This window comes from Aegilops tauschii, chromosome 3, assembly GCF_002575655.3.
Source record: "Aegilops tauschii subsp. strangulata cultivar AL8/78 chromosome 3, Aet v6.0, whole genome shotgun sequence".
In the NCBI taxonomy this organism is placed as follows: Eukaryota; Viridiplantae; Streptophyta; class Magnoliopsida; order Poales; family Poaceae; genus Aegilops; species Aegilops tauschii.
The window spans coordinates 586387943-586460031 of record NC_053037.3 but is presented as its reverse complement, the minus strand read 5'-3'; the positions used below and the strand labels follow the sequence as shown (position 1 = coordinate 586460031).

The 72089-nt window shown below is 44.0% G+C and overlaps 2 protein-coding genes and 1 long non-coding RNA gene across 3 annotated transcripts in view; 1 reads left to right on the top strand and 2 right to left on the bottom strand.

Annotated features, from left to right (window-relative positions):
• Positions 1 to 21198: 21198 nt before the first annotated feature.
• Positions 21199 to 23360, bottom strand: LOC109762477 (uncharacterized). Its single transcript, XR_002232745.4, has 4 exons — positions 22462 to 23360; positions 21860 to 21914; positions 21458 to 21517; positions 21199 to 21380 (listed from the first exon to the last, which is right to left on the bottom strand). It is a non-coding gene; the product is annotated as an uncharacterized lncRNA (long non-coding RNA).
• Positions 23361 to 27564: 4204 nt separating this feature from the next.
• On the bottom strand, positions 27565 to 53398 carry LOC109762464 (uncharacterized). Its single transcript, XM_073495684.1, has 3 exons — positions 53294 to 53398; positions 30198 to 30300; positions 27565 to 30116 (listed from the first exon to the last, which is right to left on the bottom strand). The coding sequence occupies exons 1-3, from the start codon at positions 53396 to 53398 to the stop codon at positions 27565 to 27567; spliced, it is 2760 nt and encodes a 919-aa protein (XP_073351785.1).
• A 17408-nt stretch (positions 53399 to 70806) lies between these two features.
• LOC109762465 (uncharacterized) overlaps positions 70807 to 72089 on the top strand; it is a 1616-nt gene continuing 333 nt past the window's right edge. Inside the window, exons 1-4 of the mRNA XM_020321325.1 lie at positions 70807 to 70961; positions 71408 to 71466; positions 71584 to 71762; positions 71865 to 72089. The exon at positions 71865 to 72089 is cut by the window's right edge and continues 333 nt beyond it. Coding sequence (XP_020176914.1) covers positions 70807 to 70961; positions 71408 to 71466; positions 71584 to 71762; positions 71865 to 72089 — 618 coding nt within the window. The remainder of the gene's footprint in view (positions 70962 to 71407; positions 71467 to 71583; positions 71763 to 71864) is intronic.

Below are 72089 nucleotides of genomic sequence, written 5' to 3'. Positions count from 1 at the left end.
GAATTAGTCATATAAGCTCATGGAATAAAATGGGTTTCATTTGATGATGCCGAAAAAAGCGTGCTCTCAAACCCGGACACCCTATGTTGAACATGGTCTATTTTTGGACATAAATGAAATGACCTCATTTTCCCAAATGTGGGCATGCCCATGGTATGCATCCCTGCCAGGTTTGAAGGATTTCTGACACCGTATGCAAGATGCGTTTCCTCTAGCCATTTAACGGGCATTTTTCACAGAGAAAACACTAGAAAATGCAAAATTTGTCGAAAACCAAAACAACTTTCAGTGGTGCCTCAAATTGGTCATACATGCACATGAAAAAAATGGATCCATTTCAAGGATGTCAAGAAATAACGTGCACTCAGACAGAGCAGTCTGGCTTCGCGCAGACCCTCGCTGAACATGTTCTAGTTTTGGACATTCTTAAAATGATCCCAAGTTTTGCCAGTAGGTGGGCTTGCCTATGATAGATATTCATGCCAGATTTGAACGATTTTCAACACCGTATGTAAGTTGTGTCATGTTCGGTCATTTATCTCCAATTTTCACCGTGAAAACCTCAAAAAATGCACGAATCATCGAAAACTCAAACAAGTTGGCATGGTACCTTGAATTGGTCATATAAGCTCATGGAAAAATCGGGATCATTTTGATGGATGCCAAAAAACCCCGCTCTCAGACGGACTCTTCTAGCCTACCCGACAACCCTCCGTTGAACATGGTCTATTTTGGTACATGCACGAAATGACCTCAACTTTTGTGAGCAGGCGGGCAAGCCCATGATAGGCATTCACGCCAGGTTTGCACGATTTCTGACAAAATATGCAAGTTGCGTCATGTCCAGTCATTTATAGGTCATTTTTCACCGAGAAAATCAAAAAATGTAGAACTCAAGCAACTTGGCATGTCGCCTTGAATTGGTCATATAAGCTCATGGAAAAAAAATTTATGAAAATGAATTTAAAATATTTTCTTAAAACTGCTATTTTGGTATTTCAAACAATATTTCAATTTTTAGACTAGGTTTCAAAAAGAATAATAAAGTTCAAAAAGGGAGACACATGAATTAACGGAAAAAAGAGAAGAATAACAAAAATATAGAAGAAAAACACTCTTAGGCCTCGGGCCAACTAGGCGATGGTATCTCTCCCGTCAGGCCCCAGTTGGAAATTTCTAAATCTGTTTGCAATTTTAAAAAATTGTTTGAAATTTTAAAAATGTACATACTATTAATCTTTCATTCAAATTCAATTTTTTATTGTACTTTCATATTTTATTCGTTTCAAAAAATGTTCGGGAATTTAAAAATGGTCGTGCTTTTAAAAATGTTCGGCACTCTTCAAAGCAAAGTGTCCATACAATTAACACATGCACGAGGGACTAAGGAAGCATGTATAATCGTATTGAGAAGATCCTAAAAATAAGAAGCAACCACACCTCATACGAGACCTTGATAGAATTAGCAGCAGTGTGGGGTGAAGGGTAACACCTCGTTCAGGGCATCACCTCTTTTCATATGGCCGCCTGCAATGCGAGCATCACACACAAGCTATCAGACGTGACCACACAAGGATGCACTATATGCTGCTTCTTGGTGGAGCATGAAGTCGCCCCTAGGAAGCAGGCACCACGCAAGTGTAACGACCGCTTGGCCACCTGATGACGGGAGGGTGCACCGGTGTGGTGCGTCTCACGAGTACAGAGGCTAGGGCAGGTTCATGGCGGAGAGGTGAGGGCCCTGAGGGGATTGGCAAGGTCGGCAGCACGGGAGCACACTGATACGTCTCCGTTGTATATATTTTTCCTAACGCTTTTCCTCTTGTTTTGGACTCTAATTTGCATGATTTGAATGGAACTAACCCGTACTGACGCTATTTTCAGCAGAACTACCTTGGTGTTGTTTTTTGTACAGAAATAAAAGTTCTCGAAATGTACCGAAATTTTGCGAGGATTTTTTATATAATAAAAAAGAATTTATGGAGCCAAGAACCACCGGAGGTGGGCACAACCCACCAGGGCGCCCCCCCCCCTCCAGGCGCACCCAGGTGGGTTGTCCCCACCTAGTGTCCCCGCAGACCCTAAAACCGACGCTATAAAATCCTATTTTTCCAGAAAAAGTCGGGGAGAAAGAATTATCGGGTTCCAGAGCCGCCGCCGTCTCCTGTTCTTCATCGGGAGGCCAGATCTGGAGTCCGTTTTGGACTCCGGAGAGGGGGGTCATCGATCTTTTTCTTCACCAACCCTTCTCCATCGCCAAATCCATGATGCTCCTCACCGGAAGTGAGTAATTCTTTCTAGGCTTGCTGGTCGTTGAGGAGTTGGATGAGATTCATCATGTAATCTAGTTAGTTTTGTTAGGGCTTGATCCCTAGTATCCACTATGTTCTGAGATTGATGTTGTTATGACTTTGCCATGCTTAATGCTTGTCACTTTGGGACCGGGTGCCATGATTTCAGATCTGAACCGTTTATGTTATCACCATTATATCTATGTTCTAGATCCGATCTTGCAAGTTATAGTCACCTACTACATGTTATGATCCGGCAACCCCGGAGAGACAATAGACGGGACACTTCCCGGTGATGACCGTAGTTTGAGGAGTTCATGTATTCACCTGTGTTAATGCTTTGTTCAGGTTCTCTATTAAAAGGCCTTAATATCCCTTAGTTTCCAATAGGACCCCGCTGCCATGGGAGCGTAGGACAAAAGATTTCATGCAAGTTCTTTCCATAAGCACGTATGACTATTTATGGAATACATGCCTACATTATGTTTATGAACTGGAGCTAGTGCCGTATCGCCCTAGGTTATGACTTTCACATGATGAATATCATCTAACAAATCATCGTTCCAATGCCTACGATTTTCCTACATATTGATCTTGCTAAGTTACTACTGTTATCATTATTGTTGCACTTGCTATAAAACTATTGCTATCACTGTTACCGTTACTGTTGCTGCTGCCACTACTATCAAAACTATCATACTACTTTGCTACTGATCACTTTGCTGCAGATAATTAATCTCCAGGTGTGGTTGAATTGACAACTCAGCTGCTAATACTTGTAAATATTCTTTGGCTCCCCTTGTGTCGAATCTATAAATTTGGGTTGAATACTCAACCCTCGAAAACTGTTGTGATCCCCTATACTTGTGGGTTATCACACACCATGCAGACAAGGAGAAGAGATGGGTGGGTTTGTGGTAGGTGAGATTAATGCGAGAGGTATTATGGGAGCGGAAGGGAGAGAAAATAGGGAAGGATTGTTTTGGAAATGCTTTAAGGTGGGAAGCAGTCTCAACCAAGGGATTTAAATCAAATCGAGGCATATGAATGGTCTGGCGAATGGCTTTTGCTAGACGTATGCTAAGAAGCGTTTCCCCAAAATAAATTCGGCTACTTATCCAGCTAGGAGTACGAAACAAATCATCACACCAATGAGGAGACTGAAAGATCGTCGATATCGCCTAGAGGGGGGGTGAATAGGCGCTTTAAAATAATTACGGTTGATGCTAGAACAAATGCGGAATAAACCTAGCGGTTAATTTGTCAAGCACAAAACCTACAACAACTAGGCTCACCTATGTGCACCAACAACTTATGCTAAGCAAGAAAGCCTACTTAGGTGATAGCAAGATATATGACAAGAAACAATATGGCTATCACAAAATAAAGTGCATAAGTAAAGGGCTCGGGTAAGAGATAACCGAGGCACGCGGAGACGACGATGTATCCCGAAGTTCACACCCTTGCGGATGCTAATCTCCGTTCGGAGCGGTGTGGAGGCACAATGCTCCCCAAGAAGCCACTAGGGCCACCGTAATCTCCTCACGCCCTCGCACAATGCAAGATGCCATGATTCCACTAAGGGACCCTTGAGGGCGGTCACCGAACCCGTAACAAATGGCAACCCTTGGGGGCGGTCACCGAACCCGTACACTTTGGCAACCCTTGGGGGCGGTCACCAGTACCCGTCAAATTGCTCGGGGCGATCTCCACAACCTAATTGGAGACCCCGACGCTTGCCTGGAGCTTTACACCACAATGATTAAGCTCCGAACACCACCAACCGTCTAGGGCACCCAAGCACCCAAGAGGAACAAGCTCAAGGGTACCAAGCACCCAAGAGTAATAAGCTTCTCAACTTGTAACTACCACGTACCACCGTGGAGAACTCAAACCGATGCACCAAATGCAATGGCAAGGGCACACGGAGTGCCCAAGTCCTTCTCTCTCAAATCCCACCGAAGCAACTAATGCTAGGGAGGAAAATGTGAGGAAGAACAAGAAGGAGAACACCAAGAACTCCAAGATCTAGATCCAAGGGGTTCCCCTCACATAGAGGAGAAAGTGATTGGTGGAAATGTGGATCTAGATCTCCTCTCTCTTTTCCCTCAAAAACTAGCAAGAATCCATGGACGGATTGAGAGTTAGCAAGCTCGAAGAAGGTCAACAATGGGGAAAGAACACGAGCTCAAAAGATAAGGTTCATTGGGGAAGAAGACCCCCTTTTATAGGAGGGGGAAAATCCAACCGTTATCCACCAACTCAGCCTGCGCAGCGCGGTACTACCGCACCTGAGGCGCGGTACTACCGCAGGGGCACGCAGTACTACCGTACCTGAGGCGCGGTACTACCGCAGGGGCACGCGGTACTACCGCAGGGGCACACGGTACTACCGCCCACGCAGCAGAGACCAGAATAGCCACACATGCACTAAGGCAGAGGGCGGTAGTACTGCTGGCGCGGTACTACCGCTCCCCCTTGCGGTACTACCGCAAGGCAGGGGCTGTCCAGGGAGGGGAAGGCACGATATAAAAAATTACATCTGTGGCTACTTCCGCAGAGTTGGAGTCGATGCAAAACCCGACGCGGTAGTACCGTAAGCCAGCCGCGGTACTACCGCGCTAGGCGCGGATGTAAAAAATTACATCCGCCCCTTACTGCCGCGTACCTGCGGAACTAAGCATGGACCACGGTACTACCGCTTACTAGAAGCGGTACTACCGCACCAGTGGGCGGTACTACCGCAAGGGCCTGCGGTACTACCGCTCTAACGAGCACTACTACCGCACCCCCCTAGTTCGGCAAACAAGAGCAATACTTGCATAGACAAGGAAAACATAGGATGCTATCAAAACGCAGCTAAAGACAACAGATGGATCCAATAAAACCAGAACTGCCATAACTTCTGCGAATGAGCTCCGAATTGAGAAAACTCAAGCTTGTTGGATACAAGACAACGAGTGGTTATAGTAAGAAGAGGCAGGGGAGGTATGCCTAACAAATAGAGGAGTGAAACCTTCAACAGAGAAGAAACGACATAACCTCCAACATCGAAAACATCATAGAAGATGCAAGTGAACTCCGTTTTCGATGAACTCGAGCTTGTCAACAAGATGACCAAAAGCGCCAAAACTCACAAAGAGAAGCAAACAAGAACCAAGAAAGATGATGCAAGGATGCAATGGTTTGAGCTCTCTACGAATGATGTGATCAAGCTAATCATCGAGAGCCCCCCTTGATAGTACGGCAATCGATCCTATAACCCGGTCTCCCAACTACCATCATGAGATCGGTAAAATAGAAAACCTATCAAGGGCAAACCTTTGCCTTGCACATGGTCCACTTGAGCTAGATGAAGACGATCTTGACTCCCTCAAGTTCGACCACCTTTCTTGAATGCGTTGGCTCGATGAAGACTAGTTGATTGCTCCCCCATACTCCACTATGGGTGAGCCACTCTTCCGCACATCTTCACAAGTCCATTGTCACCACAATGGACGACAAGCTTCAAGCATTTGATCTCTTCGTGATGCTTCCTTGAACTTGCACACCGCAACCTAACCCCACAAAGAACTCTCACGAAGATCATGGGTTAGTACACAAAGCGTAATTGACAATGCTTACCATACCATGGGATCGCTTGATCCCTCTCGGTACATCTTCTACGCTTTGTGTGTTGATCAACTTGATTCACTCTTTTACTTAGTCTTGATCAACCTCTTACAAGACCAATCTTTAGGTAATTCCTTGAATAGCACCTTGGTCATCACATAAACTCCTTGAAACCAATACATGAACTTCAAGAAATGCCTATGGACAAATCCTTCACATATAACTCAAGGCAACCATTAGTCCATAGAGATTGTCATCAATTACCAAAACCAAACATGGGGGCGCCGCATGTTCTTTCAGAGACTGCATATAAAAGCTTCTTAAAGTTTTATATCTTGGATCACATCCTATTGTTTTGGGTGTGCATAACATTATTTTGTATTCACTGCCCATCCATCTTGACTTGCTCCTCACTGATACATCTCCAACGTATCTATAATTTATGAAGTATTCATGCCATGCTTACAACAATTTTATATGGTTTTGGTATGATTTTATTAGAACTAACCCAGACTAACGTTGTTTTAAGCAGAATTACCGTGGTGTCATTTTTTTGTGCAGAAATAAATGTTCTCGGAATGGGCTGAAATTTACGGTGATCACTTATGGACCAGAAGAGACCCACGGAGCACCGGAGCTATGCCAGGGGGTGACCAAGGAGGCCACAAGCCAGGGGGCGCGCCCCCCCCCCCCCAAGGCGCGCTCCTAGGGCTTGTGGGCCCCTGGGGTGTCCCCCTGACTTGTTTCCAACGCCAAATACTCTTATATATACGGAAATCCCTGAAAAGAACCCTAGACCGGACGTTCCGTCGTCGCAAGCCTCTGTAGCAACGAAAAACCAATCGGGAGCCCGTTCCGGCACCCTGCCGGAGGGGGAAACCATCACCGGAGGCCATCTTCGTCAGCCCGGTGGTCTCCATGATGAGGAGGGAGTAGTTCACCCTCGGGGCTGAGGGTATGTACCAGTAGCTATGTGTTTGATCTCTCTCTCTCTCTCTCTCTCTCTCTCTCTCTCTCGTGTTCTTGATTTGGCACGATCTTGATGTACCCCGAGCTTTGTTACTATAGTTGAATCATATGGTGTTTCTCCCCCTCTACCTTCTTGTGATGAATTGAGTCTTGCTCTTTGAGGCTTCGTTATGTTGGATTGAGTATTGGATTTGAGAACACTTGATGTATGTCTTACGGTGGGATACCTGTGGTGACAATGGGATGTTCTATTGATTCACTTGATGTATGTTTTGGCACTCAACTCGCGGATTCCTGAGGTGACATTGAGATAATCTATGCATAGGGGTTGATGCACGTTTTCGTCCTACGTTCTCCGATAGAAACTTTGGAGTGATTCTTTGTCGCACGTTGAGGGATTGCCATATGATTTAATTATGTTATCATTGTTCAGAAACTTTGCACTAGTGAAAGTATGAACCCTAGGCCTTGTTTTAAAGCATTGCAATACCGTTTTGCTCACTTTTGTTACAAGTTACCTTGCTGTTTTTATATTTTCAGATTACAAAAACCTATATCTACCATCCATATTACACTTGTATCGCCATCTCTTCGCCGAACTAGTGCACCTATATAATTTACCATTGCAATGGGTGTGCTGGGGACACAAGAGACTCTTTGTTATTTGGTTGCAGCGTTGTTTGAGAGAGGTCATCTTCATCCTACGCCTCCCACGGATTGATAAACCTTAGGTCATCCATTTGAGGGAAAATTGCTGCTGCCCTACAAAACTCTACGGTTGGAGGCCCAACACGAGTCTAAAAGAGGAAGGTTGCGTAGTAGACATCACTCACCCATTTTCACTTGCTTCTTGTGTGGGTCTGTCAAAGCATTATCCAATAGGACTCTAAGTGGTCGAGTGTGATACTCGACCAAATGGATTTTTAGTTAATTTACTAATAATATGAAAAGATAAACAAACAAGAATGCCTATAAAAAGCAATCAATAAAGCATGAAAAATAAATAGCAAAATTGTTCTGTCACAAAATTGTGATTTATAATAATCCCGGAAACAAGTAGAAACTTCAAATATGAAAGAACGAATTATTTGGACTTCAGTATTTTTTTCCTTTTTCTAGATTGTTATTTAAATAAAAATTTGTTTTTTAGGTATTTGTAAAATAGTACATTATGGAAATTTTATTGTAAAGTAATCATGATGTTTAATCACCTGTCCCTATTTTGTAGATAAACATTTGAACGTTCCTACAAAAAGATGGTAGATATAAGGTGGTAATATGGCGAATATTGCCTTTAGAGGCCGAGCTCCACGGAGCTCTGTTTTAAAAAATTCAAAATCCTCAAATTTCATATTTTCTACGTTTGAAAAAATTCTGAAAAAAATACAAATATACATGGGGGCATAACACACATGTGTGTAAATTTTCAGGGCAAAATACGTTGAAGTGAGGGCTGTTCAAAAAAGATATATTTTGGGATTTTTAACACATGATACATTTCATCCTCTCAGGCCATGAATTTGTGTTTTTTGTACATGTCGCATTTCAACATATTTCATCCTAAAATTTTACACAGATACACATAACATCTTTAGTTACTTGCACAATTTCTTTTTCAGATTTCTTTGAAACCAAAAGGTTTGAATTTTGAATTTGTCAAAAAAAAGGGCCTCCGTGGAGGCCGAGAGGCAAACGCCCGTTCTATGGCCTCTTACAAGTAGTAGTCTGGCAGGTCAACCTGCTTTGGGATCTCCAAACATACTTTCAAGAATCAAAGTATATATGCAGTATTAAAAGTTAAAGATCCAGAATATTTGATTTTACACCCGAGAGACGTACTCTATGCTTGGAGAATAGATTTTTCTCTAGGTTATATCTTTCCTTTCTCTTCATATTACATTCAGAAATTGAGTGAGCGACTTCGTGGCCTTTTGACTATCTTATTTTCATCTTCATTTTTCTATGGCATATATACCTATCTAATACTTTCTATTCATGGCACCATCTTTTCTTATTAACAATCTTTTTTGGTGATTAAGTAATATTGCCATTTCTGGAAGAAAAAGCAATTTGTGTCTTTCTTGATCACACAAAATTGTATCGTTTAGCAATGTATGGAAATAGTAGGACACAATAAACAAAACTAATATTAAGTTTTATTATGCACAGGTGAATTCATTGTGTAGGTGGCCCAAGCATAGGTAGTACATCATAGGCATCACAATAAGACTAACTAACTATGATACATTTGCACTCACAACTCTGTTTTAGTTTTGGGATTCCCTGTCCTTATTTTTGTCTACAACAACGTTGAAATTGACCTTCGTTGATAATGCTAAAATCTTCAATTTAGCCATCTGGCATTGTTCATTCTTGTCAAGTTAGTCCTAAACATAACTTTAATTTATAATTTCGGTCATATCATATTTATAAAGCCTGACAAATATTACTTATTGTGAAAAAACTGCCCATATGATTTTTAAGTATGTTATCAAATGTTTTCATTTCCATAGTCAATATTTCGATGTATATCTGTACTTTTATCAAAATGACAACTTTTTGGAAAGAGAAATGAGATTGCTTACATTAATTAAGTATGTATTTCTGGTCAATCATTTTGCTCATTCTACTCTCTCAATGTCTTCCATATCCAGATCATTTTGTATTGCATACTTTATAGTGAATTTCCCTTTACGATCTGAGCTCATCAGCTATCCAGAATGTACGCTCCACCTAGAGGTGCTACCTCACTTGCTTTAGTGCTCGAGCCAATTGCAAAAGGGTTATACTATGCTGATAAGTGGGCCAAGGCTGCAGGGTGCTCCTCGGCTTGGGGATATGGGGCCATGAACTTCTGTCATGCAGAGTGGTCCAATTGGGCCTCCTCTTTGCTTTGTCATCATCCATATATGCTCGGGCGGAAAATGTTGCGCGATGCCACAGTTGCTTGGCAGGGATATCGATCTTACATGGTTTTCTGCTAGTAAGCAGCTGACCTTGGTCACCGTGTGCCACATATCCATATTGTTTCTACATCGAGGTAAAGAATGGCGGATGAGGTGTTTCCATATGTCTCCCATTCATAATGAATTGTCCCATTCCAACCTACCTCTCTTTCTAGTTTGTGTGCTAGTACAAGAAGAATACAGGTAGCGCACCCTTTTATAAGGCGGGTCAGACTTACACAATGGAAGGTTGGTGAATACGTTAGCCGTCCATCCAGTAGCTCCAAATTACGATCAACATCTATCATCTTGTACCTTAGACAGTGGAAGGTTGGTGAATTCGTTAGTTGTCCATCTACTATCTGCAAATTTAAACCAACGTCTATCATCTAGTACAAGAGAAATCTCAACATTATAAGGTGCTTTAGTTCATGGTATTTGTATATTTACTAAAAACTGAGAAGAGTCATTTAAAAACGATATAGTGATGCTAGACAGTGGGTTCATGATTGCTAATGGATCGCGGCAGCAGCATGCATGACAACATTATGGTGGGTCTGGTAGTTCTTCCATGTAAAGCAAGCTGTGTCGGTGCAGCCACTGGTTGTTAGTGCTTTTTAAAGTTGGTTCGTCCATTTATTTTGTTTCATGGACTACATTGACTTAGTGAAATCAGGCTGTGTAACTGAGTGTTGTACCATGTCTCTTTTTTGTTCAGCATATTGCATCTCAATTTTATATAGACAATAGATCTTTGAGTCATGTTATGTGAGATACCTGAAATTTGTATTGTAATGATTAAAACGACCTCCCATGAACTTTAGATGTGGCAGTTCTCTCCTTTTTTTCAGTGCCTTTGAAGGATCCAAGGTTCAGTCTCTATCAAAGAATATTGTCCTGTGCACCACACGTCGAAGAGATGGAACATTTCCCTAAAGAAGATCAACTAATGGGGTCAGCATTTGTTGCATTTTAGGTCCTATTATTTGTGGGCTTCTTCTACAACGCAACTGTGTACACTATATAAGAACTACCTTCTTTCTACCATCAAGATGAATAGCCCATACATAGCTAGCTTAGTGTTAGAATTAGTGCTGGTAATATTCGGTATTCTAAATTCATAAAGCAAGAACAAAAGATGTAATATATTTTTCGTAAGTTGAAGAGTCACATCACTAATGGTCCGGCCCAGTTTGATGATCGCTCTTTGTAGGGCAGCGACTATGTCTTGGGTCTAGCGGGAAGGGCTGTCTGCTTCCCTGAAGGAACGTGGTAATGATCCGGCCCAATAGTGATGTTCGTTCAATTCGTTTTTCGTTCGTTCACTCGATTTTTCCCGATTTTTATATTTAAAAAAATCCAAAATACATATATATTTGTTTTGAAATATTGGCGCAACATTAGAAAAATGTTCATAGCATTTGAAAATGTTTCAACACATGTTTGAAAAAAATATTAACACTTATTAACAAATGTTGAAAATATGTGTTTTGAAAAATATGGATCATGCATTTGAGAAGTGTTAAACATATATTAAATAAATATTGAGATGTATGTGAAAAAAAGTACAATGTGTATGGCACAAAGTAGAAATCAAAATATGTATTTAAATAAAATAAAATTAACCATTAAGTTTAAAAATGTTAATCATGTAGTTAAAAATGGTTAAACATGTATGAAAGTATTGATGATGTTTAAAAAAAGGTATAAATGAATGATATACATTTAAAAATTAACTATTATTTTAAAAATGTTGAACAGGTATAAAAATAATTTTAAATATGTATAAACAATTTTAGAAGGTGAATGATAAAATTAATCATCAGAACATATATTATACAAAATTTAATTAACGTATTCCGAAATGCTAAGGATGCATGTATATAAAAATGTACATTGTATGTGAAAAAAATTAGATATGTACTGAAAGAATGGAAAAAGGCAAAAAAAACCGAAATAAACCATTGAACACAATGGAAACCAAAGAAAATTGGTAAATAAACAAATAAAACCAAAGAAAAAAATAAAAAATCAAAATAGAAACCTATAAAATCGATGAAAGCCAAGAATGAAACAAAGGAAATTGAAGAAAGAATGAAGAAAGAAAGAAAAACAAAAAAAATGAAAATCCAAAGAAAACAGAAAAATAAAAGAAAAAAAACGAACATAATTAATGACAGTGTGGGAGCCAACAAATGTGCGAAAATAGCCTGTCCCAGCCCATCATTACGCACGGAAAAGCTTCACACGAGGGCAGCATTCATCTCGCTATAAGCCAGATATAGCTCCGGTCTCTGTGTAGAAGTCGGGGCGAGGTTGTCAGCCATTTCTCTGATTTTTCTAGCCCAGTGTTTTGGGCTTCCAACTTCCCTGCCTTTTTATGAGGCCGTCTACTAGGAGGGTGCCATTTTGGAAGTTTCCAAGTATACAATGGCCGGGCCATGAACAAATGTCGCGGCCGCGGCAGCCGCCGTTAGCTAGCTGGCTGTGACAGAGTAAACGATTTGATGGATTCATGGACGGTTAATTCGTATGCGTGTAATGTAATGTTCCGTCATGTTTCTATCATTTCTGTAAATTATCTATGCCCCTCTGACAATGGAAAATTTGTACATCTGTTGTTGCTATTGGGGACATTAAGGTTTTTTTTAAGTGAATTTTTAAAGTTCGCATACCCTAATTTAAAATCCGGGGTACGCCGTTGGTCGCTTGCCATGTTGGACGGAGGCGTGCACATGCGGCAAAGGTTGCGGGTTGGAGATGTGCGACCGTCTCCTTCATTGCATTCAATACATCGTGTTCGCTGCTGTCCTCTCCAGCTAGTGTTGCAAATTGGAACTCATGACGGAAGCCTGTTGACGATGAGGTCCCTCAAACACACCACATATCTCGTGTCTAGCTTGAAGAAGGTTATGTTCACTGCACAAACATGATTACAAGAAGTAGTGAGATTGCAAGTACTGCGGATGGGACGGGCCATACTAACTTAGATTCTGAGACAAGAAGAAGACAGGACATGTACCTGAAAAGCCCTAGAACATCTCAATTCCCAGCTGATTCCCAAGGAAACAAGATGAAGATAGCGCAACTTATCAACCATAACATCCGATCTGATCAAAGGATAGATAGTTTGTTACTACAGGGAGCAAACAGTTAGAATGACTAGTCGTCAACCCGTGCATTTGCATGGGCTAGTTAATTGATGTTGTTTATTTCTTGTTTTATCAAACACAATTTTCCTACTCAAAGGGACAATGTTGTAGTCATTGTAATGTGTTATATATATTGACTTACTTTGAGTTGTGGAAATCGTAGTTTAGAAAACTTGATGACATATATATTTAACCTGGCGTTCAGAGGACCATCCGGACAGTACGTAATCTCGCATTCCGGCTTCTACGAGCCTGCTCGACACTTCAAGTTCCATCGGGCGATGACGCAACGATGTGGCCGGCTACATTCCAACGTCCAACGTGCAGCAAACCTTGATCTGCTGACTTCGGTTGAAGCGTTTTCTAGCCGAGGAGAGAACTTAAAAGAGAAAACACAGAGGAGTGTCAGAGCATAATCACTATCATCATAATCTAGAACAGGGACGTCACGTGAATAGCGGCCACGACCAGCAGTACCTCAGATTGCGGGGGCGTGGTCTCCTACCAGGCGCTCCAGCCAAAACACAGAGCAGCATCTAGGGTTCGTTTCTATTCCGCTGAGAAAATCTGAAGCCTTCTGTACATATCTCTCCTATCCCTAATTCACTATGCCTACTTTGCTAATTAATTGATTATCTAAGCAATTAAGGATGAAAACAAACAAACATACCACATATTAGCTCAGCAATGCCGGATGCTTGGGCACGTCTTCCTGCCTATCCATGCCATGCATGGACGTCTCAGACCAGCTTGCTACAGGGAGACAGCACGGGTGAGGTTCTGCATGGTGGCGATGTAAGCTTGACCTCGAACTCAGCTACTGTCTCCTTCAGCCGCAAACTCAATTCCCGCATCGTCAAATGTCCGCATGGCCTTCCCGATCTGCCGTGAGAGGTCAGCCGCGGCCTAGCACTGGTGCTCGCTGTTGTTGGGGCACTGGAACGGTTGCCTCCCGCTACACCACGTCCTTCAAGTGCTCGTGTCCTCCTCGGCAACAAAGGCGATTGCTGGGGTGATGTTTTTGCCGGCGCCGCCGGGGAGCCTATATCTTGCGAGTCAGGCGTGAAAGTAGAAGAGATTAGGTTAGGGATAAAGGAGGGACGTCTTTTTGATGGCATACGTGGGTAACTTACTGAAAAGATCTATTGGTTATAATTTTTTTTTTTGACAAAAAGAGGGTCAGCCAAATTAATAATATGATGGAGCTGGGGAGATACGTGAGAGATTAGGGAAGTCGGGCCTTTTCTTTCTAGAGAGACGTGAGAGTTCGAGAGCGATACATCAAGATAGTATTTATTTTAGAGATACTCCTACGTGGGAGAGGGACACGTGAGAGTTTTTTTCACAGAAATACATGAGAGATTGGAAGAAAGATACGTGAAGTTTTTCGAGTCAAAAGAAAGAGGGTTGACTCATGGGGGAGAGACACGTGAGACCTTTTTTTTACAGATACATGAGAGATGGAAAATTACATGGGTTAATCTACACTGTAATAATTTTGGTCCCACCCAAGATTAACGGCTCTAATTTTTTAATTGACGTGGGATTTTTTAAAGAGTCTGTAATTAGTATAGGTATAGATAGATAGATATGCATGGCCCGATAGCGCCTCTATATCATTACAGGGAGCAAACAGTTACTAGAGGAAGTTTTGTATCTCACTCGGTATCCATCAGAATTTGATCGAGCTTTTCGTAGGTTGACATCTTAGCCTCATAAATTTAAACCAACTATGATTGCATTTAATAAAATAGTCAGCCCCATTGAGTATTGGGTGCAGTCGATTGACGAGTTTAGTAAGTATTAGCACCATCATGAGGCAGCATGTCCCGCTCAGTTGCACCGTGTTGTTGAATGTTCCAAGCAGCTCCAGGATGATCACCTCCGGCGCAGCTATGCCTATGTTGTTGCCAGGTCTAGCTATGTCGTTGAAGACATCCATCTTCATTGTTTCCCGATTATTCACCAGACTGAAAAGTATCCGAACGAAATTAAGACTACATACACTTAACCATTTCTGCCCCCTTCAAATTATTTGCGAACTACACCCAAGTGTGATCTGAGTCTATATATTTGTCCCGGTGGTCTGGTTGCAGATATGTGATCTTTTATGGTTCTATTTTTTGAGAGTCATACAAATCAATTGATTTTCTTCTGTATTTAAGATTTAAATGGTTGCATAATTGATTATGGGGGCACATTTTGGTTTGTAGAAAAGAAACGATGGTACATTGTGCTAACATAGAATAATTAGTAAGGTGACCAATTTTTCTGTATTCTGGGTTACATTAGATAGCACTGAACTATGAATGCTCAAAATTCGAAATTTAGAGGACGACGTTCTCTCTAGGCTTGGCCAAAAACCAACGGTGATATGAGAGCTACCTCTCGAGGCACCATTTAGAGCACCCCTTTTCTGTTTGTATCTTTTTTTTTTCTCATTGTGTCTAACCATGCGTCCACATCAGACGACTATAACGTAGACCATAGTGTAGAACCACCATCCTTATCTTCCTGGAATCTCCGAAGTAATTTACACATCTTGACACCTGTCTTACTTTATCATTTTTGAAGTGACTCTCCTATTTGATTTTCTTTTGGATGCTGAGTCCAACATATTGAAGCATTCTGGACTGATATTTTCCTTTGTACTACTAGACAGTAACTATATCTACTTCATTTGGAGCTAAGGGCATCTCTAAAGCTAGCCCACAAATGGACACGACAAATGTCCACGGATATGACGCGGGAGAGAGGCATCCAACGTTTTTCACAAATTAATTCTTATTTGTCCGGTTGGGAGGAGAGAGAGGAGAAGGGACCATGCATGCGCGGAGAGAGAAAAGAGAGGAGGACCACGTGGTGGCTTTTTGTTGGTCTACTGGATGTCCAGACACCGATATAGCTCCCACATGTTTGTCTCGGATTTGCCGGAAAACGGATATCCAGACCACTACGCGGACTGATGGGGGTCCTCATTGGACGACAAAAGTTGAAACAAACAGTACAGACACTATATTTTGGACATATATGAGAGCTTTGAGGGTCTCTTTGGAGGTGCTCTACCCTAATGCACCAACCAACCTTTACTTGTGCAAGGACACCCCCGGCCTTTAAAATGAGAAACAACCTCTGTCTCTATGTCGCTCCTTTGTTACCTATTGTTAGATGCTGAGAGTTCTTTGTTACTGTTATTGTCGTCTGGACTACGTAGGGGTTCTCTCCTTATTTCTGTCTCTAAATTTCACATGCAGTTCTCCTGTGTGGTTAAAAAAAAGGACAGCGCCTCTGTAGTCTTTCCCCTCTCATGGCGATCTTATCTGGGTAGGAACACCCAAACAAGCACAAAGGGAGTGTAAGACTTGGAGAAATTAGGATGGCTTGGACCGGTAAGGCTTTGTTCTGTTGAGGTAGACTTGGAGGGGATTGGCAGGGATTGAGGGGGATTAAATCCCCTACAAGCCAAAATCCTTCCAATCGTCTCCAATCCCCTTCAGAGGAGGATTTACCAAACAAGGCGTAAAGATGTTGGGGGCGGGAGGTATCTGGAAACACATCCCTTTCATTAGCCGACATCTTTGTTGCTTCCACCGCTGCAATCGTCGTGATGGAGTTCAAGTTTGCGAGGTTGGTCCTGTGTCAAGCCCGAGGATGGTTAGATGATTTGGAGCTGAGGCTGCACGAAATTCAGGATACAATTGTTTGACGGCATAGCAAACGCAGCTGCGCGCTAGGAGGGATGGTAGGCGATGGATTATCTGTGTAACTATCTCCGTCGGCATGCCACCTCATGATCCTTCCTGATAATCTTGTACCAAATGCCCCGCTAGCCGCTACCACTGCTTGGAGATCAGGCGGAGGCCAGTTCTCCATGGACGCTTTAGGTCAGGCCTGTTCATGAGGCATGAAAGGGGCAGCTTGTGTACACACGACAATTAAGCCGCGAGATTGCCTTTAATAAAATGAGATTAGTATGCCCAACTCCTAAGCTGCTGTTGCTGAAACAACAGGATAATCCAGGTGCTACAGTGCTAGTATGTTTCAGGCAGATCTCTGGGAGACTCCCGGCCAGCTAGGCAGAGAGTTACTACGACTCGAGACAAACAAGAGGCTTTAGTCATGTACTGGCGAACCAGGTGGTCGCGCAGTCTCGTGTGTGTTAGAGTAAAACGAGATTGAAAGCGAAAGGACAATCAGTCCAGGTGTTGTCTGTGCCTGAGGACGCGCCGTCGGGAGTCGCAGCGGGTCTCACCGGCCGTCTCTCGCTGGTGTGGCGTCTGAGGGTGCCACTGTGATTTACCGTACATACCAGAGTACCATTGTGGACGAACGGTGTCGTGTGTCGTCGAGGAAGAACTACGTCGTGGCTGTTGATGCGTGCTCAACGAGGTCACCGCCGGGTTAATGTTGCCGAGCGCCGGAGCGACGTAGTGGCCGTAGTTGTTGCCTTCGGTCCGTGGGTTGGTCTTGTTCCCAATGGATGCATGCGGAAAACATCACTTAGAATTGATTAGCATATTTGTTTAATCAAAAGGAGAGCAAACGAACGAGACATGCATTGATCGATCGAGGATGGTCACTCGTTGCTTCCTCACAGAACGAATAAAACTACCGCAATTAGTAATCCCTGGTTGCATGCATGCCCGACGTTCTGTCGCAGCCAGCCTTGCAGCCGTCCGCAGCCTGCCGTCGCGCCGTGCACTACGCCCAGTCGTCTCGGCCGCCAGCACGCGGAAAGGCCGGCCGGGGTGCCGCTGTGGTGGCCGCTGCATCGCCTCTTGCGGAAGTTCCCGTCGTTGCATGTGCCTTCGATTTTGCAACGCATCCAGCGGCGCCACCGTACAAAGCCTCCGCCACGAGCGCTAGATGGAACCGCCGCATCCAGTGGCGCCACCAACGCATCCGTGGAGGCCCCTGTCTTTCCTTCCCTTGATGCGAATTGCTCTCACGGTAGAGTCTAAGTGCTGATAACGTGTTAGAGACTTTTAGAGTAAAACGAGATTGAAAGCGAAAGGACAATCAGTCCTGGTTTTTATTGATTCTCAAGTATATATACATCTGGAAGAGGTGGGAAGAAGAGGTATCTGTTCGGAGGCATCCCTCCAGAACAGGTGCCTATTGGCAATAGGAAAAGAAAAGGGACATGACTGTTCGGGGTTGGACACACCTCTTTGCTAATGACTATTCACTAATTAGCATGTGCTCATTAATCTACTAATTAATTCCTAACAGTGTGGTCTGGCTTCGTAGCGAATCCGCGGAGCCTCATTCCAGGTGCGGGGGGCTGGACATGGCGGTAGCTCCGGCCAGTGGACGTGACGACCGGCGGGGGCTTTGCCCAGATATGGTGTTTCTGTAGGCGGCACCAGGGCATGGAGGTGATACCCGTTCTCGTGGTGACGAGCAGGCAACACGTGGGATGGGCCTGGTGTCGGACGCTACAATGATTGTTTGTGTTGTGATATCGTAGCTTTGAGTCCGGGCTTGTGCTCAGGTGGACTGGATTTGGGCCCGGGGCAGATCGGCGCTCTCACTCTAGGCAAGTGGGATTAGGCTTTGTCTGAGTGCTACTAGTGGGTGATGAGGTCCCTGTCCTTGCGGGTACAGTGCGTCCTGACACTGGTTCACGGTCGGCTAGATCGGCGTCGGCGGCCATGTGCACTACATCATGTGAACTCGGTCAGCGACAACGATCCATATTCACAGGGTCGTGCCTCTCCCTACCCGACCATCAGGACTGGATGGGGACGCATACTTGAAAACCTCCTACAGTGGAGGTGTGTGACCTAGGCTAGGAGTTAAATGAGGTATCTTTTACTGTTTCTACCGTGAATGGGACAATTGGTGTTCTGTCGGACATGGGTTCCGGGGCAGCCGCTCCGCATGGTGGTCCACATGGTTGCCTCTCCAGCGAACACCATGGCATGGTAGTGGTAGCTTCCCCCCTTCGTCGTGTGGGTAGCGAGAGGTGTTGCGGTGCTTGGATCGGGCGTTCTTTCTATCATTGGCAGTGACATTGCGCTGATCCAAGTCTAGGGATCTGAACTCGACCACGAGCATAGGACTGCGCGTGGCAGTGTGGATTCATGCTTCTAATGGGCGGCGGGGAGTGGCGGTGGCTGGATCTGATGGGTGGGGAGTTGGTGCCAGAGTGGATGGGGTTGGAGGTGGGGCGTGTTGGGGCTTGTGCGGCAGTGGAATGGAAAAGGTGGAGCGGTGGAGAGTGGAGGATTTCTACTCTAGCGATGCGTGGTGGAGTATATTTAAGGATCGCGACGGTCACGAAGCAAAACTTATGCTCCTCAATAGTTATAAGGGTTCGGTTAGGTGCACATTATACAAGAAAACATGAATTTAGCCTCCTCTAACCAATTATAAGGAATCGGTTAGAGATGCCCTTAGTCAGCTGATTTGTGTGTCCAGCAGGGCCGGGCCCACAGTTATGCTAAATGTGCGGCCTGCACAGGGCCCATAATTTTGGGGGGCCCCAAATTTTTATTTAGGCCTAGTATTTCTCAAAAAGAAAAATCCAAATCGAGGATGTACTGGGCCGCTGGGCACTGGAGAGCTGGGCCTGAGTCGATCGTAACTACTCAGGGCCTAGGCCATCGAGCGCTGGTGCCTGGTGCTCGATCGATCGTAAGATGGACAGTGGAAACGGGATCGTCCATAAAAAAAAAAACGAGATCGCTACGCTACAGCCTACACTAAAAAAAAAAAACCTACAGCAGTCGATCAGGAATAGGGATCGTCTCGATGGCAAAACCGTAACTGCAGTCTGCAGTCGCGTCGGGGGCCGGGCGGCGACGCTACTGGAAACGGAACCGGGGATCGTTTAGTTGCTTCGCGTCATCGAATCGATCGGATTCAGCCCACTGCCGTTTGTTGCCCTCCTGTTTCTGGCTTCCTCTCTCAAATTTTAGACTCGTCGCCTCGTCGGATCGATCCGTGACCGACTCTAGTCTACAGGTGTTTAGCGAGTCCTTTTCGATTAACTTCGGCTCCTACTTCTAATTTCGAATTTCCTAATTAGCTTTTGGAAGGTATTGTTACTTTTGGCAGGCTGTTTTTATGAAGGATAAACAATCTGATATTGATGCTTGTTTGTTGAGTTGAAGTTTCTTCAAAATTTCATGCCAAAAGAAAATATCAGACCTGTTGAAATTCTGAATTTTTTAAAGCGGCATGATTGTTTTCCCAATGCAAGTATTGCATATAAAGTTCCGTTGACCATTCCCGTGCCAGTTGCATCGGCAGAAAGAATTTTTTCTAAAACGAAGCTATTGAAGTCCTATATGCGGATACTATGACACAACAAAGACTCAACGATTTGGCCACAATAGCACTTGAGAATGAAGTGTTGAAGAAGATTGATTACAGGGATATCATTGAAGATTTCATTTCAAAGAATACTAAAAGAATGATGTTCAAATAAATAGCAACCGGGAGTTAAATAGGTATGGTTTTTTATATGTTCCAATTATTATGCAAGACATTATATTATATGCATTATAAATTATTCTGCCAGATATATATGCATTATAATTGCTCGTTAGATCATTTTCTTTAGTGAGATAGGGCCCCATTTTTTAGTTTCGTACAGGGCTCTGGATTTTGCCCGCCCGGCCCTGGTGTCCAACCACGTGATACAAAATCTCTACTCCTAATGAAGCAGTTGATAGTCTCCGCCGGTCAATTTTCGTCCCACCAGAGACGGTTAATTTTCGTCCTCGATCCCACCTCCCGCAACCCAGCGATTCCCCCCTTCCACCCTCGAGACCGACAAAAAAAAACGGTATGCTACCACGAGGCCCGCTGTGAAACACTACGGTTCATCAACAGAAAATCGTCCTAAAAAATCTACGATGGTTAACCTACGAAAATTAGCCAAGCGCTCGCACCCTCGTTCCCTCGATGCAATTGCCCGCACGAGTCATCGCAGTCATTCGTTCCTACGTCGCTCAATCCCTTCGCCGCCGCTCAAACCCTTCGCCGCCGCCCAATCGCTTCGCTGCTCAACCCCTTCGCCGCCGCCCAATCCCTCTGCCGCCGCTCCTCCACCCATCTGCACCTAAACCCGTAGGATCCGCCGCGGATCATCGGATCTGCGGCCGACCCCGTTGAGGGCCCCAGATCCGGCGGCGACCGCTTGGGCCGCGACGGAGACCGATTCCAGGGCCCGGCGCCGACGTTCCAGGCCCCGAAGACGATCAAGGTATCCAACTCATACATCCAACGCATGCTCATACATGCAATAAAAATTTACATCCAATGCATGCTCAGCTCACCGCTATACTTTTAAGCAGTTCAAAGCTTGTGTCAACAGCCCTATAAACTTTAGGATGTCATTTTCCTTCAGAGCAATCAACACGTGTCACTGACCAATTCGTGACTCCGGTTGGATCAACCATCTGCAGGCACGACAGCAGTATATATTAGTGGTGGCTAAAGTGAAAAAGAACACGGTTAGGAGCTTCTGAGTGCTTACATTAAATAAGGTTGGCAGATAGTGCTCATCAGAATAGAAGTTATGAGATTCATTCCCAGGCTGCAAAGTGGCCGACACACAAATCAGGAAGAACAACAAACTAATTTCCAACAAAATACAGAAAAAGAAATCAAACAATCTTGTAGGTCATGGCAAACATAAAACAGCTATATAGGATCGGAGGGAATAATAACGTAAAACAGCTATATAGTATTGACTCGCCCCCTCTGTGTTTTCCACTTTATATGAACAGCTAGGTCATGGCAAACATCCAACGCATGCTCAAGGTAATGCGCAGTATCAGCGCTAACGATGAAGGTAATGCCTGTTAATTGTTTCTGTGTAAAAATTTTGTTTCAGCTGCCTCTTGAACAATAATATAGGCAAACAGGGTGTACTTACTTAATCTGATGTAGCAGCTTCTAGAAAGATGCAGCTTCTGTGGGAAACAGAACAACTGCAAGAAGAATAAAAAATTCATGCAAGATGCAATTAACAGTAGAAAAGCATCTACAAAGTTACATCTAGGTAGTAGCGTGCTGCTAATTAACTAATAGGTAGTATAGTGGTTCCCAAAAATGTGGACCGAGATCACAATAGTTTAGTATGATAAGTAAATTATTTTGTCTATTATGACTCGCTAAATCGACCTATAACTTCAAATGTGACCTTGTGGTTTTAGTCTTTCTTTAAGCAACTACCAACTCTCTATCTGTAACCAACAATAATGCTGAGAGTAACAAAATTGTCATTCTTTTGAGGCAAAATTAAGAATGTCTTGCAAATTAACAGCAAAAGTAAGTGTTCTTTTGAGGCCTACTGTACATAATTTAGCTGTTTTGCACACATATATGTAGAAGTAAGTGTTCAAATCAGATGTCTATTTTATTTCTTATGAGGACTGAAGGGTTAGACTACAAAATTGCGACATCAATAAATTTCTTGTGGCAAGGGCATCAGTTACAAACCGTAAAATTACCAACAACGTTTTGTTTTGGCCTAACCTGACAAGCAGACCAGTAGTCGATCACTGCATGCAGACCAAGTACGGAGTAATTTTTTCACTTCATTGAACCTTCTTCTGGCCTCATCCTTAGCATTTTGTGCAATGCAAGACCTTTACAAGTCTGATTGCATTGCATTTCAACTATGCTTCCTTTTTTGTTCCATCCAAAAATTAAACATCTTATAAAAACTTTGTCAAACTGAGAATCTACAAAGTTGATTGTCAAACTGGAACATAGCTAGCTAGGTATCCAGGACATGTAGACACTAATTTTGATCTACAATTTTGCGCAACAAGATTTGAGCTTTAAGAAATGGAAAACACTATCCTGTTTCAGAAGGCTTGTGCAATAGAAATCTTGTTTCAGAAATAAAAAAACGATTCGGCTGTGTAGTTTTTTTCCAGCAACAGGATGCCAAGAGGGTCCTGCAAGGTCCAATATGTTGTATGCACATGAAAACTACCCCAAAGTTGAAGCATGAATAGTACAGGTATATGAAGTACTCTACTACCTACCCTAGGCACCGCATGCGCGCGCGCACACATGGGGAGTATTTGCGGTGCCATAACTTCATACACAAAGTTTCCACATGGCAATAAAAACTATAAACGCTCTCGTGGAGATAGTGAGGGTTGCAACTTCGCATAGCTCAGCTAAATATAGATTGGTCTCTTCAAGACGCTACGTGCAGAATTTCATGGAAACAACAAAACAATAGTTATGCAAATATGTTTATAAGATCTCAAATATTTAGCAAAGTGAGGCTCGGTAATCTTTTTATCTCAAATATTTATCAAAGCATTGCTAACTGAATTCCATAACACAACCCCTGTTTGTCATATCATAGCATTGCTAAGATGGAGACAGGATGACTACATATAGACACATGCAAAACAGGATGACTACCCCAAAATTCGAACTTGCACACGTCTAGGAGAGGATGTCCTCGCTTGGGAACCGGAGCGTAATGGTATCTTCACGGTGCGGAGCGCATACCGGCTGGCGCTCGATGAACGACTCCGTCCATCTTCAGTCGCAGCGAGCAGGGCACCGGACGGGTGACGAGCCGTCTGGGCTTTTTAGTGGAGGTGCCCTGCTCCTCCAAAGGTGCGTGTGTTTTCTTGGAGGGTAGCGACAAACTGTCTTCCCACTTGGAGAAATAAACATTCTCGTAATCTTGAACTGTCTAATCTTTGCCCTGTGTGCGCCACCGAACATGAGGACACTTTCCATGCTCTATGTAGATGCCCCCAAGCGGTCGCCCTATGGCTGTCAATGGCGCAGCAGTGGAACATCCCAGACGTCCGGCGGCTAGTGCACACAGCACCGGAGTGGCTCCTCCATGTGCTCGCTGACCTGCCAGAGGAGGAGCGCATGTACACGCTTATGACGATTTGGCGCTGCTGGCACGTAAGGAATGAGATCGTCCACGACAAACGGCCACCACCAGTGGAGGCCTCGACAAGGTTTCTTTCTAGCTATATTAGCTCCTTGCTGGCCCTTCAGGCAGACCCTCTTGGCGTTCATGTGAAAGGGAAGATGGTGGCTGGCCACCAGGTCAGGAGGAAACCAATATCGTATGCGTACCAGGCAAAGGAGCATGCTCCAAGATGGGAGGCACCGCCAGCTGGATGGGCAGCGCTTAACGTTGACGGCTCCTTCTGTGGCAAGGACAGGAGTGCTGGGGCGGGTATGGTTCTTCGAGACGAACATGGAGCTATAATCTTCTCTTCTAGCCGAGAGTTACGGCAATGTGCGTCCCCGCTGGAATCTGAACTTGCAGCATGTATGGAGGGCATTTCCCTAGCCTCCCAATGGTCTGCACTACCAATTGTTGTTCAAACGGACTGCCTAGATGTGGCCAAGCTGGTGAAGGAAGGTGGAGTAAACAGGTCGGAGTACCTGATGATGGTTCGTGAGATCACTAGGCTTCTACAGGAACGTGGTGAATATCTAGTCAAGCATGTAAGGAGAGAACAAAATAATGTTAGCCATTATTTAGCGAACTATGGTAGAATAAATAAGTGCACTGCGGTGTGGCTTCGATCCGGTCCGGACGAGGTGCCGGACCTATGTAATGCAGATCTGGCTGCTGCTTGATGAATGAAACCCCTTTTCCTCGCAAAAAAAAAAAAACTAACACAAAATCGAGCTTGTGAGAGAGAGAGAGAGAGAGTGAGAGAGAGAGAGAGAGAGAGTGGAAAATGATGGCGCGTGAGGTTTGTATGGCAACACTGGGCCTGGGAAGCATATGGAAACAAATCTCCTCTACCCCGTGAGAACATTCAAACAAGATCAAGACATATCTCAAGGAGAATCCTTTTTTTTTAGCGGGGGTCAAGGAGATTCTTGACCAGGCAGATAGTGACCAGAACATGAACCTTTCAATCTTGCACGTACCCCTAGTTGTTTGCATCACGGACTCTTATAAGTTTAACTTTACCCCATCTTCGATGTTTAAAATAAAGAGCTGTATTTTGTGTGTGAAAAAAGTGTGTCTTTGATTCCTCGGTTTGTGTTCCTAGACGTTTGGACCCTCATCTCCACAAACCAAACTAGAGATGTTCAGTCTAGATCCGATGAAGCGGTGTAATAAGTTGATCCGGTCTGGTGGCTTTTGACCCAAATGGGCATATCGCTGTTCAAGACTGCAATCCACCTCGTCCTCTTCTTCCTCCGCATCCTAGTCACTTCAGGCGACACTTGGTGCGCAGCTGAGTTGAACCAATAATATATGACATGCAAGTTTTACACAACACACTCTCAAATTCATATGTGAAAAGAGTTTCTTATGATATAATTTATGTACTATACATCTCATGTATTATTGATGTTACCAATGGTCAAAGGCAACCTTAAAAAACATATTAGGCCCTATATATTTGAATGGAGTGAATACATAGGATCCGTACACAACAATAACTCAAACGGGTTATAGGCAGGCTTCAAATCACACACACCATTCACGTTAAAATAGAAAATTACTCGCGCCAGTCACAGAAACAGACGATGAAGCACCGAGAGCACAAGGGACCGAGGACGGCACATATAACGTGCGCCTCCTTGATATTTTTTCGTGGGGTGAAAAACTCGCACTCCACGAGAGGAGAGATCCATTTTTGGTCAAGGGTAACATGAGATGGGCGTCAACCTGATTCATCTGTCTCCCATTTGGGGATGGGCCGGTTGATGGAAGACTGCTGGTCTCTGTAGCCGATCCGGTGGACGGTGGAAATTGCGTGCTCGTCCATCCAATTGACTGCTCCGGCCACCCCGTGACTTTGGAGAGCGTCATGGCCTCTAATGGCTCCTCACCTGCTTCAGAAGGTTGAACTAGTGGATACGCTCTCAGTAGAGATATGGGCCCGGTATATTACAGTATACCCCTCTTTATTCATATTACAACCTTCATGTATCCCAATAAATGTTACTTGACGCACGAATCAGGACCAAACCTGCAACCAGACATGATTGCGATTGCACCTACCAGCGAGTACCAGACGTCAATTTCCACAGTCCGTCCTACTATAAATACTACAACGTCCTCGTTAGCTCGAGCAATATGAGTTTCGTTTCCAATAGTGCAATCAAATAATAAGGCAAAGCCCCCCCCCCCCCCCCCCCCAAAAAAAAGCCATCAATTCTGGCGTGGAGAGCTGAGCGACATTCTTCTAGAACTTGGAATGTACCTATAATTATCAGGGATGCAGCTGTAGTCTACGGATAAAGAGAGAAATGACAACTATGAAACTAGAGCGTGCAATATTTCTTCGAAATGGGTGACATCCAGAAAGACAGCCCCTAAAGTTGCCCAACTGCTTATGGTGAGATCCTTTTAAATGTGCCAGAAACATTGCCTGCTTCATGCGGCTGGATCTCTCCCGGTTCGTAAACCTACAACGCATGCCACGCTGGGTTTAACTGCTCCAGACTTTATGTTGTGAGATAGACTAGCGGACTCATTTGAGCTACCGTGCTTGGAGAAGATGATGCAGATGCTGCCTTTCCGCTACTTCACGAGTGTAGGTCTAGAACTGTCCCAACACTTGGACGTGCCCAGCCTTGATACTTATCTGCCCGCGACCTGCCTGCAGCCGCAACGGTAGGGTGCGGCCCCATATGAAGTAGTGGTGGATTGATATGCCCGACAAGATCAGACCACAAAAGAAACTTGTAATCAAACTTTGAACGCCTCTACTATTCTTCTAGAAGAAAGTTGTGGCTATACCCAGCACACTACACCCCCGCCCACTCTCTCGTGTACAAACTAAGTATTACCCTTTCCCAACCCAAATGTAACTTTCTATAGATTGATCATTTGCAAAACCACATGTAAAACCGATTCTCCGAAAATCCAGGTTTTTTATAAACCCATCACTAATCCTCACAATCCAAGCAACACCTTCTTCTTGCACGTATCTTTTGGCTACTAGCTAGCCTCGCTTTGTGCTTCACACATCCTTGGGCATCTTTCTTGTTTGGCCGAGCAATAGATATATGAGATTCTTTTCCAATAGTGCAGTCAAATAATAAGCCAAAGGTAAAATTCTGACAGAGCTGAGCAAAATTCTTCTAGAACTTGGAATGCACCTATAGATATCAGGGATGCAATTGTAGTCTATAGATAAAGAGAGAAATAACAACTCTGAAACTAGAGCGTGCAACATTTCTTGGAAATGGGTGACATCCAGAAACACAGCCCCTAAAGCTGACGAACTACCAGTGGTGAGATCTTTTTAAATGTGCCAGAAACATTTCTTCCTTCATGCGGCTGGCAATCTGCCAGTTCATAAACCTAAGACACATGCCACGCTGGGTCTCACTGCTCCCGACTTTATGTTGTGGGATAGACGGGCGGACTCAGTTGAGCTATCGTGCTTGGAGAAGATGATGCAGATGCTGTCTTTCCGCTACTTCACGAGCAGGGCCGGTCCTGAGATTTCGGGGGCCCGGGGCGAACTTAAAATTGGGGGCCCTAATATACGAGCCATTGTAATATACGTGTGCATATATATAGTTGTCTAAAAACACACACACACATATAATCAGTAGCACTTAAATCCAAAATCTGTATGCGTATAAAAAAATATACATAATACCTTAAAAATGTCTTCTAACATTCCTCGATGCAAAGTCGCTTATGATAGGGTCGATGTCAATCTCATCCAATAATTTCTTCTCGATGCATAATGTAGCCAAACCATTTAACCTTTCTTGAGTCATTGTTGACCTCAAATAATTCTTCAACAATTTCAGCTTTGAAAAGCTTCTCTCGGCCGATGCGACCGTCACAGGCACAGTAAATAAGATGCGATAAGCAATGGAGATATTCGGATAACAATCAACTTCTCTAACATGCCCAAAAATCTCCATGGCAGACATTACGCCATTTGGCAAAGTGAATCTCATAATCTTCAATTCAGAAATAAGATCATATACCTCTACATCAGATGAACCATCAAGAGAGAATGTTTCTGCAAATTTTGTGCAACACTCTTCAAGTTCATTATCACTTAATGACTTCAGGGTGCCCGAGCTCAATAAAAATCCAAAGATATCTTTGAACACCATTAGTTCTTTAAATCTATCCTTCAAAGAAGTGACCGCCATATCAACCAAAACAAAAAAATATTTAATATGAAAAGCCTTCTCAGCTTCTAGAATTTCTTCTTGACAATCACTTTCACCAAACTGTCTCTTCCTCTTAGCATGACGTTTCATTGGAAACACGGGATCAATTCCCATTTCAGTCGCAATACCTTTGGCGATGGTCAAACTTGAAGAAAACCCATCATCTCTGTACTTCTCAAAATATTCTGTTATACCTTTTATTTGCTTCAAAGCAGAGTCAATACACATGGTTGACGATTGCAGCATCTTGCTAACTTTATTTACAGCAAACAGAATATCATGCCAGATAATCATACCAACTAGAAACTCAAAGCGACCAAGTGCATCAAATAAATTTTTTGCGTCGCTTTTATCCTTAGGTTCAGTGTCAGAAGCATCACGTAACTTAGACAAAGCTGACCTTAACTCAATGGCTTGATATCTTATTGCTGTAACACTTTTGATTCGACTCTCCCAGCGAGTGTTAGACAATGATTTCACAGTCAAACTAGGAACATGTTTAAGCAAAACATTCCACCTTTTCGTAGAACCAGCAAATAATATATATATGCGCTGAACAATTCCAAAAAATGAAACAGCTTTCTCACATGTTTTTGCCATATCACAGAGAGTGAGATTAAGACTATGACAAGCACATGGCATGTATAATGCTCTTGGATTCACATCAAGTAACCTAGATTGTACCCCTCGGTATTTTCCTTTCATGTTAGAACCATTGTCATATCCTTGACCCCTTATATCATTAATATTTAAGCCAAAAGTCTCCATAGATTCAAGCAGTACTTTAAAAATCCCTAAGCCAGAAGTGTCATCCACCTTCAAGAACCCCAGAAAGTACTCCTCAATTTTTATTCTCCCATCCGACAAATTAACACAACGAACTAAAAAAGTCATTTGTTCTTGATGACTGACATCAGGGGTACAATCTAGGATAACAGAGAAATACTTGGCCTCTTTAACAACCTTTATGATAGAACATGTGATGTCAGCAGCCAAAAGAGATATCAACTCGTTCTGAATTTTATGACTGAGATAATGGTAATGAATTTCTTTGTTCTGGATACGTCTAAGGTGGTCTTGCATTACCAAATCAAATTCTGCAATCATCTCAACACAAGCTAAGAAATTACCATTATCATCCTTGTAAAGTTGCTCACTGTTTCCGCGAAAAGCCAAGTTGCGTTTACCAAGATATTTCACAATGGCTATTATTCTTAACAAAACTTGCCTGACACGTTCTTTCTCCTTTGTTATTTGATGCTGCAAGTCCTTGTCAATAGTTTCCTCTTTCCGTAGTCTAATCCTTAATTCATTCCACTTGTTCATGTTATTAATATGATCAACACTATTTTCATGTTCTTTAAGCTTCTCACTAATGTGCCTCCAATGATCTAATCCATCATGTGCTAAGGAACTCTGACTCCTGCTACTGCTAGACTTGAAGATCTTACAACAAAAGCAAAAAACTTTGTCAACACCTTCTGAATAAACTAGCCATTTTCTATCATGTTTCTCTCCATTGCTTAATTTCCTATGATAGTGAGCATAGGAAAAATGTCTTCCTGCATCATCTACACGGTATTCCATTTTATTCTCTTCCTCTCTCATTGGCCCTTTCTCAACTAATACATCTCTTGCTTTATTGTCAAGATTATCCCAATTTCTTGGATCATAAATATCAGGAGTATAGACTTGTTCATCAACACTAGGAGACTGTTCTTGTGCATCCGATGAATTACCTACATTCTCGGAGCCACTTACATTGCTGTCGTCGATGTTGGTTTCGACATTTTCTTCTTGCTGATCGAATTCTGAATTCACATTAGTTTGTTGCTCTTCCTCTATGGCAACTATCGCCAACTCATCACCTGGGTTTATCGAAGTAGTGGAAGTACTCTTGTAATATAAGTGCAGATGCCCACGCTGTGATTGTACCAATGTATCTACGGCCTTCTTCTTTTTCCTTTTTTTACTACCCGATGCATATGTCCTGTTTCTCGGAGGCATGCTAACACACAATCCTGAAAAAGTAATTTTTGCATCAATTATTGAACAGTACCACATACGCATCAAGGAAACGCCCAAACGCAAATATAATATACCTGGTTCTGCGTCAGTCCGTGTGCTATTTACAACGCCTAGACTCGGAGAGCAATGAGCAATTGACCAAGCGTGAGGGCCCCCTGAATTGAAATCAGCTGTGAACTGGATTAGGAAGGAGATTAGGAGAAGAGAATTAGAAATTAGCAAGAGCCAGATGGGAGTGGGCAGACCTGCAGTACGGCGTGTCGCGGTGTCGCTGTGTCGGCGACGGCGGGCGGCGGCCTAGGCCCTAGGGCTGAGAGCCTGCATGATGAGACGGGTCGAACTGTCGAGTATCCTGCCGCATATTGTTGTCTTTTTTTTCACGTGGAGGACGAAGGAAAGCAATCGCTAATCAAGCCGCTAGCCGCGCATGTCGCTAATCCTGCCGCTGCTGCTCGTATCTCTTGCGATTCTGTGCATGTGCGTGAAAGGCTTTGACTATTTTGTTTGACATGGTCCTACAGCCTGCTATACGTATATACCTAGTACATACCTGGGTGGGGGCCCCTACCTTGTGGGGGCCCGGGGCGGCCGCCCCCCTGCCCCCCCCAGGGCCGGCCCTGTTCACGAGTGTAAGTCTAGAACTGCGCAAATCCTTGGACGTGCCAGGGCTTGACAGTTGACACATATCTGCCGGCGACCTGCCAGCCGCAACGGTTGGGTGCTGCCCTACATGAAGTAGTGGAGGATTCATATGCTCAACAAGATCACACCACACAAAAAACTTGTAATCAAAGTTTAAACACCTATACTAATCTTCCGCGACTAAGTTGTGGCTACACCCAGCACACCACACCCCCGCCCACTCTCACGTGTACAAACTAAGTCTTACCCTTTCCCAACCGAAACGTAACTTTCTACCGATAGATTATTTGCAAAACCACAAGTAGATTCTCCGAAAATACAGGTTTTTTATAAATCCATCGCTAATCCTCACTATCCAAACAACCACTTATAGATACTCCGTAATCTCGAAACTCCCTAGCTATGAGCTTTTTTTTCTTTTTGAAAAGGAGGTCGAACCTTCCCCACCCCTATCAAAATATGCACATAGGCATTGTTAATAAATTATCCAACAAAGCCTTACAAGATAAACATTGATCCACCTGAAGCCACCTACAAGGACACAAGTGTCGCCACACCTACAAACTTGATGATGTCGGTGGCCATGATCGGGGTCGTTTCTCCTGACCGTACACCTACGCACATCATCCAAAACCAGAGCACCGGTCCAGCAGAACCTTAGTGCCCACCGGCCAGCAGTAGACACTACCACGATGCCAAACAGCTGCCCTGCGTGCTTTCATCAACATCAGTCCACCTCCGAGAAACCATCGCCGTCTTTGACTCGGAAGAAACGACGGCGCTCCACCACAACACCCCTCCAACCAGTAGTTGCTCCAAAAAATGATGTCCTTGGAAGGGAGAACGACATCACGCACCGCCATCATCTCATGCCGCGTCAATGTTGCCTTCATCATGGTAATGACGCAAATACGCCGCCACTGTCTCCCATGACCAAAGTCGGTTTTCACCGGCATTTGGACCACCCGAAACCCGCAGCCGGCTAGATCGCCACCAACCATGAGGTTAGTGCCGCCACCATCATTCGGAGTCACTACCCCGGCTTCCGAGCCACAGATACCAACCGGTGAGACACCGCATGCTCATCACCGCCCTGCATGAGCAAATGAACTTAAGGCATGCTCGCCGCTCCGTCGAGTAAATCCGTCTTGGCCGGCTACCACGACTGCTCCCCCCTAGCCGACCACACCCGTCGCAGAGAAAGAGCGCCACCACCAGGCCCATGGTTGCCTCCCCAAGGTAGACGTTACTACAGTCCATCCACTCGCCAGAAGCCACCACCACAGACAAGGCCGCAATTGAAACAACACCACGGCAAGTAGGTGAGAGAAAATCCCAACTGTCAATGTCACTAGTCCATGTTTTGCCGAAGGTCACCGCTAGTGGACATGAGGTGGAGGGAGCAGGTAGGAGGCCGAGGGGGAGGGATATTTGCCTGAGCTGCCCTACGAGAGAGCGACACATGATGGGGAGGAGGCTAACATTCTTGTTTCTTCAATTGTACGCACATCTCAACAGAAAAAAAAAATCGACTGCCTATGAGCCGCCACTGCTCCACAAAAGATTGGGCAATGGAACTACTTCAGTTAACATGTCACATTAACTTTGACCTTGTCACTTCCATTGTTTCCCGGACATCAGACAATAAAAGAAAATAATTACCATGAAGAAGAAGAAGCTTTTGCTGTGTACTTCCTTTTGATCTTGTCGACAAGTTTGTACACACTTTTGATACTGAAACTTTCTGTTTTTTTCATAATGCCATGCGATAATGTCCTCCACATCATGAGTGTTGGGGAACGCAGTATTTTAAAAAAATTACCTACGATCACGCAAGACCTATCTAGGAGATGCATAGCAAGGAGCGGGGAGAGTGTGTCCACATACCCTCATAGACCGAAAGCGGAAGCGTTTAGTAACCCGGTTGATGTAGTCGAACGTCTTCGCGATCCAACCGATCCAAGCACCGAACGTAGGAGAGTGTGTCCAGGCACCGGTCAAAAGATTCAGCTCGATGACGTCCCTCGAACACAAGAAGTGGCGACGGCGTGGCGACGGTGATGATGAACTTACCGGCGCAGGGCTTCGCCTAAGCACTACGACGATATGACCGAGGTGTGTAACTGTGGAGGGGGGCACCGCACACGGCTAAGAGAAGACTTGGTGTGCCTTTGGGTTCCCCCTGCCCATGTATATAAAGGAGGGAGGGAGAGAGGCCGGCCCTCCTAGGGGCGCGCTAAGTGTAGGGAGTCCTACTAGGACTCCCAAGTCCTAGTAGGATTCTCTTTCCTTTTCGGAGTGGGAAAGAAGGAAAGGAGGGAGAGGGAGAAGGAAAGGGGGGCTGCGCCCCCACCCCTTGTCCAATTCGGTTTGGGCGGGGGGAGGCGCGCACCACCTTGTGGCCCTTCTTCCCTCTCTCCACTAAAGCCCAATAAGGCCCATTAACTTCCCCCGGCGAATTCCCGTAACTCTCCGGTACTCCGAAAAATATCAGAATCACTCCGAACCATTACGATGTCCCAATATAGCCTTCCAATATATGAATCTTTACCTCTCGACCATTTCGAGACTCCTCATCATGTCCGTGATCTCATCCGGGGCTCCGAACAAACTTCGGTCATCGAATCACATAACTCATAATACAAATCATCATCGAACATTAAGCGTGCGGACCCTACGGGTTCGAGAACTATGTAGACATGACCGAGACACATCGCCGGTCAATAACCAATAGTGGAACCTGGATGCTCATATTGGCTCCTACATATTCTACGAAGATCTTTATCGGTCAAACCGCATAACAACATACGTTGTTCCCTTTGTCATCGGTATGTTACTTGCCCGATCTTCGATCGTCGGTGTCCTCATACCTAGTTCAATCTCGTTACCGGCAAGTCTCTTTACTTGTTCTATAATGCATCATCCTGTAACTAACTCATTAGTCTCATTTCTTGCAAGGCTTAGAGTGATGTGCATTACCGAGAGGGCCCAGAGATACCTCTCCGATACACGGAGTGACAAATCCTAATCTTGATCTATGCCAAACCAACAAACACCTTTGGAGACACCTGTAGAGCATCTTTATAATCACCCAGTTACGTTGTGACGTTTGATAGCACACAAAGTGTTCCTCCGGTATTCGGGAGTTGCATAATCTCATAGTCAGAGGAATATGTATAAGTCATGAAGAAAGCAATAACGGTAAAATTAAACGATCATTATGCTAAGCTAATGGATGGGTCCTGTCCATCACATCATTCTCTAATGATGTGATCCCGTTCATCAAATGACAACACATATCTATGGTCAGGAAACTTAACCATCTTTGATTAACGAGCTAGTCAAGTAGAGGCATACTAGGGACACTCTGTTTTGTCTATGTATTCACACATGTACTAAGTTTTCGGTTAATACAATTCTAGCATGAATAATAAACATTTATCATGATATAAGGAAATATAAATAGCAACTTTACTATTGCCTCTAGGGCATATTTCCTTCAGTCTCCCACTTGCACTAGAGTCAATAATCTAGTTCACATTGCCATGTGATTTAACACCGATAGTTTACATCACCATGTTACCAACATCCAAAGGGTTTACTAGAGTCAATAATCTAGTTCACATCGCCATGTGATTTACATCCAAAGAGTACTAAGGTGTGATCATGTTTTACTTGTGAGAGAAGTTTAGTCAATGGGTCTGTCACATTCAGAGCCGTATGTATTTTGCAAATTTTCTATGTCTACAATGCTCTGCATGGAGCTACTCTAGATAATTGCTCCCTCTTTCAATATATATCCAGATTGAGAATCAGAGTCATCCGGATCGGTGTAAAAGCTTGCATCGACGTAACTCTTTACAACGAACTCTTTATCACCTCCATAACTGAGAAATATCTCCTTAGTCTTCTAAGGATAATTTTGACTGTTGTCCAGTGATCCACTCCTGGTTCAATATCATACCCCCAAACTCATGGCAAGGTACACAATAGGTTTGGTGCACAGCATAGCATACTTTATAGAACCTATGGCTGAGGCATAGAGAATGACTTTCATTCTCTTTCTATTTTCTGTCGTGGTCGTGTTTTGAGTCTTACGCAACTTTACACCTTCCAATACAGGCAAGAACTCCTTCTTTGACTGTTCCATTTTGAACTACTTCAAAATCTTGTCAAGGTATGTACTCATTTAAAAATCTTATCAAGCGTCTTGATCTATCTCTATAGATCTTGATGCCCAATATGTAAGGAACTTCACCGACGTTTTTCTTTGGAAAACTCCTTTCAAACACTCCTTTATGCTTTCCAGAAAATTCTACATCATTTCTGATCAACAATATGCCATTCACATATACTTATCAGAAAGGCTGTAGTGCTCCCACTCACTTTCTTGTAAATACAGGCTTCACCGCAAGTCTGTATAAAACTATATGCTTTGATCAACTCATCAAAGCATATATTCCAACTCTGAGATGCTTGCACCAGTCCATAGATGGATCGCTGGAGCTTGCACATTTTATTAGCACCTTTAGGATTGACAAAACCTTCTCGTTGTATCATACACAACTCTTCTTTCATAAATCCATTAAAGAATGCAGTTTTCACATCCATTTGTCAGACTTCATAAAATGTGGCAATTGCTAACATGATCCGGACAGACTTTAAGCATCGATGCGAGTGAGAAAATCTCATCGTAGTCAACACCTTGAACTTGTCAAAAACCCTTTTCGACAAGTCAAGCTTTGTAGATAGTAACACTACTATCAGCGTCCGTCTTTCTCTTGAAGATCCATTTATTCTCAATGGCTTGCTGATCATCGGGCAAGTCCACACTTTGTTCTCATACATGGATTCTATCTCAGATTTCATGGCCTCAAGCCATTTCGTGGAATCTGGGCTCATCATCGCTTCCTCATAGTTCGTAGGTTCGTCATGATCTAGTAACATGACTTCCAGAAAGGATTACCGTACCACTCTCGTGTGGACCATACTCTGGTTGACCTACGAGGTTTGGTAGTAACTTGATCTGAAGTTTCATGATCATCATCATTAGGCCTCACTAATTGGTGTAGGAATCACTGGAACTGATTTCTGTGATGAACTACTTTCCAATTCGGGAGAAGGTAGAACTACCTCATCAAGTTTACTTTCCTCCCACTCACTTCTTTCGAGAGAAACTCCTTCTCTAGAAAGGATCCATTCTTATCAACAAAGATCTTGTCTTCGGATCTGGGATAGAAGGTGTACCCAACAATTTCTTTTGGGTATCCTATGAAGACGCACTTCTCCAATTTGGGTTCGAGCTTATCAGGCTGAAGCTTTTTCACATAAGCATCGCAACCTTAAACTTTAAGAAACGACAGCTTAGATTTCTTGCCAAACCATAGTTCATATCGTGTTGTCTCAACGTATTTAGATGGTTCCCTATTTAACATGAATGCAGTTGTCTCTAATGCATAACCCAAAAACAATAGTGGTAAATCGGTAAGAGACATCATAGATCGCACCATTTCTAATAAAGTACGGTTACGACGTTCGGACACACCATTACGTTGTGGTGTTCCAGATGGCGTGAGTTGCGAAACTATTTCACATTGTTTCAAATGAAGACCAAACTCGTAACTCAAATATTCGCCTCCGCGATCAGATCATAGAAATTTTATTTTCTTGTTACAATGATTTTCCACTTCACTTTGAAATTCTTTGAACCTTTCAAATGTTTCAGACTTATGTTTCATTAAGTAGATATACCCATATCTGCTCAAATCATCTGTGAAGGTCAGAAAATAATGATACCCGCCGCGAGCCTCGACACTCATCGGACCACATACATCGGTATGTATTATTTTCAATAAGTCAGTGGCTCGCTCCATTGTTCCGGAGAATGGAGTCTTAGTCATCTTGCCCATGGGGCATGGTTCGCAAGCATCAAGTGATTCCAAAAGTCTAACAGCATGGAGTTTCTTCATGAGCTTTAGACCAATATGACCTAAACGGCAGTGCCACTAGTATGTTGCACTATCATTATCAACTTTGCATCTTTTGGCATCAATATTATGATTATGTGTATCACTACGATCGAGATTCAATAAACCATTCACCTTGTGTGTATGACCATAGAAAGTTTTATTCATGTAAATAGAATAACAATTATTCTTTGACTTAAATGAATAACCGTATTGCAATAAACATGATCCAATCATATTATGCTCAACGCAAACACCAAATAACATTTTTTTAAGGTTCAACACTAATCTCGAAGGTAAAGGGAGTGTGCGATGGTGATCTTATCAACCTTGGAATCACTTCCAATACACATCGTCAGCTCGCCCTCAACTAGTCTCTGTTCATTTTGTAACTCCTGTTTCAAGTTACTAATCATAGCAACTGAACCAGTATCAAATACCCAGGGGCTACTATGAACACTAGTAAAGTACACATCAATAGCATGTATATCATATATACTTTTGTTCACTTTGCCATCCTTCTTATCCGCCAAGTATTTGAGGCAGTTCTGCTTCCAGTGACCATTTCCTTTGCAGTAGAAGCACCCAGTTTCAGCTTTGGGCTTCTTCATGGGAGTGGCAATCTTGCTTGCCATTCTTCTTGAAGTTCCCATTCTTTCCCTTGCCCTTTTACTTGAAACTAGTGGTCTTGTCAACCATCAACACTTGATACTTTTCTTGATTTCTACCTTCGCCGATTTCAGCATCACGAAGTGCTCGGGGAATCATTTTCGTCATCCCTTGCATATTATAGTTCATCACGAAGTTCCAGTAACTTGGTGATAGTGACTAGAGAACTTCGTCAATTACTATCTTATCTGGAAGATTAACTCCTACTTGATTCAAGCGATTGTAGTACTCATACATTCTGAGCACATGCTCACTGGTTGAGCTATTTTCCGCCATCTTGTAGGAAAAATACTCTTCGGAGGTCTTATACCTCTTGACTCGGGCATGACTCTGAAATACCAATTTCAGCTCTTGGAACATCTTATATGCTCCTTGGTGTTCAAAATGTTTTTGAAGTCCCGGTTCTAAGCCGTAAAGCATGGCGCACTAAACTATCAAGTAGTCATCATACTGAGGTTGAAAAACATTCATAACGTGTGTATCCGCTCCTGCAATAGGTCTGTCACCTAGCGGTGCATCAAGGACATAATTCTTCTGTGGAGCAATGAGGATAATCCTCAGATCATGGACCCAGTCCACATCATTGCTACTATCATCTTTCAACTTATTTTTCTCTAGGAACATATCAAAAATAAAATAGAGGAGTTATACGCGAGCTATTGATCTATAACATAGATATGCAAAAACTATCAGGACTAAGTTCATGAAAAATTAAAGTTCAATTTAATCATATTACTTAAGAACTCCCACTTAGATAGACATCCCTCTTGTCATCTAAATGATCACGTGATCCATATCAACTAAACCATGTCCGATCATAACGTGAGATGGAGTAGTTTTCAATGGTGAACATCACTATGTTGATCATATCTACTATATGATTCACGTTCGACCTTTCGGTCTCAGTGTTCCGAGGCCATATCTGCATATGATAGGCTCATCAAGTTTAACCCGAGTATTCTGCATGTGCAAAAATGGCCTGCACCCGTTGTAGGGGAACGTAGATCTTATCACACCCGATCATCACGTGGTGTCTCGCCACGACGAACTGTATCAACGGTGCATACTCAGGGAGAACACTTATACCTTGAAATTTAGTGAGGGATCATCTTATAATGCTACCGCCGTACTAAGCAAAATAAGATGCATAAAAGATAAACATCACATGCAATCAAAATAAGTGATACGATATGGCCATCATCATCTTGTGCCTTTGATCTCCATCTCCAAAGCACCGTCATGATCACCATCGTCACCGGCTTGACACCTTGAGCTCCATCATAGCATCTTTGTCGTCTCGCCAACTATTGCTTCTACGACTAAAGCTACCATTTAGTGGTAAAGTAAAGAAATTACATGGTGATTGCATTTCGTACAATAAAGCGATAACCATAAGGGTCCTGCCAGTTGCCGATAACTTTTACAAAACATGATCATCTCATACAACAATTTATATCTTATCATGTCTTGACCATATCACATCACAACATGCCCTGCAAAAACAAATTAGACATCCTCTACTTTGTTGTTGCAAGTTTTACGTGGCTGCTACGGGCTTCTAGCAAGGACCGTTCTTACCTACGCATCAAAACCACAACGATTTTTCGTCAAGTGTGCTATTTTAACCTTCAACAAGGATCGGGCGTAGTCAAACTTGATTCAATGAAAGTTGGAGAAACAGACACCCGCTAGCCACCTGTGTGCAAAGCACGTTGGTAGAACCAGTCTCATGAACGCGGTCATGTAATGTCGGTCCGGGCCGCTTCATCCGACAATACCACCGAATCAAAGTAAGACGTTGCTGGTAAGTAGTATGACTATTATCGCCCACAATTCTTTGTGTTCTACTCGTGCATATGACATCTACGCATAGACCTGGCTCGGATGCCACTATTGGGGAACGCAGTATTTCAAAATATTTACCTACAATCACGCAAGATCTATCTAGGAGATGTATAGCAACGAGTGGGGAGAGTGTGTCCACGTACCCTCGTAGACCGAAAGTGGAAGCGTTTAGTAACGCGGTTGATTTAGTTGAACGTCTTCGCGATCCAACCGATCCAAGCACCGAATGTACGGCACCTCCGCGTTCAGCACATGTTCAGCTCAATGATGTCCCTCAAACACTTGATACAGTTGAGGCCGAGGGAGAGTTCCGTCAGCACGACGGCGTGGCGACGGTGATGATGAAGTTACCAGTGCAGGGCTTCGCCTAAGCACTACGACGATATGACGGAGGTGTGTAACTGTGGAGGGGGGCACCGCACACGTCTAAGAGAAGACATAGTGTGCCTTTGGGGTGCCCCCTGCCCACGTATATAAAGGAGGGAGGGAGAGAGGCCGGCCCTCATAGGGGCGCACCAGGTGTAGGGAGTCCTACTAGGAGTCCCAAGTCCAAGTAGGATTCCCTTTCCTTTTCGGAGTGGGAAAGAAGGAAAGGAGGGAGAGGGAGAACGAAAGGGGGGCCACGCCCCCACCCCTTGTCCAATTAGGTTTGGGCAGGGGGGAGGCGCGCGCCACCTCATGGCCCTTCTTCCCTCTCTCCACTAAAGCCCAATAAGGCCCATTAACTTGCCCCGGCGAATTCCGGTACCCGAATCACTCGGAACCACTCTGATGTCCGAATATAGCCTTCCAATATATGAATCTTTACCTCTCGACCATTTCGGGACTCCTCGCCATGTCCGTGATCTTACCCGGGACTCCGAACAAACTTCGGTCATCAAATCACATAACTCATAAAGAAATCATCATCAAACGTTAAGCGTGCGGACCCTACGGGTTCGAGAACTATATAGACATGACCGAGACACATCTCCGGTCAATAAACAATAGCAGAACATGGATGTTCATATTGGCTCCTACATATTCGACGAAGATCTTTATCAGTCAAACTCAAACCGCATAACAACATACGTTGTTTCCTTTGTCATCGGTATGTTACTTGCCCGAGATTCGATCGTCGATATCCTCATACCTAGTTCATTCTCGTTACCGGCAAGTCTCTTTACTCGTTCCGTAATGCATCATCCCGTAACTAACTCATTAGGCACAAATCTTGCAAGGCTTATAGTGATGTGCATTACCGAGAGGGCCCAGAGATACCTCTCCGATACAGGGAGTGACAATCCTAATCTTGTTCTATGCCAACCCAACAAACACCTTTGGAGACACCTGTAGAGCATCTTTATAATCACCCAGTTACGTTGTGACGCTTGATAGCACACAAAGTGTTCCTCCGGTATTCGGGAGTTGCATAATCTCATAGTCAGAGGAATATGTATAAGTCATGAAGAAAGCAATAGCAATAAAACTAAATGATCATTATGCTAAGGTAACGGATGGGTCTTTTTCATCACATCATTCTCTAATGATGTGATACCGTTCATCAAAAGACAACAGATGTCTATGGTCAGGAAACTTAACCATCTTTGATTAACGAGCTAGTCAAGTAGAGGCATACTAGGGACACTTTGTTTTGTCTATGTATTCACACATGTACTAAGTTTCCGGTTAATGCAATTCTAGCATGAATAATAAACATTTATCATGATATAAGGAAATATAAATAACAACTTTATTATTGTCTCTAGGGCATATTTCCTTCAATGAGTTGGAACCTTCAATTTTGAGACAATAGCCGAAATACCACTAGTCAGAACCGAACTTGCCAAAATACCAGCACGAAAACCAACATGCCAATATAGCACTCCTTTGAGTTTTCTCTAGCCAAAATACCACTAGTGCATAACTGGACTAACACCATCCAAAAAGGACTTATATGCCCTTTCCTCTTGATCTTGGATGGCATCATATGTGCTATGGTTGATGTCATCACCACTTGTCCTGCTCCAATAGGCATGTACAAGCAGATATATAGAATTATTTTCCTCCTCGTGATAACAAAGAGACCATGAGCTTACAGCCAAATGTTTCTTCCAAAACTTTCATCTAGCCAAAACCAGTATGCTCGTCCATGCCCTAATCAAAAGGGATGGCCCAGTGCACCGGTGGGCACCCGATAGTTACCGTAAACAAAAGCACCCAGTCAAGACTCCAAAGCCTAACACAACTTTATTTTGTTTATTTTTTGTGGGGGAGATGCTAATTATTTGATGAATAATATGATTTCCAACGCCATCGGTCAAGTGCCTGGAGTGCATTGTGTGCATCGCCCTTTCTTGACAGAAACATGTGATATTTCCTCAAGTCTGCCGGACCTTGCTGTTAAGATAACAATGTGGACTTCCTATTGTACATAAGCTCAAGTATTTGAGTTGTTAGTTGTTCTCAATTTCAGTGTAATTCATTGAAATTCGGAAATTACATCAATTTTGGTATATACTGAAATAATTGTCTTTAGGAAAAAATATTTCAGCAATTTCAATAGTACACAGGAAAAAATCATTTTTTATTCAATTTTATTGATTCAAATGGAAATGTCTGTCTTTTGGCCGAATTGAAAACCGAAATGACTGAATGTCACGGAAATTCAGTGATTTCGTTAATGCCTGAATATTTTTTAAACTAAAATTAAAAACTATGTAACTTGTGTGACCCCTCGGACTTTTGTACAATGGAATTCCTGAATTTTTAAGCTCAACATTCTTTCTCACTCAGGACATATATGGCACCTCTCTATCTTACGAAAAGACACCCTATAATTGTGTCACAGAAAGATTTTTCTGGTACAACAATATATAATCATAATGATCTTCATTGTTGGTTAAAAGATACTATGCTCATTAATTTTTCCCACTCCTATAAAAGCTGAAGTAGGTGCATATGTCCAAGGCAATGCAATGTGTGTGTATGAGAGAGAGAGAGAGAGAGAGAGATAGAGATAGATAGATAGAGAGAGAGAGAGAGAGAGAGAGAGAGAGAGAGAGAGAGAGAGAGAGAGAGAGAGAGAGAGAGAGGTCTACTGTGAGGAGTTAGATGTGTGTGTGTGTGTGTTTGTGTGTGTGCATCCCATTGAGAATGTGAGGCATCCTGGAACAAATCTACTAACCTACCGGTTCACGCCGCTGAGACCTCGCGTGCTGCCTTAGATCACTAGACACGGCAGGCCATCCTTATGGAGGGGAGCATGTCAACTCGCTTATGGTGGCCCTGGTGAACACAGAAGTACAAAGCTGACTCACACTCCAAGCGGGCCAAGAATGCACAGCGCTTAACCTTGACGCAAAGAGTGAGCCTGTTGAATGTTAGCATCCATCGTTCTCGCAGGTCTGAAGCTGAAGAAGAGGCCGGGCCAAGCGGAGTTGCAGCCCAGAGGAACAAGATGCCATGCAAGACCAACACAGGTTTCCTAGGGGGTCAGTGGCTGAACCACGCAAGTATAAAAGCAGGGGAAATTACCAACTCTCGCCCGAGTCAGAGCCAGACGCAAGTATAAAAGCCAGATCAGGCGTCTGATGGCATGGAAGATTTGATTAGGCGAACAGAACCGGCGGCTACCAACTCTCTCCTTCCCCACTCTTTTCAGCACATCGACTCTGTCTCCTTCTTGCTTTTCCCGACAGACACCGTAAGCACTGATCGATCGACGCCAGCGGACACGGATGTTGAAAACCAATGCTTAATGTTAGAGGCTCTCATCCCTGTCAATTCAGCACATCTGCGAATGTAAACACTGATTGTATCCAGCCTATATAGCCGCTCTGAATTCATCAGGCAACAGACAGGGAGAGTATTCGTGGCTGCTATATATATGAAGTAGCACCTGCAGCTTGCAACATGTGAGAAAACAACAAAAAAATAAAGAGGAAAAAGTGGCCACGACAAGGGCCCTTGGCTAAATTTTTCGTGCTTTGTGTGTTTACATGCCTTGATGTGATCGATCCGTTATCCGAATCTCAATAATTTGTATCTGGTTCAATATTTGAAGCTGCACTTGCCCGGGGAGGCCACCACTACTAGCACCTCGGGACGAGGGATATAATCGTTGGGTGGTGCAGCGATGAGGAGCAGAGGGCAATAATCATTCGAGGAGCGACGTACGGGGTGATTGGGTGATTGTCGTTTGGCGGAGCCACAAGGAGGTAGGCAACTTGCTGTCGTTGACAAGATGGTGGCAGGAGATCATTGATGGGATCACTGGTGCCGAGGTGCGGTACTGAAGAACTCATCAAGATCGTCGCCTGAGGGAGTCTGATGAGTTACGGAGTCGCCAGTTAGCATGTTTAGTCGCCGCCTTGTTTGTGAGTCATCGTCGTGTCCAAGTGCATGTCTCTACGAGAGGTTTTGTTGAAGATGAAGTGTGTCTAGGTCGTCTATGTGTCTCAACGAGAGAATGAAGTTTAACTATATATGTGTGTGTTAAACTGGTGAAGATGAGTCTGTTCAATAAGGCCATGCCTCCATCAAGTTCCGAACTCAGCCTCGACGTCGATCAAATGTGGGTCGATCTTGGCAGGACAACGAGGCAGGAAATTGAGGGAAACAAGGAAGCACCTAAACCACGCATGACGCGGGTACCGGACGCGCCATGACCACCTCCAACTACCTTGGGACAGGGAGAATGCACACACCCCCTCTGTTCAGTGTTAGAATAAATCCGAGACCACCGTCGATCATCCAAGGACCAAGGAATCACACGAGCATGACACCGAGATTTGTTAACGAGGTTCACCGATATGGCTACATCCCGGGGCTTGACTACGGGCGCTCCTCCCCGTGACACCTTCACAATACCACACCCGACAACCCGGGCGCCGGCACACGCTGCCGGCTCCCCCTTGCGCGCCTGTGCTATTATGTTGGCATAGGTTACATCATGTGTCTACCCCAGCTATATATGAGAGGCCTAGGATACAAGTGTCCTATTAGGACACGACTCCATATCCTATCTAAACACAATACTACTCATAGTTCAACAGTAACCAACCTTGTACATAATATTCGGCACAACTCTAACAAACTCCACCTTGGCGAATATTCTCCACCACCTTGAGTTCGTCAATGCATCAAACTTCCATGTACATTGGACTTGAGTTTATCCTGTGAGCACCGCTGCTACTCCAAAGAGTCCATGTGACTCCACCTGCAACTTGTAGTCCCTTCTTTTCTTGACCACAGTCAACACTCGAGCAAAATTAAGTTCCTTATTACTCTAGTTTGTGCTCCCAACTTTCAGAGTATCAGTCCAATGCCATCACACACCGATCACTGACCTGCGCGAAAGTGAAACTCACATATTGGGTGTCATACATAATATGTACCTGAACTCAACGTCACCGCTCCTTTCTTGACCACATGTCTGAAACTGGAAGGAATTTCACAATTGCTTGTAGTCATCCCGAGTCAAATTGGCAGTTATCTCACCACATGTATGACCACCAGAGCACTGGCCCGTCTTCATGCCCCGTGCGTACCGCACGCCTCGCCGCTATTACCGCGTCGAGCCTCTGTTGTCCTGGTCGAGTCTCAAGGGTCGCGAACCCACACCACTCAACCCCCACTGCAGAGTACCACCGATCATCACCAACCGATGACAAGTTTCACGCTTCCATCAGACCACTGGGCTCCAGTCTGAACTGCATGTCACTCGCTTTTCCCCCTTGCTGAATAGGCTTCGATTCCCTGGATCCTTACACCATAGCCCCTCAATCCAGCACCGAGTGAAGTCTTCCAGACTCCAGCTCCACCTTCAACATGACTCCATGGTAGATGATCAGTCCACCCTTGCGCCCCGTCGACTTCAAGCTCCGTGTGTACACTACCTTGAATCAACCCCGCGCCATAGTCTTGTTGAAGCCACACAAGCCCTCGGGGCCTGCGCCATGTATTTCCACGCCCAGAAGTTGGTCACCATCAGCATCATGCTCCTACGTCGTCGTCGCCGATCCCACTACCGTCTTCTATACCAACCGACATGCGTCGATCCGTCAGACTGACTAGTCCGACCCAGCCGAACTTATCCGACTGTATGACACACTCGAGGCTCCCAAATCGTCTTCTGTGAATTTCCGTCCATCGCGTGATAATTCCATCTCAGCTGACCTAACTTCCTACAACGCCTTCAAGCGCCCAAGGTTTTCTGTCCCGTTGAGCTTCTCCACCTCAAACCAGGTACCCGTTGGTGCCATGGTTCTTCGTATAGCTGACCGTGTGAAACATATCCTTAGCTCAATTCCGATGCTGTCTATTGCTTTGCCCGTGCCCATGCTCTCCTGGTGTATTACCACATGATTTTTCTTCACAAATTTGATTTGCTCCTGCCTCTCTATGTCACATGAGGACTTGATACGTCTTCAACGTATCTATAATTTTTTATTGTTCCATGCTATTATATTATCTATTTTGGATGTTTAATGGGTTTTACTATACATTTTTATATTATTTTTGGGACTAACCTATTAACCGGAGGCCCAGCCCAAATTGCTGTTTTTTGCCTATTTCAGTGTTTCGCAGAAAAGGAATATCAAACGGAATCCAAACGGAATGAAACCTTCGGGAGAGTTATTTTTGGAACAAACGCAATCCAGGGGACTTGGAGTGGACGTCAAGAAAGAAGCGAGGAGGCCACGAGGCAGGGAGGAGCGCCAGCCCCCCTGGGCGCGCCCCCCACCGTCATGGGCCGCACGCAGCTCCACCGACCTACTTCTTCCTCCTATATACACCTACGTACCCCGAAACCAACCAGGAGCACCACGAAACTCTATTTCTACCGCCGCAACCTTCTATACCCGTGAGATCCCATCTTGGGGCCTTTTCCGGCGCTCCACCGGAGGGGGCATTGATCACGGAGGGCTTCTACATCAACACCATAGCCTCTCTGATGATGTGTGAGTAGTTTACCTCAGACCTTCGGGTCCATAGTTATTAGCTAGATGGCTTCTTCTCTCTCTTTGATTATCAATACAAAGTTCTCCTCGATCTTCTTGGAGATATATTCGATGTAATTCTTTTTGCGGTGTGTTTGTCGAGATCCGATGAATTGTGGGTTTATGATCAAGATTATCTATGAACAATATTTGAATCTCCTCTGAATTCTTTTATGTATGATTTGTTATCTTTGCAAGTCCTTCGAATTATCATTTTGGTTTGGCCTACTAAATTGATCTTTCTTGCAATGGGAGAAGTGATTAGCTTTGGGTTCAATCCTGCAGTGTTCGATCCCAGTGACAGAAGGGGAACCGATACGTATTGTATTGTTGCCATCGAGGATAAAAAGATGGGGTTTATATCATATGCTTGAGTTTATCCCTCTACATCATGTCATCTTGCCTAATGCGTTACTCTGTTCTTATGAACTTAATACTCTAGATGCATGCTGGATACCGGTCGATGTGTGGAGTAATAGTAGTAGATGCAGGCAGGAGTCGGTCTACTCGTCGCGGACGTGATGCCTATATACATGATCATGCCTAGATATTCTCATAATTATGCACTTTTCTATTAATTGCTCGACAGTAATTTGTTCACCCACCGTAATACTTATGCTATCTTGAGAGAAGCCACTAGTGAAACCTATGGCCCCCGGGTCTATTTTCCATCATATAAGTTTCCGATCTACTTTATTTTGCAATCTTTACTTTTCAATCTTTAAAACAAAAATACCAAAAATATTTATCTTATTATCTCTATCAGATCTCGCTTTTGCAAGTGGCCGTGAAGGGACTTGCGTGTGGCCTCCTACTGGATTGATACCTTGGTTCTCAAAAACTGAGGGAAATACTTACGCTACTTTGCTGCATCACCCTTTCCTCTTCAAGGGAAAACCAACGCTGTGCTCAAGAGGTAGCAAGAAGGATTTCTGGCGCTGTTGCCGGGGAGTCTACGCACAAGTCAAGACATACCAAGTACCCATCGCAAACTCTTATCCCTCGCATTACATTATTTGCCATTTGCCTCTCGTTTTCCTCTCCCCCGCTTCACCCTTGCCGTTTTATTCGCCTTTTCTTCGCCTTCTTCCCGTATGTCTTTTTGTTTGTGTTTCCACGTGCCTTCTATTTTCTTGCATCTTTGCTTGCTAAAAATCTATTGATATGGATCCACTTAAAGTGTTCTACTTGGATCATCTTCGATCCTTATGCGCTCGTGCTGAAACCCCAACTAGCCTAGTTGATGGGAAATCTTTAGATGAACATGCTCATTTTGTGCGTCACCGTTTGTCTGAAAAAGGGAGATTCTTATGGGGTCAAATAAACAGATTGCTGTGTTATGCTTGGAATCTTTGTGAAATTTATGATTTTACTTGTTGCTCTAAGAACCCTAAAAACACCTTCCCTACCTATGTGAGTTTAATGACAATGAAATCTTATCTTCTTATGCTAAGGGTGTTTATAGTTACTATGATATCGAACAAATTGAAGAATTTGTTGCTTTTAAGGGTGCTTATGAAGTTGCTTCTTTGATTGAAAAGTATGATATTACTCTCTACGAATCTGAAAATTTTGACATACTTAAATATTGCTATGAAAACTATGCTCATAATGTCTATGTCAAAGAATTTATTGAGAGAGTGACCGTTGCTTTGGAAGAAAATAATGATATGCATGATAATGATGATTCCGATGATTTGATTGAAATATCCCTTGATGAACATGATGCTTGCTATTCTTGTGGCCATGATGCCAATATTTATGAAGATGAATTTGCTATAGTTCCTTATGTTAAACATGAGATCGTTGCTATTGCACCCATACTTGATAGTTCCTTCGATGAAAAGCATGATTGCAATGATGTTATTATAAATTCTCTTAATGCCAATTGTGTTAATAATATGCAAAACCCTAAGCTTGGGGATGCTAGCTTTTCTATGTCTACTATTTGTTGCAATGATCATGATTGGGGTGATTCTTTTCATGATCTTGAAAATTTATTTAAGCCCCATGATGAATATGAGATTGATATTAGTATTTGCAATAGTATTGAAAGTGGGTTTGGGAGAGTGTCAACTTTAGATCCCACATATTTGGAGAATGTTCAATCTTATGAAATTTTTGATAAAAGTGGGTTTGGAGAGGTCATGACTTTAGTTAATGTTAATCCCACTATTTTGGAAGAGTGTTGAAAATATTTTATGTGATAGCTATTTTGTTGAATTTGCTTATGATCCCACATGTAATTATTATGAGAGAGGAAAATATGGTTGTAAAAAATTTCATGATAATAAATTACCTCTTGTTATGTTGAGATTGCTATTGTTTCTTTCCGCTTCCTTGCATATGCTAGTTTTTGCTTGCTATGATAATTTGTTTGCTTATAAGATGCCTATGCATAGGAAGTATGTTAGACTTAGATGTGTTTGTCATGTGTTTCATGATGCTCTCTTTGCGCTTTAATTCTTGTCTTTCTTGTGAGCATCGTTAGATTTATCAATGCCTAGCTAGGGGCGTTAAACGATAGCGCTTGTTGGGAGGCAACCCAATTTTATTTTTGTTTCTTGCTTTTTGGTTCTGTTTAGTAATAAATAATTCATCTAGCCTCTGGTTAGATGTGTTTTTGTGTTTTAATTAGTGTTTGTGCCAAGTAAAACCTTTAGGATAACCTACGGTGATAGTTATTTGATCTTGCTGTAAAAAATAGAAACTTTGCGCGCACGAGATTAGTTTTCATAAATCACAGAAACGTGCTTTTCAGTTGATTGTTTTTGCAGAAGATTAGTAAACAAATTATCTAGGACTTCCTAATTTGGTAGAATTTTGGGGTTCCAGAAGTTTTCGTTTGTTACAGATTACTACAGACTGTTCTGTTTTTGACATATTCTGTTTTTCTTGTGTTGTTTGCTTATTTTGATGAATCAATGGCTAGTATCGGAGGTTATGAACCATAGAGAAGTTGGAATACAGTAGGTTTAACACCAATATAAATAAAGAATGAGTTCATTACAGTACCTTGAAGTGGTGGTTTGTTTTATTTCGCTAACGGAGCTCATGAGATTTTCTGTTGAATTTTGTGTTGTGAAGTTTTCAAGTTTTTGGGTAAAGATTTCATGGATTATGGAACAAGGAGTGGCAAGAGCCTAAGCTTGGGGATGCCCAAAGCACACCAAGGTAAAATTCAAGGACAAACAAAAGCCTAAGCTTGGGGATGCCCCGGAAGGCATCCCCTCTTTCGTCTTTGTCCATCGGTAACTTTACTCGATGCTATATTTTTATTCACCACATGATATGTGTTTTGCTTGGAGCGTCTTGTATGATTCGAGTCTTTGCTTTTTAGTTTACCACAATCATCCTTGCTGTACACACCTTTTGGGAGAGACACACATGAATCGGAATTTATTAGAATACTCTATGTGCTTCACTTATATCTTTTGAGCTAGATAATTTTGCTCTAGTGCTTCACTTGTATCTTTTAGAGCACAGTGGTGGTTTTATTTTATAGAAATTATTGATCTCTCATGCTTCACTTATATTATTTTGAGAGTCTTTTAGAACAGCATGGTATTTTGCTTTGGTTGAAATTAGTCATAATATAATAGGCATCCAAGATAGGTATAATAAAAACTATCATATTAAGTGCATTGAATACTATGAGAAGTTTGATACTTGATGATTGTTTTGAGGTATGGAGATAGTGATATTAAAGTTGTGCTAGTTGAGTAATTGTGAAATTGAGAAATACTTGTGTTGAAGTTTGCAAGTCCCGTCGCATGCACGTATGGTAGCCATTGTGTAAGAAATTTGAAACATTAAGTGTTCTTTGAGTGTCATCCTTTGTGTGGAGGTCGGGGGCGCGCGATGGTTAACTCCTACCAACCTCCCCCCTAGGAGCATGCGTGTAGTGCTTGGTTTTGATGACTTGTAGATTTTTGCATTAAGTATGTGAGTTCATTATGACTAATATTGAGTCCATGGATTATACGCACTCTCACCCTTCCATCATTGCTAGCCTCTTCGGTACCGTGCATTGCCCTTTCTCACCTTGAGAGTTGGTGCAAATTTCGCCGGTGCATCCAAACCCCGTGATATGATACGCTCTATCACACATAAACCTCCTTATATCTTCCTCAAAACAGCCACCATACCTACCTATCATGGCATTTCCATAGCCATTCCGAGATATATTGCCATGCAACTTTCCACCGTTTCATTTATTATGACACGCTTCATCATTGTCATATTGGCATGCATGATCATATAGTTGACATCTTTTTTTGGCAAAGCCACCATGCATAACTTATCATACATGTCACTCTTGATTCATTGCCCATCCCGGTACACCGCCGGAGGTATTCATATAGAGTCATATTTTGTTCTAGTATCGAGTTGTAATCATTGAGTTGTAAATGAATAGAAGTGTGGTGATCATCATTCATAGAGCATTGTCCCAAAAAAAAGGGGGGAGGCCAACATAGAAGGCCAAAAAAAGGGGACAATGCTACTATCCTTTTTTTCCACACTTGTTCTTCAGAGTAGCACCATGATCTTTATGATAGAGAGTCTCTTGTTTTGTCACTTTCATATACTAGTGGGAATTTTTCATTATAGAACTTTGCTTGTATATTACAACAATGGGCTTCCTCAAATGCCCTAGGTCTTCGTGAGCAAGCAAGTTGGATGCACACCCACTTAGTTTCTTATGTTGAGCTTTCATACATTTATAGCTCTAGTGCATCCGTTGCATGGCAATCCCTACCCACTCACATTGATATCTATTGATGGGCATCTCCATAGCCCGTTGATACGCCTAGTTGATGTGAGACTATCTTCTTTTTTTGTCTTCTCCACACAACCCCCATCATCATATTCTATTCCATCCATAGTGCTATGTCCATGGCTCACGCTCATGTATTGCGTGAAGATTGAAAAAGTTTGAAAATCCTTAAGTATGAAACAATTGCTTGGCTGAAACAGGGGTTGTGCATGATTTGAATATTTTGTGTGACGAAGATGGGACACAGCCAAATTATATGATTTTGTAGGGATAAACTTACTTTGGCCATGTTATTTTGAGAAGACATAATTGCTTAGTTAGTATGCTTGAAGTATTATTATTTTTATGTCAATATTAAACTTTGATCTTGAATCTTTCGGATCTGAACATTCATGCCACAATAAAGAAAATTACATTGAGAAATATGCTAGGTAGCATTCCACATCAACAATTCTGTTTTTATCATTTACCTACTCTCGAGGACGAGCAGGAATTAAGCTTGGGGATTCTTGATACGTCTCCAACTTATCTATAATTTTTTATTGTTCCATGCTATTATATTATCTGTTTTGAATGTTTAATGGGCTTTACTATACACTTTTATATTATTTTTGGGACTAACCTATTAAACGGAGGCCCAGCCCAAATTGATGTTTTTTGCCTATTTCAGTGTTTCGCAGAAAAGAAATATCAAACGGAATCCAAACGGAATGAAACCTTCGGGAGAGTTATTTTTGGAACAAACGCAATCCAGGGGACTTAGAGTGGATGTCAAGAAAGAAGCGAGGAGGCCACGAGGCAGGGAGGAGCGCCAGCCCCCCTGGGCGCGCCCCCACCGCCGTGGGCCCCTCGCAGCTCCACCGACCTACTTCTTCATCCTATATATACCTACGTACCCCGAAACCATCCAGGAGCACCACGAACTCTATTTCTACCGCCGCAACCTTCTGTACCCGTGAGATCCCATCTTGGGGCCTTTTCCGGCGCTCCGCCGGAGAGGGCATTGATCACGGAGGGCTTCTACATCAACACCATAGCCTCTCCGATGATGTGTGAGTAGTTTACCTCAGACCTTCGGGTCCATAGTTATTAGCTAGATGGCTTCTTCTCTTTCTTTGATTATCAATACAAAGTTCTCTCGATCTTCTTGGCGATCTATTCGATGTAATTCTTTTTGCGGTGTGTTTGTCGAGATCCGATGAATTGTGAGTTTATGATCAAGATTATCTATGAACAATATTTGAATCTACTCTGAATTCTTTTATGTATGATTTGTTATCTTTGCAAGTGTCTTCGAATTATCATTTTGGTTTGGCCTACTAGATTGATCTTTCTTGCAATGGGAGAAGTGCTTAGCTTTGGGTTCAATCCTGCAGTGTTCGATCCCAGTGACAGAAGGGGAACCGATACGTATTGTATTGTTGCCATCGAGGATAAAAAGATGGGGTTTATATCATATGCTTGAGTTTATCCCTCTACATCATATCATCTTGCCTAATGCGTTACTCTGTTCTTATGAACTTAATACTCTAGATGCATGCTGGCTAGCGGTCGATGTGTGGAGTAATAGTAGTAGATGCAGGCAGGAGTCGGTCTACTTGTCGCGGACGTGATGCCTATATACATGATCATGCCTAGATATTCTCATAATTATGCACTTTTCTATTAATTGCTCGACAGTAATTTGTTCACCCACCGTAATACTTATGCTATCTTGAGAGAAGCCACTAGTGAAACCTATGGCCCCCGGGTCTATTTTCCATCATATAAGTTTCCGATCTAGTTTATTTTGCAATCTTTAAAACAAAAATATTTATTTTATTATCTCTATCAGATTTCACTTTTGCAAGTGGCCGTGAAGGGATTGACAACTCCTTTATCGCGTTGTTTGCAAGGTTCTTATTTGTTTGTATAGGTACGAGGGACTTGCATATGGCCTCCTACTGAATTGATACATTGGTTCACAAAAACTAAGAGAAATACTTACGCTACTTTGCTGCATCACCCTTTTCTCTTCAAGGGAAAACCAATGCTGTGCTAAAGAGGTAGCAGGACTCGGTCCTCTTTTTGTCCAAAACATATCTCACCTCTCGTGTGTTGCACATCGTATCAGCACTAAGCCTAGGCAATCACGTCCCGGCGCAGCATAATGCCTGACCTCGCAGCTACACAAGGGCCAAGCCCATCAAGCACGCACACAACTAACCACCTGGGCCAGCTTGGCACGTCCTAGGCCCATGCCCACAAGCCGCGTTGGCTTCGGTTCGTCCGCCTGCAGCTGTGCGCACCTGGGGCAGCTGCCCACGCACGGGGCTTTCGCAGCTCCCATCGATGATGGAACCAACCGACCTGCTGTCCTCCTGCCCGTGCGGCGCGCTGTCCCACTGCTTCATGCACGCGCTCCTGTACGCTCGTCCGATCAATCCGATCGCCACACGTCTCTACTGCCGCAACGTGCGTAACCTTCGGCTAATCCAATCTCGTCGAGAACCACACCGGCCACCGCAGCCAGCTGCATCTCAAGCTCGATACTTCCTCTAGATTAACATGATCCGTCTCGATCGCAAACTTTGCTCATGATACCACTTGTTAGAACAAATTTGAGACCACCGTCGATCATCCAAGGACCAACCAATCACACGAGCACGACACTGAGATTTGTTAACGAGGTTCACCGATATGGCTACATCCCTGGGGCTTGACTACAGGCGCTCCTCCCCGTGACACCGTCACAATACCGCACCCGGCCACCCGGGCGCCGGCACACGCCGCCGGCTCCCCCTTGCACGCATGTGCTATTATGTTCGCATAGGTTACATCGTGTGTCTACCCACGTTATATATGAGAGGCCTAGGATACAAGTGTCCTATTAGGACACGACTCCATATCCTATCTAAACACAATACTACTCATAGTCCAACTGTAACCTACCTTGTACATAATATTCGACACAACTTTAACATTCACAAATATAAAATGTTTTGGTTATTCCAATATAGGCTTCATACAGACTAAAATGAGTGAACAAACACATTAAAACATATACGTATACATTTGATTCACACAAATTCTAAATCATATTATATTTGTGCACAGAGGGAGTGCTATCGATGTCCTTCCTTAGGGTAAAGGTGCCCGTGCACCGGCGGAGCAACGGCAAGGCCGAATGGGTCGTAGCCCGCCCAGCCTTTTGTAGTTTGTTCAACTTTTTTTTGTAACTTCTGGCGTTGTAAGTTGTAACACCAGCCCATAGACTATTTCCTTCTGGTTTGCCCGCCCAGCCCATCCAACAATGGGCTTCATGCTCCGCCACTATGCGCGTGAACCCCTTTCCTGCTCGAGATCTTTGTTCACCTCGTGATAGTCATGCTCCAGATGCAATGCAACTGACACGTTTCATACCCGCCCTCATGTTGAACTTCCACGAATTGATGGGAACAAGCCCCACCTCTAGTAAACGAGACGTGGAGACTAGTTCCACATGTGAATAATACCATCGTCTTGTTGGATTGTGTTCTCTTTGGCTCTATTGAAGGTGCGGCCACACATGGCTGGAACCAAGGCAACACTTCTACCCCCAAACCAGTACGCCCGTTCAGCCAGCTGTTCTATAGCCGATTTGGCAAAATCTGCAATAGAACCTACTTCGCTGCCAATTTTAAATTTCGCGAACAAGCATGGTTGAAGACTACATCGTCGAAATTCATTCACGAAATTCTATGACCATCTGACCACGTAAAATGATGCTCCTGGTTCGCTCCCCTTGCAAGTCGATTCCTAGATAGGTTGAAGTTGGGCGTGTGCATTGTTCAGCGAAGTTGGGTTGAAGATGGATTGCTCCGTGAGCGATAGGGAAGTTTAGCTACTTTTCTCATGCCTTGCCACTTCCATTGCCTCCCCAAGGTCGACCAACTGAAGAAAAGGACACAGAATTTGTGCGTCCAGTTCAGTCCAGAGATAAATGGAGGGCATTGCAAAATTACAAGAAATCCAAGGGTTGTGTGTGGCAAATAGTGTGCAAGAGATTATGAATGTAAGACTTCAGTGCATTCTCAATTTCTCAAAGAGATGATTGATCACCTGCAGTCCATCTCTGTCTGAATGGTCAGATACTAACCAACAAGCATAGGTTCTATCCTTGTCTGCAGCAGTTGGAACTGAGAATTTCCTTCTCATGTAGAACCACCTGCTGGACAACAAAGCCCAGGATATTGGGTTTGTTGCCATGGGAGCAGCCCAGAGGCTGCTCTGGCTGAGGACCTGGCTGGGCAAGCACTACTACTAGTGATGCTTCTGCTGGTGGCGATGGCGTGCATGATCCTCGACGGCGATGGCGACAAGGACAACAATGACGATGACGACGTATATTTTGTGTAGTTAGGGCTTGAAAAAAATCTTATGGTCTGTATATTTTGGTCAGGTGATATATACTAACCCCTCACGTTGATCACAAACTTGCAGTGGTAGGATGACACCCTTTTTTTGATGCGGTGGTAGGATGACACCAAAGTAGTGCTAGGTTGAACTTGTTTTGATTATGCATTCTTATTAATGCTCTTCTGCTCCATTGCTTGCTCCTAGAGTTCTTCATTGCTTGTTGTTTGTGTGTTTCAATGCTTGTTCACTGCCAGGGCAAGTGGTATGTGGTGTTCGAAGGTAGGATTCCAGGGGTTTACAGTTCATGGGAAGCTTGCAACAAACAAGTTTCAGGGTACAACGACAACAACCACATAGGAGGGCTTAAGACTAGGCAGGCGGCAGAAGATGCTTACTCCAAGTATTTGCGAGAGTATTCATGCAGCAAGGTTGAGGTTGGCAAGGTGGATCCACCGTTAGACTGAAGAACTTCATCATCTTCATCCAGTTAATCGTCATAGAGTGTTGTGGTGTTGGTGTGCTCGGCGTGATCGTGTGTAAGGTGTAGTAGTATTGGTAAGCTCACCAAGTAGGGTACAAGGTGAGCACAACTCTATGCTCATATGTCACCGAACAACGTGCACCCGTGTGAGCACATACAATGCGAGTAACCAAAGGCGGTGCGTAGAGGCATCGTTACGATGCAGGGAGAGGTCATGCAGGTAACCAAACTAAGTGTAGATGTTGGTTTTTGGCCTGCATTGGCTCAGCCAGACCCAACTGGGACAAGTATACAAAAAGAGAAAAAAACGATGCAGGTAACCAAACACGCCCTACGTGTCTATAGCCAAGTGCGGTGGAGCGTGTCGTCCCCTCTAGTTGACTTGATGGATCCATCTCAACTTCTGTGCCAACGACACCTCCGACACGCGTGCGGGATGACGGGATGGAGGGCATCAGAGTCATGCAAATTTAAGACTCTTGGATGGCTTTTTTGCAAAATTCCCATGATGGCGGTATCTGAGATCCAACGGCTCGGGAGCCCGTATCACGGTATGTTCTAAGATCCGGTAGCTCCTAATATTTTGGCCTGCCATCCAATCCAGCCGCTAATATCCATTGTACTATCACATTAGATAGTCCCGCAGATGTCCCACCCCGCGATATTTGCGGCATCCCGCGGTCTCTTTTCTTAATCTCGAGTGATTTTGTTTTTTCTCCCACATGTGATAGAGATTAACTAAGGACCCTGCATGTAAAGAAATCATTAAAAGCTTGAGGCGTAATGGAGCCATGTATGCAAGGCAACCCTGCCGTCCAAAAAGCCAGAGCACATGACGCACCATGCCCAAAAATGCTAGCGTAGGGTCCTACATGTCTCTACGGGCTCCTTCCTAAAAAGCTAAACATGCCTCCTGATTTTCAGGTGGGTGGGGTCCCTCCCTCCCCTTAGTCAAATCACAAATTAGCAGCTCAAACTCATCCTGTTTTTTTTCGAAAAGGGGGATTTCCCGGCCTCTGCATCAGAACGATGCATACGGCCATCTTATTAAAATAAATAAATATGTTCCAACAAGGTCTTAAAGTCTTCAAAAGAAAATAAAAAATAGCTCACACAGAGCCAAAAGGGCTAGAAGACAAACTAGCCAAATAAAAGCGCCACAACCGGCTGGCAAAAGAGAGATAGGTAAACTAATTGCCTATCCTATTACATGACCGCCATCCAAACCGGTTGAAGATATCCCGAGCTACCATCTCCTAGCGGATAGATCCAGTAACCAAACGCTCTCTGGCCTCCGTCGGAGTGAATAGCGACCACGAACGGATCAACGTCGTGGCTCTGAAAATAACCTGCAAAAAATGAATGCGTGTTGTCTTGTTAAAAACCAAATCATTTCTGCAATTCCAGATCGCCCACAACAAGGCGCAAACTCCGACGCGAATATGTCTCGCTAACTCGGTCTCTATCCCGTTAAGCCACGTTCCAAATAACGTGTTGACATAACTCGGTGGAGTAATATTGAAAGCAATATGGACCGTTCGCCATAAAACTTTGGCTAGCGGGCAGTCAAGAAACAGGTGTTTGATCGTCTCATCCCGATCACAGAAACTACACCTAGTAGGTCCTGTCCAATTACGTTTTGTCAAGTTGTCCTTGGTTAAAATAACTTGTTTATGGACAAACCACATAAACACTTTGATTTTCAAAGGGAATTTGACAGCCCAAACTTGTTTGGAACTAGGAATCGAGCTTGAATTGATAACATCAACATACATTGATTTAACTGTAAATACTCCAGACCTAGTAAGCTTCCAGCGTAATTCATCGGGTTGTTGAGAAAGCTGAACCTTCATCAGTCTACTTACTAGACGGAGCCATTCTTTCCAACGATTGCCCACTAGCGCAAACTCACCCTGTAAATCTCTGTAAATGTCGGTCGATGTAGCATTGCTGCACCATGCCTGTTTCTTCTTCTCTAACAGGCGAGTGCGCAGGCAGTCGGAGGCCGCCCACCACCGCCACCCGCAGATCATCCTCTGATGAACGTCACCCATCCCTCTCCCCACCAAGCTTTAAAAAATGCACACACGACATGTTCCACCTAGTCACTGCTGCCCATTGCCTTGCTGTCGAACATTCCATCCCCTGCACCATGTCACCTCTCCGGTGCTTGCTCCGCCTCCCTCACGCGAACCTGCTCTATCAGCCACGCCCCATCCTAGCTGGCGAGAGGAACGCAGGAGCTGCCACGGCCTCTACGGAACCGGGGCTATCAGCTTATGAAAAGGAATGCCTTGAACTATTATTACTAGTAGATCATTGGCGCCCTTACTTACAACATGCATATATTCTAGTTTAGACAGATCAGAAGAGTCCCTTTGACTTGACATATCAATGAATGAACACTCCTATTCAGTAGCGAGCGTTTACAAAGCTAATCAGGCTGCAATATGTGATCCAATAAGGCAGGCTTAGCCAACAGGGTTGCTGACACAGAAAAACAATCTCGGAGATGCGAACATGCAAAATAAGCAGAGATGTTAGCAATCTCTCTCTGCAAACCTACCTGGCTAGAAGCAATCCAATGCAACTACCAACAAGATGCAACTGCTATACAACTCATGAGTAAGCTAAGCTAACATTGGCTCCTGATAGTGAACCTGGATTTACTCTTCAAGATGGGGTGATCAGGTTCAGTGGACACGCGTGGTTCGGATCAATATATATGACAATAATATCCCATTCGCGCTCTGGTGCAAGCGCTGGAGGTGATATAGAGGGTTCCACGCAACCTACAACCATGTTAAAAGGTTGTCTGTTAAACACCAAACGGTCCAAACGCGACCTCGTGGTGTGACTCCCGGGAGGCGGGGCGGGTCTGTGGCGTGACTCCTGGGAGGCGGGGGAGCAGCGATGAATGGCAGGGTGCTGGCGGCCCCGACGCTAGCCTGCCGCAGCATGGCCGGCGGGGCTTAGAGGGCCTGTTTCAGGCCTCGTCGGGCTAGGGGTGGCCCGGTATGTCCCGCTGCCTTGTCCGGATGGCTATCGCGATGGTGCCGGAGGCGCGGGCCTCTCACACGACAGCGGTGGAGGTGGTTCCCTCCCGCTTGGGCTTGGTGCTGCTGCTCCCGTCGCTTGGCGCTTCTCTTCGATCTTCCTGGCCTCGTGTTTGTGCTCGCAGTGAGACGGCGTGGGTGGCAGGGCAACGGTGATGGCGCATGGTGTTGGGCGGTGGTTTGGCTGGTCGGCTCCGGTTGGGCGGTGGGGTTTGGAGTGCGGGAGAAATCCTTGCCGGTTCGTCCTGCTCCGATGCGGTGACACCGGCGGGTGCCACTATTCCTTCTTGGAGGGTGTCGGTAGTAGCCATCCCCCACTTCCCTCGCATACTGGGGGAAACCCTAGGACCTGTCCGGACAACAGCGTCGTCGGCGTCGCATCCCTTCTTGGAGGTGCTGCTTAGTACACGGTAGATCGGAGCTTTCGGGTTGTGGTGGTTTTTTCCGTAGGGCGCAGCGGTCGCGGGTCTTCCGCGCTTTGTCGAGCTGCCGCTATTGCCTTTTCTTTCTTCTTCTTTTCCTTTTGGGCTTCATGTGTTGCTCACCCCAGCATTACGATGTGTGCAATGGTGGTTTGCTTTGGAATACAAAGCGGGGGGGGGGGGGGGGGGCTTTTTCGATAAAGGTTGTCTGTTTGGCAAGGTATGAACCAGCAGGTGAAGGTGATGCTACGCCTGTCAGAAAGCCAAGACGGAGCGTGTTTCGCCAGCTGGACTACTACAACCACTACCTGTACCTCAGAAACTCTGGTATGTTGTGTCTCTCGACTTTATTGAAGGCTTGCAATGCTCGGGGGGATATGACATGTTGATCGTTATCATGGACAAGTTCGACAAATATGTACATTTCGTGTTGTTGACATACACATTTATAACTTTACAAGTGGCCATGATGTTTATGAAGGATCTTCCGTCTACATGGACTATCCATGGCAATTATCTTGGATCGTAACAGGATATTCACCAGCAATGTGTGGCAGGAACTGTTTTGGCCGTGTCGCACAGATCTGAGGCTTGGCTTATCATATCACCCACAAATTGATGGACAGACGAAAAGAGTCAATCAATGCCTCGAAAGATACCTTAGGGAGCCGAGGGAGCGGTGGTACCCGTGAGTTCAAACATGCCCCCTGATCATGCTATCTTGTAGACAGAGTAGGTACCGGAGGTCGTGCTCGAACAATAGACCATGTGTGTGGGCGGTGCCTCCCGACTGCGATTTTGCCTCCAGTGGAGCAATTTTCTGGCGTCACTATCTATATGGGAATACCAGGCGACTCTCCAACAAAGCTTTCCCACATCGCCGCCTTGGGGACAAATCGGCATGCAAGAGTGGAAGGATGTCACAAATGACATGACGATCCCACCCGTTAGTTAAGAGGAAGAATAAGTGGGTTCGTGAACCGGGTGGAGTAGTGGTGTGTTTATCTAGAAAGTGGGGCTAGGGCCGCAGAGTCAGTGAAGAGTGGTTGTGTGCCGCTGTGTGTGTTAAACGAGGCTGATCCTCGTGTTGTTGGGCATAGAGAATTATCATGAATCAAAAAGGGAGAGAAGAGAGAAGTTGTTCTTTCTCCTTCATATTCCCGACCCCCTTTCTCTCTTCCCAACTACTTCACTTCCCTTCTCTCAGATCCGTCGTGGTCCCATTACAAGCGCCTGGGAAGTCAACAATGTAAGCCTAAAGACACCGATGATAGTGATCTACGTAGCACATCCCCACCTCGGAGAAGAAAACGGCGAAGATAACCCACAATTATTCAAAAAACAAACATTGTTGGTCGAATCAAGATGGATCAAGTGGAGACCAAACCGACCTAATGTAGGAAGATCCGACAGGGACACACCTTCACATGGCATCCATCAGCACTAGGCGCACTGACATAACAAAGCTAGATCAGAAAGGACATTATTCCAATGTCTGGATGACACCTCAGTCTCATCGCCTCAACCAAGACACTGGGATTACGTAAAGCCTATCGCCACCTAGGATCGCATCTCGGCGCCTATTGTCTGATGACCAAGAGGTCCGGGCACCGCCGAAGGTTGCCGATACGCTGGACCTGAGCTGCCAGCCCGAACCTGCCTCTCTGCACCCGGATGAGAGCGATATTTTGTTATATGCTTAGGCTATAAACTGTCACCATCAATGACTATCCATCTCTATGCACATGTTTCACTCAACTTCCTGATAACCGATTAAATCTTAGCCATAAATTAGAGATCTAACTATCAAAATAATCTAGTTGATCTTGATTAACTAGTGTCTTGAAATGGTCCCCGTATTGTGATTTTAGTATATACTCCCTCTATAAACTAATATAAGATCGTTTAGGTTACTAAAATAGTGATCTAAATGATCTTATAGTAGTTTAAAGAGGGAGTAATAGATAATATAAATTTCCAATCACAAATCAATACTCTAGATGGGACGCAGCTTGAGTGCCTTAAAGGCACCTGCCTTTGGGTCCTTGACATGTAGGTCAGCCACCTGTTGGACCCACATGTCATAGGCACAAAGGCATGTGCCTTAAGGCACCGAAGCTAGATGACTACGATTTTGCACATGTATGTGTGTGAGCCACCGTAAAAAATAAAATGAGAAGACAAAAATATCCTAGTTATGAGGCAGAGAAACTGCACGAGAAATTAGAGCGTGCAACATTTCCTGGAAATGAGAGGCATATGGGAACACAATCCTTGTGACTCTGGGAAATCAAGTGGTGAGATCGATTCGGACTTGCCAGAAACATCGGGCCCTTGATGCGGCTGGCGATCAGCAAGGATATTGTCGCCTTCCTCGCTGGAAGCTGGGCGCGGCTCACTATTGGATCTACAACGCCAGCACGGTCGGTGCCTTCCTTGCAGCCGAAGCCAGTGCAGTGCGCAGAAGGCAAGGCCACGGATAATGAGGTACCATTGAAACCGCGAAAAAAGATTATAACCGGGCAGGACACCCGTGCTTAACTCCAAATCGTTGCAGCCGAAGCCAGTGCACGATTCCCATCGAGCAGATTGCTAACACGCAGGTTGGCTGGCGCTTAACTCCCATGACAATTCTCTCACCGCAGCAGCGCCTTCCTGGTTACGGTGGGAAGGTCGAGCAAAAGGTTCCCTCAAAGTTGCTGTGCACTGGGTCTAGGCAGGTACCGCAGCTAAAAGTTAAGGGAGTATCCAGCCACATGAACTTCAAACACTACACAATACATATTGTAAAAGCATTCAAATAAAAACATCCATAGCATAACCGTCATAACATAAAGTTTCAGCATCATGTTTTTCAAATTAAAATATGCAAAGAGCACTACCTTCCTCTTCCCCGGCCACCAGCTCTTCATCCACCACCTCCGGGCCTCCTCCTCCTCGGTCTCGTCGTCTTCCCCGGTCACCTGTTGCTCCATGTCTTGGGCTGCCTCCTAATGATCCCAAAACGAGTTGTAGTTGAGCTCATCAAGTCCAACGGCGGCCGAGGACTCCAAAGACACGAGGAATTTGGCCGTGTTCATCTTAGCACTATGACAACAGAGCAAGCACTACCAACAATCACTACCAGCCACCAACAATCACTGTCGGATACCAGCAAGACACGATGTTTTTCTTTACCTTGTAGGAATTTCATCGAGCACTTGGCGGCCGCAATGCATGATGCCGGCTGCGGCGGCCGCAATGCATGATGCCGGCTGCGGCGGCCGCCCGTGCCAGAGCAGTGGCCGTAGGAGGCGCCGGAGTAGCTGCACGAGGCGCTGGCCTAGGATGAGGTGTCGCTCTGGCCTTCTTCATCTTCTTCTTCGCGGCCACCTCGGTGCGTGCCGCCGCCGCCACGTCGGCTTTCGAGCTTGTTTGGCTCCAGCGGGAGGGCGGCGAGCAGTTGCTAGAGAGGCGGTGGCCACCCCGGAGGCCATAGTGCGGTTGGAGGAGGAGCTTGAACAGGTGGGTTTTTCATCCCCAAACTCTTCTTCTCCGCGGGGCGGCGGCGCGTGGGTTATTTCCGGCGAAAAGCCAGCTGTGGGGGCTGGCCGGGTGATGGAAGGGTCCAGGCTATCCATTCCGGATGGACATACGGTCATCAGTGGCGTCGGCGGGGCGTGGCGGCAGCAGCAGCGGGAGAGGGCGACGCGAGGGGTGTGAGGGAGAGAGGCATCAGTTTTACTCAGCCGTGGCGGAAGTGAGTATATTTATGGAGATTTGGGGGATATTGGGAGGTGGAGTAAAATTTTAACTCCACTATGCTGGTTAGGGGATCGGCTAGGGGCGTCGTAAGAAAGTATAGCCGATTTTACTCCCTTATGCCCCTGTACGGGATCGGTTAGAAATGCCCTTGGCTAGTTAGTGTGTCTCGGCGTGTGCAGACCATGTGCAAACATCCTTCCGTTGTTACCGAAGTAACGCGCAACACCACTTTATGTGTGAAGTAAGAGGTGTGCTTGTATCGTTGAATTGTTAAAAGCATTGTCTTGATGCTGATTGTATAGCCTTGATTGTAAAAGAGTTAGACTTAATGACATTGATCGTGAATCGGTTCTTTTAAGGTAGCGTTGCAGAAGAAAACCTCCCGCCTCTGCATCGACTGATGCGTATGTACTTTCTTGTACAAGAGGTTATATATGGCTTTAATTGTACATGAGGTTTGACTTGACAATATCGATTAATTCATTTTGTGGTTGCTCCGTGTTTCAACTTTCAAGCACTCTGCTCTTTCCTGAAAGGAGGGAGAAAACCTCCTACCTCTGCATCGACTGATGCATATGTACTTTATTGTTGGTGCTTTAGCCACGTTAGCTTGCATCAATTTAAATGAAATTATGTCTATGCGCATGTGCAGATGTAGAGGCAGGGAGGTTTATTTTTCCTCAAAATAAATATGCAGCTTGGACAATGTATCATTTATTACCGAAAAACGCTTTTGCCCCGCAACACGCCCGAACCGACACTAGGTGATGGAGGAAACCTCTACAAAGCAGATCAAAGATAAAACAAGATTACCGGAGTGCCCACGCTCCATCATGACACACCCGAGAGTACTAACTAGAAGAAAGACCGCGCCTCGTGTGAAACCAGCGGACGTCGATGCAACACACACACACCAATTTGTCGCCCAAGAGGACCCCCTTCCCTCTCGCTCTGGGCCGTGAAGCGCTCATCCTGCCTGGAGACAACAAGGACCTAGAGTGATGCCCTCGACGTCGCGTGTAAAGGATAGGGAGTCGTCGGGACCACTCCAAGCAAGAGCGGAAGGAGCCTCGAGATAGGATCCATGCACGCTCGTCGATGTCGAAGAAACACAACCGGAGGGCACCTAAGCACCATGACGACGCCCTCAAGATGGTGATGATGCAACACGTCACCGCCGTCAAGACTGATGATATGATCAATGGTTTTCACCCTGACCGACGATACTGTCACATAGCGCGAAGCCGCTGGGTTGGAGAAGAGGCCGCGTGGTCGCGCCGGTGTCGGAGTAGGGGCATGGGGTCGAAGGCGGCGGCGGTCGACTCAAATTGATCTTATATCGAAAAACCTAAAAGAAAAACGCCGATCAAGATGACCGGTGGGAGAGAGAAAAACTCCGATCAAAAGATCAGGAAAAAGACTCTCTAGGCTAGTCGATCAATACGACCGGCGGACGAACCCTAGGTATGCTGGCGCGGCACCCGGGTAGTTATCATGGAGACCGACCGCCACGGGGGCGGCGCGGAGAGGAAGCGGCGGTGGCGGCTAGATTTTTGGATCGGTTAGGTTGATACCATGTAGAAGGGATATAGAGGAATGATTAGCGTAATGTGTTGGATGTTGTATTGAGACTCACGGGCAAGTATATAAGAGAATACGGACTTTGAGGGCAAGAAACCTCTCGTAAATATAAGGTAGGAGATGGGTTACAAATCCTTGACTACCAAATACATGTAACCCAAATATAACTCTAACAAGACGGAATGAAACCGAAATCACTGAATTTCATTTCGTTAATGACTGAAATGTTTTTAAACTGAAATTCAAAACCACTTCTTTTGAGACCCGCAGACTTTTCTACAATGGAAGTTCTATTCTGACTTGTCAAGATCTACATTCTTTGTCCCTCAGGACATATATGCCATCTCCCTATCTTACGAAAAGATACCCTTAAATTCTGTTATACATATTAGAATTTTCTGGTACAAGAATATGTTATGATGATGAACTTAATTCTGATTTAGAGGATAGGATGCTCATCAATTTTCCCATTCGTAAGGATTTCCCACTCCTATAAAGGATGCAGTAGGGGCATATGTCCAAGGCAATGCAGTGTGTGGGCGCGCGCATGTGTGTATGCGTGTGTTTGTGTGTGTGTGCGCGCGCACGCGTGTGTGTCAGAGAAAGGAGATGCGTGTGTGTGCATGTGTTTGTGTGTGTGCGCGCACACACTTACATGCGTGCATGTGTTTCCGGGAACAAGTCCACTACCCAACCGGTTCGCGACGTTGAGACATCAGGTGCTGCCATTGATCACTAGATGCGGAAGACTTGGCAAGCCATCCTTGTGGAGCAGAACATGTCAACACTCTTACGGCGGCCTTGGTCGACCCAGAACTACATGGGTGACTCACACGGCAAGCGGGCCAAGAATGCACCGGTCTTGCTCTTGACGCAAACAGTGGGCCTGTTCAGTGTTAGCACCCATGATCTTAGCAGGCCTGAAGTGCAACAAGAGGTCTAGCCCAGCGGAGGTTGACTTCCATGAGTGACGACTCATGTTTTTAGCCGTAGTGTTTTCAATGGTGTTTGTCTGTTTGCTTCCGATTATTATTCGGAATTTTGCCTAGCTTCGCGTTTGATGGGCTTGTATAACATGGGAATCCCTTCAGTGGCTAAGTTGTTGTAAGTCCTTCGGTCTATATTTTGTGTCTACGCTGATGACAGGTGGTAGAACTGTGACTGAGGAAAATGTGCTGTTTGCATCATGTATTGTGGACATAGGTCTAGTTGGTGTTATGTAGAGCCCTGTTTTAAAAAATAGCTGTCTTTTTTTCTTGTACCACCTTGATGTGTGCGTATGTTGGATTCAGCTTGCGAAAACAAAGCACATGATGAGCGGCAGGTGCTGGTGTCGGTCTGATGAAAGAGAAGAAGCCATGGCGGCAGCTGTGCTTCCTGAGATGCAAGGAAATCTGCTATAAATACACTGATTGACAACGATAGGGGGCTGAGATGATGGGATCCCCAATGATCGACCAAATGGCTAGCTGGTTTGGATGGGAACAGGACGACCAAGTCAAGCCCATCTATGGAATATAAGGAAATTGTGATGGCGCCTGTGCCCGCGCTGCTGGACATCCTCGTCTCCATGTGATACCACTGCTCAATAATGAACCAATACGGGCACGTTTAAAGGGCTCCTAACTGAAATATGGTATAGTAATACGTGCCTGCGGCTGATCACGATAGAAACGGAAAAACTTAATTACAGCCTCCAGTCCAGGTAGCTCGGCCTCCAAACAGCATTTTCGTATATGTTACCTCCTACATAAGTAATATGTGTAAAACTTAGTATATATCCCTGCAAAAAAAGAAAATAAGTATATATGCTCCATGCGTACATACACTATTTATCTTGAAGTTGAAGATAAACGTGCTTGTACAAGCATATGAAATAGGCATGTGTTACTCTATCCCTTAATCCTAGCATTTCACATGCATGCACATTGTAAAGGAGATAGTTGCATGCATGCATCCATTTAGTTTTATGCCTAGCGGTTGGTTTAATAGTTATTAGGTATATTCAGCCCAAAGAATTCGTTAAGGGGCCGGAGTATGTACTCCCGGCGTAAAAAATATGAGTATATATAAAGCTCAATTCCGACTTGGAGAGTTGAGCAACATTCTTCTGAAACTTGGAATGCACCCGCAATTATCAGCGATGCCCTCGAGTATCCAAATAAAGAGAAATGAAAACTATGAAACTAAAGTGCACAACCTTTCTTGGGAATGGCAGGCATTAAGGAACACAACCCCTAAAGCTGCCACACTACCCATGGTGAAATTGGTTTGAATGTGCCAAAATCATCGCCAGCTTGGGGGAGTTGTGATGTGGGATGGACGAACAATCCCAGCAGGGCAGCTACTGGGCCTGGAGACGATGAAGCAGATGTCTCACTGCCGCTACTTCACGATTGTGGGTCTAGAACTGTGTGAATCCTAGGAAGTTCCAAGGCTTGTCATGGATCTACTGTCAGTCTCAACAGCAAGGTGCAAAATCCCCATGGGTAGTAGTAGTGTATTGATGTGCTAGAGAAGGTTAGACCACCAAAAAAACATGTAATCAAACTTTGACTACCTATACTGTTTTTTACCAACCCATCAGGACGAACTAAGGCATCCTAAAATCGTCTCACGCAGCCAGCAAGGAAACTGTGAGATGCACTTCAACCTAATAGTTGCAATCCGAGCAATTGCAGTCCAAAGTACCTTTACCATTCCACTCATGTCACTGTAGCAGAATCCTGAGGCATTAAGTAATTTTAGCTGTTAGACGAAGGAGCTTATGATCAACTAAAATTATTTCCAAAGATCATAGAAAATATGAACCATGAACTTGTAACTTTTGTGGTGCCTAATTGCTGCATATTAATTAGCTTTGTTCTATTTATTTTGGCAAAAGGCTTAACATATTGGCTGATCTTTGGATGGCATGATATGTGCGCTGATCAATGTCGCAACTTCTTCTCCACCAATAGGCATGTACAAGCACATATATAATATTGTTTTCCTCCAGATGATAACAAAGAGAGCATGAGCTACGTTTATGGGCGTTTCTCCCTGCAGCCAAATGATTCTTTCAAAAATTTCATCTTACCAAAACTACTATCCTCGTCCGTGCCCTAAACAAAAGCACCCACTTCAGAATCCAGAGCCTAGTACAGTGCTAATTATTTGATGAATAATATGATTTCCAATGCCATCGGTCAAGTGCCAGGAGTGCATTGTGTGTATCGCCCTTTCTTGTCAAAAACATGTGAAATTACCTCAATTCTCCCGGACTTTGCTGTTAAGATAACAATTGTGGACTTATTTTTGTACATATGCTCATCTATTTGAGTTGTCAGTGGTTCTCACTTTCAGTGTAATTTCAGGGAAATTTCATCAGTATCTGTACATACTAAAATAATTGTCTTTTGGGCAAAATATTTCAGCCATTTTAGTAAAACACAAAAGTTCAAATTATTTTAATTTATTTGATCAGACCTTAGTCATATTCAAATGGAAATTTCAGTCCTTTGGCCGAAATGAAAACCGAAATCACTGAGTTTCACTGAAATTTAGTGATTTCGTTAATGGATGAAATATTTTTCAAATTGAAATTCAAAACCATAAGATTGTTACTAGTCCGACCCCGAAGACTTTGGAAGAATGGAAGTCCTTTTGTGACTTGTTAAGCTCAGCATTCTTTGTCACTCAGGATATATATGCCATCTCTCTACGTTACGAAAAGAGATCCTTTCATTGTTTCACACATATGAGATTTTTCTGGTATAAGAATATATAAGGACGATGATCTTAATTCTGGGTGAGAGGACAATAAGCTCATCAATTTTCTTGTCCGTAAGGATTTCCCACTCCTATAAAGGATGCAGTAGGTACATATGTCCAAGGCAATGCAGTGTGCGCGCGTGCGCGTGTGTGTGTGTGTGTGTGAGAGAGAGAGAGAGAGAGAGAGAGAGAGAGAGAGAGAGAGAGAGAGAGAGAGAGAGCAACTATAAGGAGTTAGATGTGTGTTTGTGTCTATATGTGTGCGCGAGGAGAATGTTGAGGTTCTAGGAGATGAAGGTATAACTGTTTTTTCAATGGATCACATAAAGGATGATCCAGGACTTCGCATTTCACTTGATAGATTTAGCCCCAATATTAGAGATGATGTTAGATTTGCTTACATAGAGATGGGTCCAACTCAACCAATGTGTCCCAGTTTTCCATCAAATAAAGATGAAAGATGCTTTCGAGCAGCATGGTATAAGGATTTTGAATGGTTTGAATATAGTGTTTCCAAGAAAAAAGCTTACTGTCACTATTGTTTTCTTTTTAAACATGACCGAATGGATGATAAATTTGGTTATGAGGTTTTCTCCAAATTGGGGTATGAGCATTCCGTAAGCCCCAATATTAGAGATGATGTTAGATTTGCTTACATAGAGATGGGGCAACTAGCATCCACAATATGTCAAAGACAGCACATGAAGATTTCAAAGATCAAAGGGCAAGTTTGAAAACTAAAGTAACAACTTACAACAAAGAGTCACTAGTCAAGTATGAAACTCATGTGGATACATCTTTGGGCATTGTAAGTTATCTAGCATTGCAAGCACTACTAGGAAAAGGGCTATAGATGATATGGACACTAATGGCGCACCAGACATGTGGTGCGCCACTACTATATACTAATGGCGCACCACATGCACGGTGCGCCACTAGTAACAATTTTTTTTATTTTTTTTTTCAAAACTAGTAATGGCGCACCAGGGGATAGTGCGCCATTACTAGTTAAACTACTAATGGCGCACCACATCCACGGTGCGCCACTAGTAATTTTGTTTCAATTTTTTTTAATTTTTTTCAAAACTAGTAATGGCGCACCAGGGGATAGTGCGCCATTACTAGTTAAACTAGTAATTTTTTTTTCAATTTTTTTTGAAAACTAGTAATGGCGCACCGTGGGAGTGGTGCGCCATTACTAGTTGAACTAGTAATGGCGCATCACTCCCACGGTGCACCATTACTAACTTGACCCAAAAATTCCACCGAATGCATCCCCCTGACCGCCTTTTCAGTTTTAAAAAAATAAAAGAAAATGATGGGAATGTCAAAAAAATGAAAAAAATAAGTTTCCCATGTGATATGTGGTCTAGTTGTTGGGAAAATTTACAAATATGAATTTCGACTTTATTTGCAAAATCTCTCTGGAATTTGTAAAATGGGCATAACTTTTGCATACAAACTCGGATTAAAAAGTTTTTTATATGAAAAGTCATCTACTCGAAAAGTTACATCCGAATTTAACTCGGGGAACCCCGTTAAACATTTTCAAAATCCTCAAAAATCTAAAAGAAAAAAGTTACGAGGCTTTCAAGATCTAGCAAACGGTGCGCCACTAGTAACAGAAAAAAAATGGTGTTGAATTTTTTTTGGAATTTTTTTTCAAAAAATGATACGTAATATGACCGGGAAGTTTGAAATATTTTTCAAAATTTCATCATACTCATGAACATGAACAAAGTCCTAGAGATAAACAAGGTTTAATAGGATTGATATGGTAGATATATCAACAAGTGCCTGTTAACTAAGGTGGTGCTGGGGTTGGATAGAACTGTGAAGTTAAGTTTGCTCGGGCTGGAGTAGTGTGAGGATGGGTGACCTTCCGGGAAGTTTGACCACTTAGTGCGATTTGACTTGAGATTAAGCATATTGACCCGAGATTAAGCCATAGTGACCCGGGATTAAGAAAAAAACGAAAAAAAATTGAAATTTTTTTTTCTGAAAAAATACTTGAAAAAGAAATTGTTACTAATGGCGCACTTCTATGTGGTGCGCCATTACTAAGTCAGATAGTAATGACGCACCGTGGGCTATACTAATGGCGCACTGCCTGGTGCACCATTACTATCTGGTATACTAATGGCGCACCACAAGTAAAAAATTCTAATGGCGTGGTGCTAGTGGCGCACCTGTAGTGCGCCATTAGTAGGCAAAACAGGTGCGCCACTAGCAGGCCTTTTTCTAGTAGTGAAGGTGAACCATTCCATGGGCATGATGAATGCACTTCCTCTTTGAACAAGGGGAATTTTTTAGAGTTACTTGATTGGGTCAAAGAAAGGTGCCTGGAAGTTAAACTTGCATTTGATGAGCTATGTCCTAAAGCCAAAATGACTTCAGGAACCATGCAAAAAGAACTTGCTAAATATTGTGCAATGGTGGTCACCAAAGCAGACAAAGAAGAGATGGATGGTTGTCTTTTCACTGTTCTTATTGATGAGTACCGTGATATTTCAGTGAAAGAGCAAATGGCTATGGTTGTCAGGTACATGTTTAAGTATTTTAATTACTTCTGCATTTATCTAGTTTTGTTCAATCTAGAGTAGTAGAGTGGGTGAACTCATTGTAAGTTTTCCCTGTAGGTTTTTGAGCAAAAAAGGAGAGACCATTGAAAGATTTTTGGGTATCAAGCATGTCCCATACACAACATCAGCATCTTTGAAGAAGGCTTTTGTTGGAGGTTTTTGGTAAACATGGTTTGATTGTTGCAAAACTACGAGGGCAAGGGTATGATGGTGCATCTAATATGAGAGGAGAATTCAATAGCCTTCAAAAGTTAATCCGTGATGAGAATCCTTATGCTTTCTATATTCACTGCTTTGGCCACCAACTACAATTGGTAGTTGTTGCTGTTTCGAGATGTTGCAAGGGTGTTGAGGATTTTTTTGAGTATGTGGCCATGATTGTCAATGTTAGTGGTTCATCTTGCAGGAGGAAGGATAAATTGCTTGATAAGCAAAAGAAGATTCTTTTGGATAAGATTGAGATGGGTGAGATGCCCACGGGAAGATGGAAAAATCAAGCAACCTCATTGGTCAGACCTGGAGATACACGTTGGGGCTCTCATTACACAACTTTATCTCGCATTGAATCAATGTGGGATGTAGTGATAGAAGTTTTGGGCATTGTTGAGGAGGATGTGCATGTTCCATGTAGGGCAGGAGGTTTGGTTCATCAAATGGAGACTTTCAGCTTCGTGTACATCCTAAAGATGATGTTAAAAATCCTTCGTATGACGAATGATCTATCTCTTCTATTGCAAAAGAAGGATCAAAATGTTGTTCAGGTATGTGATAGACAGATGGAGCTTGACATGTATCTAGTTTGCTTGATATGTTTTGTTCATGTAAGTAGAGTTGCATCTAAACTCACAATTGTATCATTTCAGGCTATGTCATTGGTTACAGATGTGAGAACACGTTTGATAAATTGGAGAAATGATGGTTGGAAGCCACTCTTGGAAGATGTCAAAGCATTCTGCACCAAAAATGAAATTCCAATATCAAGTATGGATGACACCTTCACAAAATGGGGGAAATCAAGAAAAGGTGGAAGAAACAATGTCACTGCTGATCATTTTTCCCGTGTGGACACCTTCTATGTTTCTATAGAC

What these genes read in the sequence shown, in the direction of transcription:
- LOC109762464 (XM_073495684.1), bottom strand. Translation starts at nt 53,398, where the DNA reads ATGAAGCAGTGGGACAGCGCGCCGCACGGGCAGGAGGACAGCAGGTCG. An exon ending in TGCGTGGGCAGCTGCCCCAG is followed by an intron (nt 30,301 to 53,293) that starts GTGCGCACAGCT and finishes TTCCTAATCCAG; the next exon opens with TTCACAGCTGATTTCAATTC. An exon ending in ACGGACTGACGCAGAACCAG is followed by an intron (nt 30,117 to 30,197) that starts GTATATTATATT and finishes TTACTTTTTCAG; the next exon opens with GATTGTGTGTTAGCATGCCT.